At 33.5% G+C, this 72,089-nt stretch overlaps 1 pseudogene; it reads left to right on the top strand.

Annotated features, from left to right (window-relative positions):
* Positions 1-19,752: 19,752 nt before the first annotated feature.
* LOC139863633 (chaperone protein ClpB3, chloroplastic-like) lies at positions 19,753-36,815 on the top strand (annotated as a pseudogene).
* The last annotated feature ends 35,274 nt before the right edge of the window (positions 36,816-72,089 follow it).

Genomic DNA, 72,089 nt, shown 5'->3' with positions numbered 1-72,089 from the left:
GCAACTGCTACAGTCTCCTGTCTATCCAACCATGTTGCCGTGATTATCAAACCCACTTATTATTATTTTTTTTCTTTAAAAAAAACCAACTTGCTGCTACACTTTTTCTTTTCTAATTAAATAGTCGTGATATAAAGGAATGATGATGATAGAGGACATATTGAGCAAAAGATATTAATTTGATGATTGATTTAGTGGTAGGGTTTCTATGCCATATTTTTTGTTTACCCCAACTATAATGGACAGATAGTTTAACGGGTTTCTAATATCCATTAGGGAATTTATTAAACTAGGAAATTGTTAGTGGGAACTAAGTGGGCCGTAAAAGCTTGATCAACATGGCTACTACTTATTATATTTTTTTTTTCACAATTGATATTGGTGTAGTAAAATGATAATGACGTAAGATGGTGATACGTGATGAGATTCCAGAAACGATAGTAATTAAGTGGGATGATGATCATTTTATGATATTAATGATGAAGATGATGCACAAAGAGAATGGTAACGTTAATGATTGTTAAATTAATGATGATGAGCAAAATGAAGCTGTGATCGAACTTATATAGAAAGATAAATGATTTAAGATGATAATGACATGGTTAGGATTAAATTAAAGATGATGAGGTGAAGATGAGGATTTGATATATAGTGATGCTAATACCGTTAGTTAGGATGCCTTTGATGATAATTAAGATAAAAGATGAAGAAGATTGATATTAATGATAATGATGATAATTAATTAAAAAAAATGGCGATGTTGGTAAACAGATTCATACATGGTTGTTATGATGTGATGAAAATGAAACTGTGTTATATAGATATCATGATGTTGAAATATTTAAAATGATGATGATGGCGATTAGGATAGAAAAGTGTGATCAGAAGAGTAGCTAAGGATGTTATCGGGTTAGCGGGATGTCGCGGGTTCAAACCCGGACTTGGGCATTTTTTTTAGGACTACTCCTTTGAGGTAGTTATTACTAATACTCTTATTATTATTATTTCATTGTTATTATTATTATTAGTATTATTATTATTATTACTACTATTATTATAAGAATTATTACTAAGTATTATAAGTGTTTGGATTAAAAATTTGGATAATATTATGATCATATGTATGTTAAATATGATAAATATAGATAAAATCATAAGAGTTGATAATAGATAATATTATGAATCCATATAAAATAAAATTAAGTTATGGATGATATATGTAGGTATAACATATTTTTATTTATTTATTTATTTATTTATTTATTATAGTTATAATAATTATTATTAATTATAGCATTAAAATACTCATTTTTATTATTATTATTATTATTATTATCATTGAAATGATTTTTATATAAAACATTATTATTTTTAATATTATTATTATTATTAATTTACATTATTATAAAAAAATATATCATCATCATTATCATTACTATTTTAATTATCATTATTATTTTAATTAGCATTTTTATTATTATTTTTATAACAAATAAATATTATACTTATATTACATATAATTATGTACTAAACATATCAACATTATTTTATAAATATTATATATAACAATTTATTAATAAAATACTAATATACATATTAATATATCTACATGTATAAATATTAATCATTTTAAATATATACGAATTAAATATATATAACATATAAACTAAGATATAATATATATAAATTTGTTCGATTACAAATATATGTGTTAATATATATATTAATGTTATAGGTTCGTGAATCCGAGGCCAACCCTGCATTGTTAAGTATCGTCGTATGAATATTTTTACTACAAAATATTGTAGAGTGAGTTTCATTTGCTCCATTTTTAATGCTTTTGCAATATATATTTTTGGGACTGAGAATACATGCGCTGCTTTTATAAATGCTTTACGAAATACACACAAGTAATCGAAACTACATTCTATGGTTGGATCATCGAATCGAATATCACACTTTTAGCTTGGTAGCCTAAGAATTAGGGAACAGACACCCTAATTGACGTGAATCCTAAAGGTAGATCTACGAGCATTAACTCCCCCCATACTGGAAAATGGTATGCTTTAGTACTTCGAGTTTATATTATACAGATGGATTTCTGTTTTGGGGATATTCTATATGCATGATGTTAATGTCGGTTACCAGGTGTTCAATCCATATGAATGATTTTTTAAACACTTGCGAGTGTATGATTATTGAATAAAGGAAATCTTGTGGTCTATTAAAATTATGAAAATAATTGATTATGTTAAACTAATGAACTCACCAACCTTGTGGTTGACACTTGAAAGCATGTTTATTCTCAGGTATGAAAGAAATCTTCCGCTGTGCATTTGCTCATTTTAAAGATATTACTTGGAGTCATTCATGAAATATTTCAAAAGACGTTGCATTCGAGTCGTTGAGTTCATCAAGACTATTATTAAGTCAATTATAGTTGGATATATTATGAAATGGTATGCATGTTGTCAACTTTCAATGTAAATGAAAGTTTGTCTTTTAAAAACGAATACAATGCTTGTAAAATGTATCATATAGAGGTCAAATACCTCGCGATGTAACCAAATGTAATGTATTCATCCTTATGGATTAGGACGGGTCATCATAGGTGGTATCAGAGCAGTGGTCGTAGCGAACCAGGTCTTGCATTAGTGTGTCTAACTAGTAGTTGTTAGGATGCATTAATGAGTCTGGACTTCAGACTAGTAGTTGTTAGGATACATTAATAAGTCTGGACTTGAACCTGGTATGCATATCAAAAGTTTTGCTTATCGTTTCGTGTCAAAAAATTATAAGTTTATCATTCCTAGTCTGGAAACATTTTACTGCATTGATTGCATGAATAGTGTATAGACAAAATTATATCTTAGCATATCTGCTAATCCATATCTTAGCGTATCTGTTACTGTAGACCTTATCTGACACGTTTCCTTAATTCCCTCCGTAAACTACGGGATCTTCTGTACTATATACAGGCATCCAATGTAATTAGAATATCATCCGAGATCCAAAAATCATTTCATATCAAAAACCCTTTATCTAACTGTACAAGATGGAACTCGCAACTAGTTCAAGTTCCTCGGATTCCAATATGGAGTTTCACTCGAGCTCCGAAAGCAGTATAACCGGAATGGATCAAACGATTAGCCATCATCTGTTCTGGATGAATTGGGGTTGGGTTCGTAGCCTACTTAGTCATTGGAGATAAGAAGAAGGCGATCCTTTCCATCCACCACATTGCCCTCTTGGCGAAGAACCTGAAGTACTTACCGGCGAACCTGTCCGAAACACCATTTTCTCTCTCATTTCTAGAGTATCTCGTCATGATTATATACTAAACCAAATTCTAGATTTTATTTATACGCTCGTTCGAACCGACAATCACCCTGGTGTAATAGAAGAAGTCAACGAGCTTCGCGCTCGGGTTATGGCTTTAGAGAATATGGTGCAAAGATTACAAGCACCAGCGGCAACACCGACAGCAACAGTACCACCATCAGCAGCACCGGCAGCATAACCAGTACCACCATCAGCAACATCCACATCTCACACCTCAACATTACAATCTGTACCTCAAACATCAACATCATACGCACCATAGATACCAAGGAGTACCATCAACAATGAACGATGAAGTATTGATCCATAACTTCATTAATATTCTGCGAAGAATATGTGGTTCCTAATAGTTTTAGAGATTACTTATTCTAGCTCAAACCGAAAATCAAATGAGATTAATATCATATTAACTCATTAAATCCATGATTACATCTGAAGAAAATATATATGTATATATATTTTCATAAAGATGGTAATTAAAAATTCTTTTTGTACAAACTGTTAATGGTGAAAATATTTTAACGGGTAAGTAATACTCGAAGAATATTTAGATTTCACATTAATAAGTTACACTGTACATTCTTCGAATCTGATTCGACAGTCATTTACTATCCTACTTACACCCACATATATACGAATCCGTTCACCACAGAATAACCATTTTCATTCAATTTCATATTGGATTTTGACTTATCGGAATCCAAACAAGTGGCATAATGAAGAAAACATTGGACAAAATAAAAATTTGTTAGAAACAAACAAATCAACTATGAGAAATTTTGTTAAGAATCCACGCTAACTGTTCCAGCTAACTATTCCTAGCAAACTGATTACATTTAATTACCGCAATTTTAATTCGCGCAATTTTATTTATCGTCATTTAATTTCTGTATTTATCTTACGCACTTTAAATATCGGGTCACGATAGTAATTAATTCGAATATTATAAAATATATATGAATTATTGAATTAGTAACTGTGGACTACCAACATTGGACAATTAAAATGAATTAAAATATTGATTATAATATATGAAACTAAACATTTCTTCAAGTTTGCCACTTGATCTCATCCTAAACCTCATTTGTATCTTGACGATTACAATATGTGTTTAAACCTTTCATGATTCTTGAAAACACTTCATTCGAGAGGATGAACCAACCGCACTTCATCTACGGAAGAAAAGATTAATGCATATAGTTATGCACCTGAAAACACTCGGAACCTGAGTAAACACATATCTGTGCTAGCTCTTTTGGCATTGTTATTACCGAAAATAACATTGCAAATCTTTTTCCAAATTAACAAATTTTATCACAGCTCCAACAAGTCAACTTCGACTTTTCATTCGAAATAACCTTATTATAACCTTGATATATATGATTACCTTATTCATCATCGTTACCGGAGGAACCTTTATATTCCACCATATTACCGACAGATGTACCAGCAACCTCATTGCTCTTTGGCTTAAATCTCTCTGATAAATCACTAAATTTATTCATTGAAACCCTATCATATACTTATCCGCATCTTGTAACGAGAACTGCCACACCAATTACCTGAAATCAGCAATCAGTACTTTGAAAACACACAGCATATCTACATCAACAGTTATATGTATAACATTTATCTCTTAGAATCATGATCTTTCATTCTGAAATTCTGAAAAGCACCCAGCCTACGAAGCAATACATTGAACTTTGAAAAAGCTGAATGAAGCAGCAGAAACTGTAGACAACCGTAAATGACTTTATCGTCGGAAGTTTGATGATAAAGAATAGTATGTTGGAAAAGCTCAGAAAAATTGGAACTGGAAAACGGATTGAGCTAACCACGAAGGAGACCAAGGACAAATACAAGGACCATACCCTATATTCAAAGAATTCAGGTAATTCTGGATCCGTTGAAATCTTTAGAGAATATCTTGCTCTGAAGTCATGTTAAAATCTTGCAGAAAATCTTTCTTCATCAACCATCGAACTTAGAAATTCTAAAATATCATCATAAATATCTTCGATATTTCTAAAGATATCTTTATAAATATTCTTGTCCGATATTAATTATCTTTTCGTGTTATCTGTGTTACATCATAAAAGAAACTACTTTAGTTTCTAAATTTTGAAACCTTTGAGTTTAAAATATGAATGTTTTTGAAGTAGTGTTGGAAATTGATGCATGAGTTAGTATAATATAATGACACTTGATCAACGTGATTATATTACAGTAAGTCATGCTGAGTTTCTAATGGAACTTGATGATTCACAGACCATAACGTCACCAGGTGCCATGTTACACGATTCTTACATTCTACCTAATCTCTAAACAAAGCAAGAACATATTTTTTTGATAGTTCTATCTTTTCTCTGGAATTCTGGTGATTTAACCAATCAAGATCGTGCTATTACAAATTCTCTTTTAGAACGTTAGCCATGTTCATTCTGAAATTCATATCTACGAATTATGGAGCATTTTTCACTTGACTTAAACTCGGGAAGAGAAAACAAAAGTATGGAACTCCAAAATATAAATGAAATGAAGAGGGTGGATTATTAGTGAAATATCTGACAGAGCAATCAAAACAGATTATCGCATTCAACCAAAGAGGATCCTAATTTCCTTAACTATCGAAGAACCAAATCTTATTACGAAGATTTCCTCTAAATTCCTTGATTTCCAGAAATCAACCGTGACTACGTCACCAGACAAGACGAATCTGCATTTATTCATTTCACTCTTTTGTGATAGCTTCATTCGTACTTTTCGAAAAATCGAATTGTTCTATCCATATTACTCAATGATGATAAAGCTCTATTTATCAACTCATATTCGTCATGAAAACATTTTTATTGTTAGCTATGACTGCCTCCATCAAATTTCGGGACGAAATTTCTTTAACGGGTAGGTACTGTGACGACCCGGAAATTTTCAACCAAATTTAAACTTAATCTTTATATGATTTCGACACGATAAGCAAAGTCTGTAAAGTTGAGTCTCAAAAATTTTGAACTTTGTGCATATTCAATTGACCTTCGACCATTTCTGACGATTCACGAACAACTAATTGTAAATAGATACATATATTTATATATATATATATATATATATATATATATATATATATATATATATATATATATATATATATATATATATATATATATATATATATATATATATATATATATATATATATATATATATATATATATATATTAATTATTATAAATTAAAACATTAGATGAGTTATTTAATTATGTAAATAAAATAATATATGACATTATTTTAAATTTCTATATGTGTATATATATATATATATATATATATATATATATATATATATATATATATATATATATATATATATATATATATATATATATATATATATATATATATATATATATATATAAGGTATATTGAAAGTATATTTATATGGTTTCGAATTTATTTAGTAAACGATAATAGCACTCGTTTGTCAGTCGATTGATATTAAGCAAGCAAAATTCAAACTTATATAATTTTAAAATAAACGATGATCCGAAAATGAGTTTTATAAACTATAAGATAATTAATAATATATTTAGGAACTACTTGTTGAATTTTAAAACTCTTTATATTTTACTTGGGATTGGGAGTGAATAATTAATGTAATTTTTATTTAGTAGTTAATAATCAAATTTTATACCATAATGACCAAAATAAATAAATATAATTAATATTAAAAATTGGAATTTTTCCGAATACTTTATTTCGCTACTGATTTAACAACGGAGTACGAAACACTCTCCATTAAAACTGTCGGCAGTATTTATCTAAAGAATCATTCTTATCGCACGTTTTCTTTTCTTATTTATGTTTAATTAATACATAATTATTATTATATTCTTATTATTATTAATATAGTATTATATTTTTACTTTATGTGATTTAAAAATCGAATCCCGTGAATGAATTATTAGAACACTGTTTGTTTTGGATCATTGTCTTATTTTTAATACATATACATTAACATGCATTCTAGATATAGAGGTACATATATTCTTCCTCTTGTTTCTTCATAGTGAATCACCACCTCCTGCAAATTGGACCATCATACTCAATCCACCATAACACCCATCAACCCTCATTAGAACACCATTCACCACCCGCATCGTTCTATTTTTTTTTATCCAGAACATTTCAAACTCACTTCTGAATTTCTTTTTCAATCGAACCATAACCACACACAACCAATCAAATACCATCGAACCAGGCTGCTGTACTCGGGTTGTTGTAATATCGAGAATCAACCCCGGAGAAGGAGTTTAAAAACTGCTGCATATATCCTATTCGAGCAGGACACTCAGTAACTATACGCGATCACAAACACCACCTCACTTATTTCTTGTTTCTTCTTGGTAAGCCATCTCCTCCCATCAACTCTCAACCCACTTGTAAATGTCAAAACATCTATTTTGTCCCATGTTCGTTTCTATTCCGAGTCGAAACCATCACCTTCACACCATCACTTAATCTCTTCGAAAACCACCAACCGTTACACCCCAGACTACCACCATCGTATCTGCATCAAAACTATATTATTATTATATTTTTTTTTTGTGTGTTTTGTTTGTTGATCACATCACCATCATTTTGCAACTGCTACAATCTCCTGTTTATCCAACCATGTTGCCGTGATTATCAAACCCACTTATTATTATTTTTTTCTTTAAAAAAAACCAACTTGCTGCTGCACTTTTTCTTTTCTGATTAAATAGTCGTGATATAAAAGAATGATGATGGAGGAGGACATATTGAGCAAAAGATATTAATTTGATGATTGATTTAGTGGTAGGGTTTCTATGCCATATTTTTTTTACGCCAACTATAATGGACAGATAGTTTAACGGGTTTCTAATATCCATTAGGGAATTTATTAAACTAGGAAATTGTTAGTGGGCACTAAGTGGGCTGTAAAAGCTTGATCAGCATGGCTACTACTTATTATATTTTTTTTTCGCGATTGATATTGGTGTGGTAAAATGATAATGATGTAAGATGGTGATACGTGATGAGATTCCAGAAACGATAGTAATTAAGAGGGATGATGATCATTTTATGATATTAATGATGAAGATGATGCACAAAGAGAATGGTAACGTTAATGATTGTTAAATTAATGATGATGAGTAAAATGAAGTTGTGATCGAACTCATATAAAAAGATAAATGATTTAAGATGATAATGACATGGTTAGGATTAAATTAAAGATGATGAGGTGAAGATGAGGATTTGATATATAGTGATGCTAATACCGTTAGTTAGGATGCCTTTGATGATAATTAAGATAAAAGATGAAGAAGATTGATATTAATGATAATGATGATAATTAATTAACAAAAATGGCGATGTTGGTAAACAGATTCATACATGGTTGTTATGATGTGATGAAAATGAAACTGTGTTATATAGATATCATGATGTTGAAATATTTAAAATGATGATGATGGCGATTAGGATAGAAAAGCATGATCAGAAGAGTAGCTAAGGATGTTATCAGGTTAGCGGGATGTCGCGGGTTCAAACCCGGACTTGGGCATTTTTTTAGGACTACTCCTTTGAGGTAGTTATTACTAATACTCTTATTATTATTATTTCATTGTTATTATTATTGTTAGTATTATTATTATTATTACTACTATTATTATAAGAATTATTATTAAGTATTATAAGTGTTTGGATTAAAAATTTGGATAATATTATGATCATATGTATGTTAAATATGATAAATATAGATAAAATCATAAGAGTTGATAATAGATAATATTATGAATCCATATAAAATAAAATTAAGTTATGGATGATATATGTAGGTATAACATATTTTTATTTATTTATTTATTTATTATAGTTATAATAATTATTATTAATTATAGTATTAAAATAATCATTATTATTATTATTATTATTATAATTGAAATGATTTTTATATAAAAACATTATTATTTTTATTATTATTATTATTAATTTACATTATTATAAAAAAAATATATCATCATCATTATCATTACTATTTTAATTATCATTATTATTTTAATTACCATTTTTATTATTATTTTTATAACAAATAAATATTATACTTATATTACATATAATTATGTACTAAACATATTAACATTATTTTATAAATATTACATATAACAATTTATTAATAAATTACTAATATACATATTAATATATCTACATGTATAAATATTAATCATTTTAAATATATACGAATTAAATATATATAACATATAAACTAAGATATAATATATATATATATATATATATATATATATATATATATATATATATATATATATATATATATATATATATATATATATATATATATAAATTTGTTCGATTACAAATATATGTGTTAATATATATATTAATGTTATAGGTTCGTGAATCCGAGGCCAACCCTGCATTGTTCAGTATCGTCGTATGAATATTTTTACTACAAAATATTGTAGAGTGAGTTTCATTTGCTCCCTTTTTAATGCTTTTGCAATATATATTTTTAGGACTGAGAATACATGCGCTGCTTTTATAAATGCTTTACGAAATAGACACAAGTAATCGAAACTACATTCTATGGTTGGATTATCGAATTGAATATCACCCTTTTAGCTTGGTAGCCTAAGAATTAGGGAACAGACACCCTAATTGAGGTGAATCCTAAAGGTAGATCTACGGGCACTAACTCCCCCCATACTGGAAAATGGTATGCTTTAGTACTTTGAGTTTATATTATACAGATGGATTTCTATTTTGGGGATATTCTATATGCATGATGTTAATGTCGGTTACCAGGTGTTCAATCCATATGAATGATTTTTTAAACACTTGCGAGTGTATGATTATTGAATAAAGGAAATCTTGTGGTCTATTAAAATTATGAAAATAATTGATTATGTTAAACTAATGAACTCACCAACCTTGTGGTTGACACTTGAAAGCATGTTTATTCTCAGGTATGAAAGAAATCTTCCACTGTGCATTTGCTCATTTTAGAGATATTACTTGGAGTCATTCATGACATATTTCAAAAGACGTTGCATTCGAGTCATTGAGTTCATCAAGACTATTATTAAGTCAATTAAAGTTGGATATATTATGAAATGGTATGCATGCTGTCAACTTTCGATGTAAATAAAAGTTTGTCTTTTAAAAACGAATACAATGTTTGTAAAATGTATCATATAGAGGTCAAATACCTCGCGATGTAACCAAATGTAATGTATTCGTCCTTATGGATTAGGACGGGTCGTTATAGTATTCTATTCATCCTGGTGTTTCAAAGATGTATCTTAACTTGAAGAAAGAGTAATGGTGGCCCGGTATGAAGCGTGATGTGGTTAAGTATGTCGAGCAATGTGTTACGTGCTTGCAAGTTAAGCCCGAGCATCAAAATCCTTATGGTATAGTGCAACCGTTAGAGATCTCGAAGTGGAAGTGGGAGCATCTTACCATGGATTTTGTCACTAAGTTGCTAAAAACGGCGAGGACCCAATATGATACAATTTGGGTAATCGTTGATCGGTTGACGAAAAGTGTGTTGTTCCTCCCGATACGCGAGGCAATTTTGTCAGAGATGTTGGCAAGGTTGTTCATTAAGAAGGTGATTTCAGGACACGGGGTGCCGGTGTCTATTGTTTCTGATCGAGATACGCGTTTTACTTCTCAATTTTGGGGTAAGTTTCATATCGAAATGGACACTCAAATGAAATTGAGCACTGCTTTTCATCCTCAAATGGACAGTCAAAGCGAAAGGACCATCTAAACCTTGGAGGATATGCTTCGGGCATGTTTGATTGATTTTGGTGGAAGTTGGGATGAACATTTGCCATTGGTGGAGTTCTCGTATAATAATAGCTACCATGCTAGTATTGGAATGCCACCGTATGAGATGCTTTATAGGCGACGATGTTGAACCCCGATTTGTTGGGGCGAGGTGGGTCAAAAGGAAGTTGGTGGTACCGAAGTGGTTCTTGAGACGAAAGAAAAATCGATGTGATTTGTGCTTGCCTCAAAGCGGCACAAGACTGACAAAATTCGTATGAGAATAAGCGTAGGCGACCGATTGAATTTAACGAAGGAGATATGGTTATGCTCAAGGTGTCACCATGGAAAGGGGTCATTAGGTTCCAAAAGTAGGGGAAGTTTACTCCTCAGTTTATTGGACCTTTTAAAGTGTTGGCACGTGTTGGTGAAGTTGCTTATCATTTGGAGTTTCCCAGAGAGCTTGCGGGAATCTATAACACATTCCATGTTTCCTATCTTCGCAAGTGTCTTGCGGATGACTCGATGTGGGTACTGTTGAATGAGATTACTCTAAATAACAAGCTAGAGTATGTGGAAGAGCCGGTTGTTATTCTTGATGAGAAGGTTAAAGAGATTCGAAATAAGAGAATACGGACTTATAAGGTGCAATGGCAGCATCGAAAGGGGTCCGAGTGTACTTGGGAATCCGAGGAATTTGTGATGGAGCATTTACCTTCGTTACATGCTTCGTGGATCGCGGGGATGCAATCGGGTCCAAGTGTGGGAGAGTTGTAACACCCTAAAATTCTTATTCATTGGGAGCCGAGCCGCGGGAACTTTGGCCGCGCCGCGGGTTTTCCCTACACCTGATGATAAACTGGTTTGAGAGATTCTGATGTTGAATAACGTGTAAAATCGCGCCGCGGGAAAATGTGGCCGTTCCACGGGTAGCTGCTATATCTGATTTTTTTTATTTTTGGCAAGTTCTGGAATTGATTTACACTTGAAATCGCGCCACGGACTTGGGGAGCCGCGACGCGGCTGTACTCGTACCAGGATGCCCTTTTTGTTTTATAAGGGCTTTAAGTGGGGGCAAATAGGTCTTTTCACATATGAACGGCCATTTAGCTAATGGATCAGTTTTAGATCCACTTCAATTTCATTTCCAACTCACTGAAACACTCTACTGAGAGAAACCCATTTTCCTGAGAGAAAAAGCTTGATTTGAAGAAGAAGGAGGTTGAATCTCACCAAAGTGCAAGTGTAAACCTCGTTCATCTTGTTTCTATCTATCTTGTGATACTAATGGTAAGTCCTAACTTCGATTTTCTTTCAATTTGGTGTTAGGGTTTTGTAACACCCCGTTTTCCCGTACGTATCGAAAGGTACCTACTTAATCATTTATACGTCTATAACTCGTTAGCTTATGCATAAATGTACGAATATATGTGTATATATATATATATATGTATACTTGATAAGGTGTGCATATATATATAAGTTTAAACATGGGTTTTGTTAGCATTAAGTCTTGTGAGACTATTGTGGAAGGCTAGGGGAATATAGGAAGCAGGTTTGGATTGTACAAATTTAATAACATCAAAAATTGTTTAAAGTGGTCAAGCTGTCTAGATGCAGCCTTAAGCCGCACCGTGACAAATGGGTCCGCACCGCGGCATATCAAGCGAACGAGGATCAGGAAGTGGGTTAAAGAGGGCCTATTTTCCCTTTATGTGTCGCCCCGCGACGATTAAGTCCGCGCCGCGACAGTTCTGCTGAACTGGTGTCGGACTTAGCTCAATTTAAGGGATTTTAAGGGGCAAAATGGTAAATTGACATGTGGATCTGATGGGAGCATTAACTCTCCACCACATATTCATTTAATTCATTTTCTTTATCTCTTTTCTCTCCATTTTCTCTCCCAAAACTTAAAAGCCATTTGGATTAAAGGTGAGATTTGAGAGTGAAGGATTGAGGGTTGATCTTTGGAGCAAGAATTAAAGTTGTTCCTTGCGTCTCTAGCTACGCGTTGGTAGTTTCGGTAAGTTCTAACTCTATGTTTCGAGTTTTAATTAGTTATGCTAGGGTTTTGGTTCATTTGAAACTTATGTGACCCACTTGGGGTTAAAATGGGTGAACTTGGGTTGTGTTGATGAAAGGAAACCCTAAGTAAGTATAATCTAGGGTTTGGACTTAAGATTTGAAGTTGAAAGTGTTAAATGGGTTCTTTGTCACTAATACACTTGTTAATGATGATGAAAATAGTTAATGAACTAAGTATGACTAGTTTGTGAGTCAAAATGTTAAAATTAGTCAAAATGGGTAATGTTGACCTATTTTGGGTGAGATGGGTATGAATTACCCTAGGTTGTGCTAGTTAATGTTAGTAGACTTTAAATCACTAGCTTTAGCGATTCAATATGAGTCTTGGCATTTAAGGAAGTTTTTGGGTGTGGTTGAGTCATTTAATGCGATTTGGGTCATTAAATGCTCAAAGTGTAAGTAATGTGGTAAATGCCATTAGTTGTGTATTGAATGTGTACCTATGTATTAGGTACTTTGCTCGAGGTATACGGAAGCATTTAAATCACCACCGAAGTGCTAAGGTGAGTGGAATAATTATATATGCATGTATATGATTTATTTGCTTGTGGGGTATGGGTTAAAGTTCGATGTTGACGATACCATACCCTAGTGTATATTTGTGTTGTTGATGAGGGTTTAAAGTTCATTGTTGACGATACCTCATACGTATGGAATTAATGTTCGATGTTGACGATGCCATACGATTATTGTAGTGACGTTGATGAGGGTTTAAAGTTCGTTGTTGACGATACCTCATATGTGGGTTTAAAGTTCAGTGTTGACGATACCACATTAATATAGGCGAATGGGATTTAAGTTCGATGTTGACGATACCATTCGTTGGGCTAGCCTTGAGATCTTGAGTACTACGAATGTTGTGAACATCATCGTTATACTTGTGTTTTAGCATATTGTATTGTTGTGTTATAAGCTATTGTTATACTAGCCTTGTTATCGTGATACTTAGTGTTATACATGTGAAAGGTATGCTAATTAGGTAACTAATATGTATGCGGATTTGGTAAGTGTTTGCAAGTAAGTAGGTTATATATGTATGTATAATTTTTGCGCTCACTAAGCCTTGCTTACCCTCTCGTTGTTTACCATTTTATAGGTTCCAGCTTGGACAAGGGTAAGGGCATACGTTTGGACTAGTGGTCTCCCGCTTATGTTGTGGGGGGTGCTTTTGGTGTTAGCTTTTGAAGTTGGCCTAACGTTGGGTAGTTTAGCCCCAAACCATGCTCGAGGTCGTTTAGATTATAAACTATCCTTGTAGTGGGTCAAACTTGTATTAAACTTAATTAATAGCTTTCGTGCCTTTTGTAAACATTTAAATTGATGTACGTTTAAATGGAACTTATGGAATGGTTTACATATTTAATTGGCGCATAAATGTGTATTATAAAAAAAAAAATTATCGCATGGAATACGGGTTGGGTTGTTTCAGGTTTGGTATTACATGTTCTTGATTAAACCCATCTAGCTCACAAATGGGTGTTTGAAGCTAGTAATGGGTGTTGTTGACCCTTGTTGGTGGGTTTTGGGTTGGAAAATGTTTTGGTCATGCATAGACTTGTAAATTGGGCATAATCACAAGTATTAGTGATTGTGTTGGTGTATGGAACCCAAATGGGTGTCTTTAGTAGTTGATTTTGGGAGAAAACCCAATTTGGGTCAAAATGGGTCATTTTGTTGATTTGGGTCATGAAGTGCTTCTAGAACTTGACCATAAGATGTATTGGGATGAGTTCGGGTCCAAATCACTAGTTTTAGTGATTTGGGGAGTTTGGGTCTTGTTTGACCTAGTTGGTGTTTTGGGTGCAATTTGGGTCAAATTAGCACTTGTGGGTTTTGGGTTAAGCTATCAGTGTTTATACCTTGATGTTGTATTTGTGATAGGTGACCTGCTCTTGGATCAAGCTTGAAGTCCTAGAGAAGTTGTGACTCGCCTAATTGCTCAAGGTGAGTGGAGTATTTATATGTGTGTGTATATAAATTGTTTGCTTGCGGGTTAGTGGCGAGTACTATCCGATTGTGAAGGATTTTACTCTTCGTTGGCCACTTGGTACATTGTGGTGAGTGATGTCTCTAATATAAGACTCGCTCTTCATTGGCCACATTGCGTTTGGGGAAAGTGGTGAGTGCGATAACTTTGAAGTCCACTCTTCGTTGGCCACTTGTGAGGATGTAGGAAGTGTTACCAATTGAGACCACACTTTTCGTTGACCACATTCTGGTGTACATGGTGGTGCCATCTGGGAGGTACCTTCGTTGGCCATGTGCACGGGTTGTTGGTGCTATTCATTTGATGATTAGCACGTTTGGGAATGGTTAACCATTTTTGCGCTTGTATGTTGTATATTGGTAGTATAGCGTTTATATTCTTGTTTATTCCATTAACATGCTAGCTTGTGCTTGGTTGTGTATATTTGCGTTAGTGATGCTATCTTGTATGCGGTTTGTGTAAGTTGTGCAAGTAAGTGATTTATGTATGTATGCATATAAGTATTGCACTCACTAAGCATTGTAGCTTACTCCTTCATGTTTAATTTTTTTAGATTGTGGCACATCGAATGACAAGGGTAAGAGTTTGGCCTAGTTTGCTTGTGGCGGGTTTTGAGAAGGCACTTTTGTAGTAATGGTCCCAACAGTCATGCTCATTAATGTGTCGTTTTGGTTAAACAATTGGTTAAATTTATGGGTCTTATGTACCCAATGATGTAAACACTTAATTTGTTGTATTTTTAAACTTTTGGTAACATGTGAACAAGTAATGTACTAAACATTGTGTTGTTGTGGTTAATGTCAATGCTTCCAAAAAAAATTGATGTCTTATTTTTACAAGTTAATTGTTAATTCGGTTTGGGGATCGTTTCACAAATCTCTTTGCCATTCGAGGGTATATTGCAGCATCCAAGTACCTTAGTGTTATATAAACTATTTTTTTGAATACCAAAGACCCACGTCGCATAACCGTCTCCATAACTCCCACTAGACGTCAAACTCCCACTAGATCGGTACTTCCGCCGGTCACCAAACTTCGACCGAGTTCCCGACACCCTCTAGGAAGCTCAAGTTCCAGGACTTACACGATTATCCACTTCTACCATCACCTAAAGATTCCTAACCAATCACCCCGAAGAAAACCCCTCCCTTTATCAAAACATCAACCAATACTCGAGCAACCGTCGAACGCGTCCTTTCCGACAACGTCAAACCAATATCTTTAGTGAGAGAAGCTCTAACCCTGACCACATATTCCAAATACTATGCAATATTTGACCAAATACATTAGTCGACCCGTTCAATAATCCGATGTTGGACTTTGGTTTACAATCTAACAAACCTCCCCTCAAACCTAAGTTCAATTAGGCCTTCCCTCCAATGATAGTCCAGATCTAACCTAATTTAGTACATGTCGCAACCTCAGAACACGACTTGATTAGGACCACATCAATTAGACTTACAGTACAAGGCTCCAAGATCAACTCATCCATTGAGGGCGCGTAACCGTGTGCGCCAACATAGGAGTTGTGCCACCGTCGACATGCTGCAAATGTTACGTTGCGCTATCCACACATCCAGACTACAACCCACGAGTATCCATACTTCCACGATAACGTCCACTGTCGATTTCCAAATTAATATCCCAATTGTTTATTACTTGACCGCCCAAACCTGAGAGAAACCACCTCTAAAGCACACTTTTGTTTCTTCCACATATCCGATGTATGACTATGGTTTGCACCATAACAAACCTCCCCTTAAACCCAAATCCGTATGGACCTCCCTTCCAACGATAGTTCGGACCCACCTTTACCGCCGCCAAATGGAACTCTCATGCTCTATGTGTGTAGACCAATACGATTTCGATACAAGACTCCGGGATCAACTCAACGTTACCAAGGGGACGTATGCTGAGAGGTGCGCCTGCAGCACCGTACGTCCCATCTGCCATATAGTTTGTCTCCCGTAACAAACTTACATATCTGTAAATACAGCCTTTATCGCTCGAAGTTTCTCAAAACAAAACCGTCTTGCCACACGCTTCATCAAACCAGAAAAAATTCACCCTAAAATCTGTCCAGATTTGAAATTTCATATCTAGGGATTCAACGATCAGATAAGAATCAAATTTTTACCACGTATAGATCAGTGTGTCTACTATCGGCACAAAAAAAATCAAGTCGATCCAATGGTTAACGAACCCTCTACGAATTTTATATTACAACAGCTCCTGGAACTCCGAATTTGAAAGTTCAGTCATTCTTTCACACGAGATCGCGAAGAATGAGAACTCTGATATTGCTCTAATTATACACGTTTTACCACGCAATATCTCTCTCATTTCATTTAGTTTTGAGGATCATTGAGCCCGTAAGTTTTATATTTGCGCAAAAGCGTCGGTTCAAGGCTTAAAGCTCAAATTGGTGTAAATTGACCAAAATCTAGCCTATTTAGTGTACCAAAGTGCAGGGCATGATCCAAAGTGAGAAGGGTATGCAAAATGGGCAATTCCAAGTGAAAAATGAAGATTTTGGAAGTGCAGTGTAGTGGTGCGGCGCACCAGATCCAAAAAGTGGCGCACCTTAACACTAAAAAGCCAAAATTCAGATTCAGAAGTTGAAGATCAAAAATCCAGTTATAAGGTACGGCGTACCTCAGCCCCACGCTATAAGGTGCGGCGCACCTCCTCTAGGTGCGGCGCACCTCGCTGTTTTAAGGCAGAATTTTTGGGCAAGTATAAAAGGAAGATGATATGGTTTCAAGGGGGAGAGCTGCAATTAGGGTCCGAAATGGAACTCTAAAAGGGTCCGTTTCATGATTATATGAAGATCAAGGCTCAATTGAAGATCCAAGTTGAAGACCCATGAAAGTATAAGCTAGATCTTCATCATCTTCTCCATTTCATTTGTATTTCCTACCATTTTGGTACTTTGCTTTTCTCAGTTAGTTGTAATGATGAATTCTTGTTATTTCTTTGATTTTGTTCTTTTTTATCTCATCATGTTAGCTTAGATTACTTATGTTCACTTGATCTGTAAACTTGATGCTTGGATTTTGCCCTAATCTATGAATTGGTGTTTGAATGAGTTGATGATTATTGTGCTTGATTAATGATCCATTGCTATGCATTTGTTTTAGACTTTACTTTGATTACATAGATTGTGTACCTTTTCTAAGTGATTTGATTAGTGAAACAATTTGTGCTTCATCACCTTGTGTGATCTAGACAAACAAATTAGGGATTTCAAGTTATTGTGTTCTTGGTTGGGTTGGGTTGGTTTTCAATTGATCTTTAGTCAACATAGTGGTGTTTGATTATCTTAAGTGATTTTGATAATTAAAGGATTTTAAGTGATTTTAATCCAAAATCGAGTCTCAATGATTTCACTCAAAACATAGTTTGATCTTTGAAATGAGTCTACGTGAGTTAATGAATTTTATTTGATTGAGGTTTTATGGAAGTTGACGAATGGAAATGAAACTATAGGTTTAAACATTGTTATGTAATGAATGAATTGGGTAAATCATGGCAAAAGGTGGAATAATCAAGTGGACATGTTTTTATCGTATTTGTTAATTTCTTTTTGTTTAAGTTTAGCTTAATCAACACTTTATCAAAACCCCCTAATCAACTTAGGAAAATTATTAGTGTTTTGAGATTCATGTAAACTGCTCCCTGTAGAATTAACCTCGACTGAATACTTGCTAGTTGCTATAATGATCAGGTTATTGTTGCCCGGACGCATGTGTTAATTGGTTAAGTGTTTTATCATTGTTTTTATATTATTAGAAGTTGAACACGAAACGTCTCGTAATCAAGTTTTTTGCGCCGCTGCCGGGGAGTGGTTTTTAATTGGATTTTGAAATATTTGCTAGTAGTTGTTTGATCCTTTTGTAAGAATTCCATTCTTGCAAAAGTTACTTTTTGTTTTATTTACTTGTATTCGTAGAAACGCTTGTTTTTTTGTGGTGTGATTAAGTTAGATGGCGGAATATGATGCTTTGTGTGACTACTTGATGTCAAGAATCGCGAATTATGATCAACAATTGATGGGAGACTCAAGTCACGTAGGTTTGGATAATGGTTATTTGGGAATGAATGATGATAACGGGTACATGGGCATGAACAATGAAGATTATATGGGGATGAATGATGATTATGGGTATGTGAATGAGAGTTACATGGGTCATCATGATAATGGGTGTATGAATGACAACGGTTACATGAATCAATGGGAAGCTAATTTCAATCCAAATGGTTATTGTTATACTTATGATGGGAGTTATCCAAACGGGGATTATGATTACAATTCTATGAAATATTTTTCCCTTATGGATCAACCTTGTGATAATGGTACCATTTCTAATTTTGACTCTTCTGGTCAACCAATGGACTATTTTTATGAGGGAGATAACTCAATATGGGATTCTCCTCAATTTCAATTTCAAAATTAACAACAAGAGGAAATTGATCCGAACTTACCAGAGTTATTCTCAAACGTTGTGAGAACCTACCTTAACCGTATGGAGGCTCTAATTCAAGAGAGAAGAGATTTGAGGACAATGTTAGAAATTCAACAAGCTTCAATTCAAAGCTTAGAGAAAACCGTGAGTTTCATGCTCCTTTTAGTTGAAGATTTTGTATCCACTACCATTTCACCACCCACCTCACCCGTAGTCTCTACTTCTCGGCAAGAGATTGGGTCTTTTATGATGATGATGATGATGATGATGATGATGATGATGATGATGATGATGATGATATAAGCTTTTATGCCAAGATCGAAGTAGTGGAGATTGCACAAGTACCCGAATTTTTGATAACCAATGACAAAGAGAAGAATGAAGATAATGATAAGGATAATGATGAAGGTGAAGATGATGATAAGGAGTATGATAAAGAAGTTAGTGAGAGTGATGAGGACGATGATGAAGTGAGTGAAACTTTGCCAACACCCAACATTTTTACAATCCATGATAATCCACTTGGTGATGGCAAGTTTGATAGTGATGATGATAGTGATGAGGATAATGATGATGATGGTGAAGAAATCATACCCGAGGTCCTTAAAGTATACAACAATCCTCTCGGGTACGATATTGAAGTTATTAAAGAGGTTTTTCAACTCGAGGTTGATGATCCATTTTGGTGTGAGCCAATTAAGAAAGCAAACCTCGTGTTCAAAGCCGCGTTTGAAGAGAGTCTTTTGTTGACTCTCGGGTTGATTCAATCCTCTTCATGCAAATGAAGAAGATTATTCTCTTCTTATACACCACCCTAGGGGTTAATGATTGGCTCACTCTCTTGATTCGTGGAACATTTTCCACCGATTTCACATGTCGTCCAATAAAGTGTGGGGGAAGACCACCCCAATAAGGAATGTTAAGAAGATGGGGACGAGCCAAGAGAAAGACTCGTTAATCAAAATCAAAGCAAAAAGAAAGTTTGGCAATGCGGATATGTCAAGAGGACTTCATGTAATTTGATGAATACTTGTGAAAATGGCCTTTGTTCTTGGGTACCTTTGATCCTCCTACTATTTATTTTGCCCTCTCGAATTTATTATTTTATTTCGATTTCATGTAATGAGGGCATTACATGATCTCAAGTGTGGGGGGATAGATAAATTCTCGTGGACTTATTCTTAAACAAAATTATGACCTAATTTTAAAATTTTCCTAAGTGTTTTGTTGAATTGTTGAAAAGTTTGGGCCAAAATAAGCCATAACTTACCTTGCTTTGAATGGTTAAAGTTCCATTCATTTATAGTTCCAAGTTTTAACTTGAATGATTAAAGTTCCATTCAAGTGTGGGGGAAGTAAAGTCTTCCCGGTTTCAAAAATTAGGTGGTTAAAGTCCACCCTCTTATGTGGTTTCAAATTGGGTGGTTAAATTCCACCCTCTTATGTCTCAAAAATAAACTTGAATGGTTAATTCACTAGGTGTAGGAGACTTCCTAATCTACACCATTTTACATTTAGCTATGCTAAGTGCCGTGGGAAGAGGAGCCTTGAGCTTCACAACGTGCTATCCTTTTTAGGAGCAATGGCTTCGTGCTAGTATTGCTAGACAACACACGCCATAGCCAAAGCTATGGCACCCTTGTTCTAACAATTACCGAGGGGTAGTTACTACTTCCTACCCTTTCTCAATATAAGCATAAAAGCTTGTTATGTGGGAAGTAGCCAAGTGAATAAAAGCTTTAAGCTTTGACACTTCCGGGAGAGTCGAGTCCTCCCATATATTGTTTTTGGAAGTAAAGTCTTCTAAGCTAAGTTGAGATTCAAAAGACCTAAGCTTGGAAGTAAAGTCTTCCAAGTATCGTGCAATAGACCCAGCGCCAATCTTACACCCAAGGTAGTTTCTTTCTCATCGCCTTCAACACAAGAAGGTAGTTCACTTCAGTGATATACCGGAGAAGTAGCTACCCGTGCGGTCGTCCCATTACCGGGATGGCTTGTATGCACATCACCTTAATGAGCCCAAGATAGCTTTTGTCTCATCGCCTTCAATACAAGAAGGTAGTTCACTTCGGTGATATACCGGGGCATTAGCTATCCGTGCGGTTATCCCAAAACTGAGACAGATTTGGAATGCACAAAGCTTGAAACCAAATTTTTGGAAAAATTGTCTCGTTTCACAACTTGACTCGTTTTCCCTTTCTTAAACACAAATGGTTTTCTTTAAAAGCCTTGTCTTTCTTAAGGCTTAAACATTTTTCTTGGGTAACTAATGCAAATTAGTGCTCCATTTAACCAAAGAGAAGCTTGTGGGTAGTCCTTGATCTATTGTGGTGCGAAGAATAAGATAGTGGAGATGAAAACTTAAAGATTTTATGATTTGAAGGAGCTCCTAGGACGGTTTGCACTATAAAGCTCAAATCTTGATTCATTTGCTCTTAAATCGCAAAAGTTGTGGATATTTGAGCCTTTCTAGGGGGCATATTTATGTTTGTTTGCATGCTTGCTTGGAGAGATGTGAGGATGTGGAGATTTTAGTTTAGGCTTGAATTGTGATTAAATTAGAGGATACTTGAAAATTGTTTGAAGCATTGCGTGGAGTTTTTGCTAGTAGTAGAAGAAGAAGAGTTGATGTTATGCTTGGTCATTAGCAAGTTCAAGTTTTTGGAGAATATTCAAGCCTTCCAAATGCATACTCTTAGAGGTATCCTTAAATGCTCAACTTGTGCACTTTGGTCATTATCATTAGCTTGTTTATAATTGCTACAGGCGATTCTCCAAGTCTTGTTTTGTTGATTTGCTTGCTTGAGGACAAGCAAGGTTCAAATGTAGGGGGTTTGATATTGCTCTAATTATACACATTTTACCTCACAATATCTCATTCATTTCATTCGGTTTTGAGGATTATTGAGCCCGAAAGTTGTATATTTTCGCAAAAGCGTCAGTTCAAGGCTTAAAGCTCAAATTGGTGTAAAATTGACCAAAATCTAGCCTATTTAGTGAATCAAAGTGCAGGGCATGATCCAAAGTGGGAAGGGATTGCAAAATGGGCTATTCCAAGTGAAAAATGAAGATTTTGGAAGTGCAGTATAGTGGTGCGGCGCACCAGATCCAAAAAGTGGCGCACCTTAATACTAAAAAGCTAAAATTCAAATTCAGGAGTTGAAGATTAGAAATCCAGTTATAAGGTGCGGTGCACCACCTTAATGGTGCGGCCCACCTCAGCCCCACGCTATAAGGTGCAGCACACCTCCTCTAGGTGCGGCGCACCTCGTTGTTTTAAGGCAGAATTTTTGGGCAAGTATAAAAGGAAGAGGATAGGTTTTCAAGGGGGAGAGTTGCAATTAGGGTCCGAAATGGAACCCTAAAAGGGTCCATTTCATGATTATATGAAGATCAAGGCTCAATTGAAGATCCAAGTTGAAGACCCATGAAAGTATAAACTAGATCTCCATCATCTTCTCCATTTCATTTGTTTGGTACTTTGCTTTTCTCAATTAGTTGTAATGATGAATGCTTGTTATTTCTTTGATTTTGTTCTTGTTTATCTCATGATGTTAGCATAGATTACTTGTGTTAACTTGATTTGTAAACTTGATGCTTGGATTTTGCCCTAATCTATGAATTGGGTGTTTGAATAAGTTGATGATTATTGTGCTTGATTGATGATCCGTTGTTATGCATTTGTTTTAGACTTTACTTTGATTACATAGATTGTGTACCTTTTCTAAGTGATTTGATTAGTGAAACAATTTGTGCTTCAACACCTTGTGTGATCTAGACAACCAAATTGGGAATTTCAAGTTATTGTGTTCTTGGTTGGGTTGGTTTTCAATTGGTCTTTAGTCAACATAGTGGTGTTTGATTATCTTAAGTGATTTTGATAATTAAAGGATTTTAAGTAATTTTAATCCAAAATCGAGTCTCAATGATTTCACTCAAAACATAGTTTGATCTTTGAAATGAGTCTACGTGAGTTAACGAATTTCATTTGTTTGAGGTTTTATGGAAGTTGACGAATGAAAATGAAACTATATGTTTAAACATTTTTGTGTAATGAATGAATTGGGTAAACCATGGCAAAAGGTGGAATAATCAAGTGGACACGTTTATATCTTATTTGTTAATCTCTTTTAGTTTAAGTTTAGCTTAATCAACACTTTATCAAAATCCCCCAATCAACTTAGGATAATTATTATTGTTTTGAGATTCATGTAAACTGCTCCCTGTAGAACGAACCTTGACTGAATACTTGCTTGTTACTATAATGATCGGGTTATTGTTGCCCGGGCGTTTGTGTTAATTGGTTAATTGTTTTATTATTGTTTTTATATTATTATAAGTTGAACACGAAACGTCTCGTAATCAAACTCAGATCCGTTACCCGGATCTCCTGAAAAATCTCTCTGCAAAAAACCATCGACCTAACCTCTGACTCCGTACCCTTCGCGAAAAAATCACCATCATGATGCAATCAGCGCATGAGTTACAATCATAACATTCTAGATCCGATAGCCGAATCTTGTGTGATCAACTCTCCCGGATACATATCCATGAGTTCATCCTGACCAACTAAGTCACCCGGTCTCAATACATGTTACAAACAGAATAGCTCGGCCCGTCATTTGATCGAAGCTTGATGAAAAAACCGAATCATCAACCATATCGAAGAAACTTGCTTTCAAATTCGCCATCGCTCCCAAACTCGAAACCTTGAGCTAATGATGCCATTTGTTAGGATTTAGGACCCAAACAAGACAAGTGATTGATCATAATCACTAACCCACGAACGACAAACAAATAATAAAGCATAAGGATAAATAAACGACAAGGGATTTAACGTGGTTATATCCCAACTCCAAAACACGGAGAAGGGTTTACTCCACGGGCGCAAACCAGAGATTTTTCATTATTATTTTTGTGCACACAATGTATGGATTACATAGGGTGTTTATATAGTCAAATCTAAACAAGGAAACTACTTAACAAAAAAGAAAACATGATTCTGGAAGTTTCCTCCCGTTAGAACCATTTTTGCGACCACAATGAAATTCTGGTGCTCACGAGTTTTGTTTTCTCAGCAGACCATTTGTCTGATGTGATTATTGCGACCATAACTCTAAACTTGTGGTCACAAGTTTTGTAGATTCAACGAACCTTGTTTAATTCCAACTTTGCACTCCAATAGGCCATGGGGAGATCGAGCATGATCTCTCCTGCCTCTTAATCGCCAAAAATGGATCACCAGGTTAGGGTATCACTCTTAAGTCTTAACCCTAGATGACAACATGAACTCGTATTTTAAGGCATGCAGGCCCGTATGTACAAACAAGCTTTGGTTCGTACGAATGAGTTCACTCATTCGTACATATAACATTATTCTCAAACAAGACCTTATCCGCTTATACCCCTACGAATGACGAGTTTCACAAGTCTACATACAACTAGTGTACAACACATATTATAAATGTTTCTATACTATTCGTGAGACTATGAACATACAAAATATGCATCAAAAGTAAGTGAAGCTACAGTTGAGCTTCTAGGAAGTCTCAGGTATGATCCAAACTATGGTGCACGGCTGATCCAACAACAGGTGGAAAATGAACTTGAAAAGGGTATATTAAGACCATGCGTTACGCACTACTACCAACGACGTGGGTTAATGATTTGGAAAAAAAACCACACCCCATTTTGGTGTTACAAGACGTAGGTTTTCAAAAGGAGATGTATAGAGTCGTGAAAGAATTTGATTGGTTGACTTTTTTTATTATATTTCATTTATTCTCATTTTTCCAATCTACCAATCATATTTTACTACATCAACACCACACATTCAAACCACACTCCAACCCCCACCACCATAACACAACATTTTTGACTCACATCGTCACGCTATCAAAAAAATCCCAACCCACTTCCTCACCACCAAACTACACCATTTACCGTAACAAACGGTCTTTGAGTTGACTTCAAGGATGAAAACACCATATCAGTGGACACAAAAGTCGTGGTGTTTTCAAACGGTAAGCTAAAAGTTAGTCTTCAAGAAAGTAGACTCATTATCCGGTGATCTTCAACGCCTTTCTCCAAGCACCAATCTGCTTGCATTATCAAGTTCTTAAACAGAAATTGATCAACTTTCTTCTTGTGATCTTTGTCAGTTACAAGTTCCTTAAACATTACAAAAGCTGCTTCAAAGCCTCTTGCTATAGTAATCCTTGTAAGATTATGTTGTAACGACATCCACTCATTATGTCATTTGTTTTCATCTATTTGAATACATGTAAAGTATCATCAAGTTCTTGATTCCTTAACAAACAAGATAGCAGAGCATTAAGCACGTTCAATTTAGGTCTAAGACCCAAGTAGTCCATAAACACATAAAGCTCATGTGAGCCTCATACCTTATCTGCCTAGCTAAACTTCAAAAGACACCATGATAGATTCTTTTCATCTCTTTTAAAAACTGCAGCCTATTCTCATAATTGATTAAATGCTCAAAAACACTGTGAACAACTTCTTCGCCTTCATCATCTCAAGGGGCATGAAATTTGGAAACTGACCCGTATGCAATCAAAAACTTGAGTATAGACTTATCGGGTCTAATACTTTCGGATACTACTTTTGGATTCGCTCGAAAACTGTTTGATGAAATGTATGAATCAAAATTCTCAAAAAATCTCAGAAACATTTAACCGAGCATGCCAGGATTCAGTAAACCTAGGAGCTGTTACATGAAATGCAACTGAAGTTGTCAAAGATGTAGCCAATAAATAAAACCCAGATTTTAAGTTTGTAACTTTCACTTATTCACTCACATAGAGCAGTATATATATACAGATGGATATACATATAATACAAACGCGCCAAACATCAAGAATGTATCGAAGTAAGCAGGATTTAGTGAGCAGAATTCGAGACTTATTCTCTCACTTACCTTCTATTTTTCTATGTCAAATATAGTAAAAGTAGAAGATGGAAAATATAAGAGTAGCAGTAGAGGAGTTGAATGCTATTTAACGATAAATATATCATGTGAAATGTTTCTTCATTTTTTTATGATAAACAAGTAACAGAATAGCCCGCGTGTTGCTGGGAGTGCGCGTTTGGGTTGTTGTAGTTTTATAGTTGTTTAGTTGAGGTTCGTAGTCTAATATTATTCGATACCATTAGTGTTTGTTTGCTGCGCAAAATTAGTTATTTAAATGAACAAAATAGAAATGACGATTGTCTTGTTATAGTGTTACATATAGGGAATAGGGAATGTTTTTCGGCTGATCCTTTTTTTTCTTGGGATCTTTGTCTTCATTTTATGAAAACAACATTCCTTTGCGGTTGTCTTGGTTCAATGTTCTTCTTGCTTGGTAGTATTAGTATTGCAGCTGTTGGGCTTGTTGTTTATATCTTTTCACCTGCATTTTGAGAGAAGTTGTATTGTGCCCGTACGTTACTTTGGGAAATGATTTTGAATTATACTTTAAACACAATTCAATAGTTTATAAGTATAATACAGATATCGATGATTGTTCAAAACCTATATATATTTTGTCCCTTTTTATTATTAATATTACCTTTCGAGATATATGAAATTGATTGTCATAAATAGTTAACATAACATGTAGTCGAATAGTCGAAGAACTTAAGTTCATATCAATTTTTGGAAATGAACTATTAATTTGAGACAACAAAAAATGAAATAACTGACTAATATGAGACGGAGAGAGTATAAAAAATGAAATAACTGACTAATATGAGACGGAGAGAGTATAAAAAAGCAATTACAAAAAGGAGGGCCAGGTTGTGTGCACTAACCATTTATTATTCATGTTTGTAGTTAGCAGTACCCAAATGACTAAATTATGCATGAGATTTAATATATAAGAAAAATGTGTAACCATGAATTCGCATGTGAAAGGGAATGTAGCGGGGGTGTAGACATTCATCAAGCTGACAGTCATTAAATTTAACAAGCATGTGGTCAGCAGCGCGTTGCGACAGCTGAAATGACCCGTTCATATACATTATAAACGATTCACAATATTTGATTACATCGCGAGGTATTTGACCTCTATATGATACATTTTATAAACATTGCATTCGTTTTTAAAAGACAAACTTTCTTTACATCTAAAGTTGACGGCATGCATACCATTTCATAATACATCCAACTATAATTGACTTAATAATAATCTTGATGAACTCAATGACTCGAATGCAACGTCTTTCGAAATATGCCATGAATGACTCCAAGTAATATCCTTAAAATGAGCTAATGCACAGCGGAAGATTTCTTTAATACCTGAGAATAAACATGCTTTAAAGTGTCAACCAAAAGGTTGGTGAGTTCATTAGTTTATCATAATCCATCAATTCTATAATTTTAATAGACCACAAGATTTCATCTTTCATAAACAATCTTACACTCGCAAGTGTATAAAAATCATTCCTATGATGAACACCTGGTAACCGACATTAACATAATGCATATAGAATATTCCCCGCATACTCGCAAGTATGCCATATATCGGCAATCGCAATCACCATTTAATCGAAGTACTAAAGTATTCCAAATTCTAGAATGGGGTTTGTTAGGCTCATAGATCTATCTTTAGGATTCGCGTCAATTAGGGGCCATTTCCCTAATTCTTAGGTTACCAGACTTGAAGGGGCAATATTCGGTATAGTAATCCAACCATAGAATGTAATTTCGATTACTTGTGTCTATTTCGTAAAAAATTTATAAAAGCAGTGCATGTATTCTCAGTCCCAAAAATATATATTGCAAAAGCATTTAAAAGGGAAGCAAATGAAACTCACAATACTGTATTTTGTAGTAAAAATACATATGACATCATTGAACAAGTGCAAGGTTGGCATTGGATTCACGAACCTATATTAATTATATATATTTATATGTTTGATCAATATCTGTCTAACAATTTAGGTCAAGTCGTAGTGTATCACAATCCTAATGCTCGAGACTAAATATGCAAAAGTCAACAAAAGTCATATTGACCAAAATGTCTTTCAAAATTTATACATGATTATTATATAGTTTAAATATAGTCGTTTTATATATTTAAATATTTTTAACAGATTTTATTAAAGTATATATTATAGTTCTTTTATTAATAAATAAAATTTTATATTAAAATTTATATAATAAAAATATACTTTTATATATCTTAACTAGTAAAATTTATAAAGTTCATTTAATATCATAAAAATAATATGATAGGTATTATTAATGTAATTATATTATACTTAGTAAAATATCTTTGTATCACATATTTATTTGATAAAATAATATTGATAATAATAATAATAAGTAAAAGTTGTATTATTTTGTAATAATTATTATTCTTCTACTAATAAAAATAACAATAATTATATTTTCTAAAAATGATAAAATGATAATTTTTATTAATAATAGTACTAAAATGATAATAATAATGATGTTTCATATTAACAATGATATTTTTATTAAAAATAATAATTTTAGTAAAAATGATAGTTTTAATATTAATAATACTTTTAATAATAATAATAATAATAGTAAAATAATGAAAACGATATTTTTCCTTTAAATCAATATCTTACAATATCTTAATTTCGTCATGATACTCATACTCATTATTTCCTAATCGCTTCGTTTAATAGCTTTTAGTCGTCTTTTATATCGCGTTCATATTAATAATAATAATAGTAATCATAATAATTAGATGTTACTAATATTAGTTTTAATTATAATAATACTAATAATAATAATAATAATATTAATGATAATACTAATACTAATAACTATTTGAATGATAATAATAATAATAATAATAATAATAATAATTATTATTATTATTATTATTATTATAACCTTAACGATAATAACGATAATAATAATAATAAAAATAACAATAATATCTTTTATTAATAACGACAATGATAATAATAATAATAATAATAATAATAATAATAATAATAATAATAATAATAATAATAATAATAATAATAATAATAATAATAATAATAATAATAATAATAATAATAATAATAATTAGGTTATAACGACGATAATAATAATCATTTTTACGAAAATTCAATTGACTATAACTTCTAAACCGTTCATCGAAACCATTCGATATCAAAATGAAAAGTTCTCAATTTTTCGCTAGCTTTCCAACGACATGCATATCATATACCTTATCTTAATAGCATATGTATTTAATTCAAGATTCGATATAACCTATCTAACGACAATAACGAACGTATAAGCATGCATAATCCTATATACTCGAGCACTAGTCAGGGATACACTAATAATATATAAAAGTTAAGTTATGAGGGCTCACGTATCAATATTGAGATTCAATATTGCAGTAAAAGTACATAGACACAACGAGGATGATAAACACTAGTTTGACTCACGAGCAATACTCCCGAACCATACCCGTAACCTCCATAGCTATAACCCATAATTTCTTTAGCTCTATCTCGCTCAAAAAACAATTTCGAAATCACTCGGACAGCACTCCGTCGTAATATTTTATGTATACTAATAATATCTTGAAATAACACGGAGTAAATATATATATATATATGTAAATCGATTGAGAGAGTTTAGAGAAAAATATTTTCAAGTTTCCATGAAATAATGAAACCTATTGAATTCTATTTATAATAGATTTTTTAATTATTAAAGTGAATTATTAAAGTATGAATTATTAAAGTGAATTATTAAAGTATGAATTATTAAAGTGAATTATTAAAGTATGAATTATTAAAGTGAATTATTAAAGTATGAATTATTAAAGTGAATTATTAAAGTTAAAGTAAAGTAAAAATAAAGTAAAGGTAAAGTTTAAGTATAGTAAAAGTATAAAATTATGTACGTATAATACGCGTATAAATATATATAATATTAATTTAAATCGTTATATATATTTAATAAAATAAAATATAAATATCGTTATCTTTATCATACTGGTTAAGTAATGAGTTGTCAAAAGTGGTTTTAGATATTTATAAAAGTTATATACGTTTTAATAATAAAATTCTTTTTAAACTGAAAATATTTTTGTACGTTTGAAACTAAATCAAATAAATATGATACTTTTGTTTTCCAAAACTAAATATATTTAAGAATCATTTTGTTTAAAAGTTAAAATAATGGAAATCGTTATATCATAAAACGTTTTAGAAAAGTAGAATCATATATATTCATAATAGGTTTCAAGTTTTTAAATTACAGTCTGTTGGTGAAGCATGGGATAAAGTTCAAAGGTTAAATAAACGTATGAAATCATCTTAATGAAAAATGTCGAGTTACTTAACTTGTCGATATCCAACATCTAAGTTATTTACACTCCACGTTCTTACTTATAAATCACTTTACCATTTTCCGAATGTTGTCAAAAAGAATAGATTTTTTAAATCACAGTGGACCTCATAATATGGACCCGTAATCATATCACAATGTATCTGATAAATCAATCATTTGATATTATCTTCTAATTCCATCGATAAATATATTAAAACAAATACGTTCGTGTAAAGTATTATACGTTTAATACTCTATTAATATTCTCAAGTTTTAATATATATATATATATATATATATATATATATATATATATATATATATATATATATATATATATATATATATATATATATATATATATATATATCGTGTAAAGTATTATACGTTTAATACTCTATTAATATTCTCAAGTTTTATATATATATATATATATATATATATATATATATATATATATATATATATATATATATATATATATATATATATATATATATACACACACATATATGTACATATCTATTTATATATAACGGTTCGTGAATCGTCGGAATTTGGTCGAGGATATAATGAATGTATGAACATCGTTTAAAATTCTTGAGATTTAACTTAACAAACTTTGCTTATCGTGTCGGAATAATATAAAAATAAAGTTTAAATTTGGTTGGAAATTTCTGGGTTGTCACAACAGCCACCGCTTCGTTGCGTACGAGAAACTTTTTGTAGTACATAACTATATATTTTTATAAAAAATATTTTAACTTAAATAATTTGACATAACCAAAACGACAATACTCCGTTTCATTTCAACATACTAAACACCTGTAGACAAAATGAACTGTCGTTTTGATTTTTCATTTGATTATACACTAACTAATTATATATATATATATATATATATATATATATATATATATATATATATATATATATATATATATATATATATATATATATATATATATATATATATATATATATATATATATATATATATATATATATATATATATATATATATATATAATGTGGGTGAAGAAATAAAATAAACAATAAAAAAATTGTAACAAAAGGTTGAGGAATAAAATAAAAATGTTAGAGGGTTTAAATTAAAAAAAAATGAGGTGTGATAGTGGGAGGACTAAAAATTTTAGACCGGAAGCGCCATCTAAAAGTTAAAAGTTGGGTAGCGTTGCTTCATCCAGAAGCACCGCCTCTATATATTTCCAAAGGTTTTAAGAAGAGTCAAGAAGAGCAGCTTAATATCCAAAGCGTCGCGGTGCTAATATGAATTCTGACGCCAATGCCTTGTAAACATTAGAAGGCGTCGCGTGTTGAGAGGAAAGTGTCGTTTGCTTTCTTAAAAGCAGCGCTTTGGTAACTCGACCAAAGGGGTATAAATTCCAAATTTCGGAATTTTAACCTAAGCAACAAATCAGCCGTCATGAGGTTTATTCTGGAGGTCAGAGTTCTACATCATCTGAAGGTCAATCGGAGTGGAAAACACATGTTATATAGCTTACAACAAATATATGCAGAATCAACTATCGATCCTAAAACTCATTTAATTCGGTTTATCTTTCTGATTTTTGTCATGAATTTAATCTTTAAATCAGTTATGGATCTTTCGTGCATCATGGTTGTTGGCTAAATTTTATATTTTATCTAGGCTAATAATTACTTTGACGTGAGAGTACTTTTGTATTGATTTATTCTATGGTTATAAGATTTTATGTTTGAATTATTCTATGGTTATATGATTTAATGCTTGAATGAAGAATGATTTTTTGCTTTCTTAATGTTAATTCGACTTAACTGTTTTTTGTGCTTAATTGTCTTGAATTGATCACTCACCAATTAGGTACACTAATCTAATATTTTGTGACACTAAGGTTGTGCGTTATCCTTACCAAAGAAACGATTTAGGTTGAATTAAGAAATTAAGTGAAGATGAATTGTTGCGACGACAAGTCAGTGGTGACCGCGGCCTTAAGGCGCCATAAGTTTGGGTCATTGAATTTGCTGATTATTGATTAGTTTAGAGTCTTAGCTTGCCACATGACTGGACTTAACGGCAAACGTAACGGTTAACTACGTAGGGACGATTCATGCAAAAAATTATAATCAAAAGGATTACCAATACAAAATAAAATTTTCAGGGACTATGCTTGAAACTTTAGGTAAACCAGGGACTATTCGCATAAATTCTCTTCTGAAAAACGCACACGTCATACAGTATAAATAGCCGGATTTTTGACCTAGAAGACCAGAAGAATATAAGATAAATATCCCAGGCGCATCAACTCGGAAAAAGGGATCCGGTGTCATCAATTGCCGACGTTTCTATATCTCCGATTACAACTCGTAAGCCCTTACTTTGCGTATCTATATATAGTTAAACCAACTTTTAGGATTTCATATGATTGATTTGTGCGATTGTAAATAATATATTGGTTGACATTGATTTTGAATGGCTAGCTAATAGTTTTACAATTCAAAGTTAAAAATCTAGTACTGATTATGCATATTTAATTGACATCACTAAAAAATTATATTGATGTTGATGTAATGATGTTTAAGTAGGATACGAACGTTGTGCTTCTGAGGCTATACCTGTGATAATTGTTGTTGATGTAATTAATAATTAACATATTGTGTATGTAAGTGTTGTATAAATGGATCACAACCAGCTGCTTTTTACTTTTTTATTTTGTTATCTCATGAAATGTATGTCTATGTTAATTAGACTTGATGGGCCTCAAAATGGGTTGTAGGTGATATTTGGTTACTTTTATTTTTTTATTTTTTTATTTTTTATTTTTTATTTTTTTTTTGAACGGCAAGCTTGCATCAGTCCGGACCGAAGCCTAGTCATCATTTGCACACACACACGCGTTCGGGCAGGAAACCCGAACCACACTCAGGGGATCCGACCCTTAACCCATCTCATACGGGGCAGGCGGGCCGAACCTTAGTCCCGGAGCGGGTCGGTAAAACCTTCCCTTTGGGCCACCCTCAAGGAATTTCTTTCAAATAATATCCTTTGTAGGTGACGAGGCTCGAACCTGAGACCTCTAGCCCGGCGGGGGTGCTCGGCACCACCACATGTCCACTGAGCCAAAGCTGCGGGGACTTGGTTACTTTTATTTTGAAACAGGAGTTAACTTCTTTAAATTGTTATGTAAGTTGTTTAATTGTTTTTGGAATAATGTTATTCGCATGCATATAGTTGGTAGCAATTTTTGACGTTTCTGTTTTGTGTAGGTACCAACTGATTTTATATTTGTAGGAATAAAAAAGCATTTGTACCATACGATGAAGAAATTTTTAAATAGAAATTTTCTTTATTTCTAATTCATCCAATCAACCACCATTTTTTTCCATATATGGCAGGCTTGCTCAGCGAATAGTACTAGGTGATGTACCTCCAGATCTAATAAATCGAAAGGTTCATAGTATTATAGTACTACACTATTGACCATCAATCAAATCCATCCGTTATTAATAGTTATTAACCGACTTCTATTTATATTACAGTTGATATCCCTTGACTTGGGCGCGCTTATTGCTTGTGGGGAATTTGAAGATCGATTTAAGGCACTGCTGAAGGAGGTTGATGAATCACATGTGCATATTATTCTTTTTATTGATGACATCCATACGGTTGTCAGAGCAGGTAGAAATTTATTTTTTATTGAAACCGGAATAAATTTTTGTTAGTGAGATAAAGTAGGTATAATAATTTTTTAAATGCATGATCATGTGTTCTCAACGAGCAACTTGTGTTTGTAGGGGCTATCAACAATCTGTTGAAGCCGATTCTTGGTCGTGGAGAGTTGCAATGCATTGGTGCAACAACATTGGACGAGTACCGTAAATATATTGAAAAGGATCCTGCATTGGAGCGTCGCTTTCAACAAGTTTATGTTGAACAACCTACGGTACAAGAGACTGTTGCGATACTTAGTGGACTGCGTGAAGGACTTGAACTCTTTCATGGAGTACGAATTTCGTATAGTGCACTTTTTGAAGCTGCAATTCTCTCAGATCGCTACATTAGTGAACACTTTTTACCAGATAAAGGTATTCCATTCCATTTATTTCAACAAGGCAGGGTTGTAAAAGTTGGTCAATTAATCCCCGACTAGTCGAGAGAATATTAATTAGTCCAACCCGCTTACTATGTTTAAGTCGTCTATCAATGTGTCAAAATCGGTCAAAGTCAGTTTTATTAGTCGTAGTTATTCTGTCAAAATCACTAAATTTTGCGCAAAAGTCGCGGATTTAATAGTGTATTAGTTATTCGGTCGAAAATTGGTCAACGTCCGTCAGACTAGTTCCCAAATTGTCCAATTAGTCCCTACTAGGTCCCGGCCGACTAGTGCTCGACTAGCGACTTTTACTACCTTAATACAACATTAAAGATAAGCCGATAACAACATACATATCATTCTATTGTCAATATCTCATTAAAAAAATATCTCATAAAGGGTGTGTGTGTGTGTGTGTGATTTTAGCCATTGATCTGGTAGATGAAGCAGCTACTAAACTAAAAATGGAGTGTAAGAGTTCAACGAAGCCGATGATTTGGAAAGAAGTTACAGGTGACGACATTGCTGAGATAATGAGTAAACGGACTGGCATTCCACTTTCAATGCTTAAACAGTCCTCCGATACGGAGAAACGGATTTTAAGTTTGGATGAAGAAGTGCATAAACGGTTAGTGGGTCAGGATCCAGCGGTCACGGCTGTTGCCAATGCAATCCAGCGGTCCAGAGTCGGCGGCCTATCAGATCCTCAACGTCCAATAGCTAGTTTCATGTTTATGGGACCTACGGGAGTTGGAAAAACTCAACTAGCAAAAGCACTCGCTTCTTACTTGTTCAGCACAGAGGATGCTCTTATACGGATTGACATGAGTTGTAAATATATGGAGAAGCACACTCTTGTTTCAAGATTAATAGAGTGGGTCCCACCTGGATATGTAGGGTATGGTGAGGAAGGACGGCAGTTGACCGAGACTGTACGCAGGAGTCCATATGCTGTTATCATGTTTAATGAAATTGAAAAAGCTCATGCTGATGTGTTTAATGTCTTTCTACAAATCCTGGATGATGGCAGGGTGACTGACTCACATGGTCGTACAGTCAGCTTCACCAACACCGTCATCATCATGACCTCAAACGTGGGTTCAGAGGACATACTACTAGACACTAATAAAGACTCCTCGGCTCCCAAAGAACAAGCTTACGGGACCATAAAACAAAAGGTCATCGATGCAGCAAGGTCAACCTTTCCTCCCGAGTTCATGAACCGGGTGGACGAGTATATAGTATTCCAACCCCTTGACCGCTCACAAATTAACAGAATAGTTCGACTACAGGTAATATAAGTTCCTAGTCTTGTTAATAAATAAATATTACCATATATGTATGTTTATTTATTACAAGTTATTGACAGAAGATTGTTTGTGTCATGATCATCAGTTGGAACGTGTACAAAAAAATGCTAGAAGCAAATCGGAAGTTAAAGATTAATGTAAGTGAATCTGCAGTAGAGGTTCTAGGAATTCTTGGGTACTATCCAAACTATGGTGCAAGACCCATGAAACGGGTGATTCAACAACACGTGGAAAATGAGCTTGCAAAGTTTATTTTAAGAAGAGATTTCAAGGATGAAGACACCATATTAGTGGACACTAAAAACGCCCTCCTCCCGCAACAAAAGTTAGTCTTCAAGCTAAAAACTAGACTCGTCGTTACCCGGTGATCTGCAACGCCCTTTGCCTCCATGCACCAATCTGCTTGCATCATCAATTTCTTAAACCGATATTGATCGACTTTCTTCCTGCTTTAATTTAAAGCCTCTTGATATTTTGATATAACAATCCCTTGTAAGATTATGATGCAACTTTATCCACCCGTTATGTCATTTGTTTTCATTGATTTGAATAAATGTAAAGCATCATCAAGTTCTTGATTCATTAACAAACAAGATAGGAGAGCATTAAACGCCTGTGATTCTGGCCTAAGACCCAAAGTAGTCCATAGACACGTAAATTGGCTCAAGTGAGCTTCCTACCTTATCTCCTGCTAAACTTCAAAAAACGCCATGATCTCATCATCTCTTTCTTCTAAAAACTGCAGCTTATTTTCATGATTGACTGAATGCTCAAAAACACTGTGAACAACTTCTTCATCTTCATTGTCCCATGTGTCAGGTTCTTTGATGACCTGTATGCAATTTAAATAAATGATTATTAACTCTCAACTTATGTCTTATAACACTAACCATCAACGTCGATGGAAAATGCTACACTCGGCATTGATCATTTTCAACATTGTACACCTGATGCCTAAGAACAACATAATAGAATTAATAGTCGATCATAAATAGAATCTGGGAAGCATACAACATTACTTGTACACCTGAGTATTAGAAGGTTAAAGAAAAATCCCTCAAATATCAAAAAATACTATATACGTACGTAAGTGTTAATTTGGTTCCATTTGTTGCTTCCATGAAAAACCCTTAAGAAGGTTCAATCTTTCTCCAATAAGTAAAGATGAATCAAGAGTATGCCATACCATAACATCTCGCGATACAAAGCCTCACGTTACACGCCCAATAACCTCAGAATTACCAACTAGGCCAACAAGTCAGATCCGGTAAAGATCAAATCCCAAATGTTCTGTTATACAAATAACCTGACTTTACGGATGTTTTATGATGTTCATGAATCAGATAATGAAGCATCATGAGGTGGAACACCAATACATATTTGAAATTCTTTTATTTAAAACACACATAGATTACTTGTACCCTGCATATCCATCACTTTTACAGTTGTACCTAATCACTCTTTAAGCAAAACCAAACATTGAATCGAAAATCAAATTCAAATTTGAAACCAGACCGAAACCGAAAACTGAATTCGAATTCGAATTCGGTTCGGTTAATACCGAAAAACATTAATAAAAATTCAGAACCATGGTACTTTACTCGTGGCGTTACTGATATATTAGTTTTTACAACCTAAAACAATAACGTACTATTATTATCAAGGATTTGATGATTTGTTAATATTTATAGCTTAATTTTGATATTTCCTGCTTACGTTATTAATAAGAATAACATAACATAATAATTTGAGTAAAATAATTATAATGTGAACTAACAAATCGTAATATGGATGATAACCTATTTAGATGATCGGATCTTAAAATATAATAACAATGACATTACAACACAAATATAAAAATAAAAATTAAATATATTAAAAATTTTGAATTTGGTTTTCGGTTTAACCGAATTCAGAATTTTCAAAATTAAACCGAAAATCGAATTCAAATTCGTTTTGAGTATTACTCGATCCGAAAACCAGTTTTCAAATTCTATTTGATTTTCAATTTAATCGGTTTCAAACCAAATAGTGAAACACCCCTACGAATACCCGATATCCGAAATTAAATAAACTTATTTTTGATATATCTTTTATCTTATACTAGATTTAAGAGCACGTGCGTTGCACGGAGACTCTTCAACAAACAAACTTGAATCATAAAATGTTATATCAATTAACGATCTGATAAAGACAGTATCACAAATATTGTTGTGGGTGAACTGCTTAAATATTTTTTTGAAGAGTTCCCGTACAACGCAAGCAAAATGAATTCACGAATAAAATTAACTTATAATACTAATAGCATAAGTTTATACATTGTTGGTTATTAGATAATTCGATAAACTTCTACCTTCATAATATGAGTAATTTTAGCCAAGAAGCAAATTAGGCTGTAACATAGTTAAGACAAAGAATGTGATTTTCATTTGTTTCTCTTTGGTATTTGTATCGATAGTGATATTTGAACAGCATGCAAGCAACCATCAACCTAGAACAACATATGCTAACTCAAATAACGAGGAAATTAGGCATAAAAATATTATAATTGAATTAATACTAAGATTCTACTTTTCATAATAATCAAACAATCAAATAGAACTTTCCATTTTGCATCTAAAGGTACAATGATTAATGCATGTTTCCTCAAAAAATATAATATTCGAAAAAAATTATTATTGTAATATACAAATAGAATGACGAAACCCTTCATATTTTGTATTCGAATCAAAAGTATTGAAAATAGTTTTATCGTAAACGTTATTAATAAATACAATTACAATTCAACAATCAATTGTTTATAGACATTGTCATCAAATTTCCTGCATTTTCTCAATGATACGAAAAAATGAATATAGTTTAAATAAAACAACTAAATGTCAATGAAATTGAAAAAACAGTCTTCTCGTCTACATTCCCAAACAAAGTTAATGGTAATTATTAATAGATAAAATCAAATTACTATATTGACTATGAAAGTCTTTGTAGTACACTATAAGTGCAATATAGACAAATATATTCTATATACTTAAACATAATACTTTTAGGTATCCACAATGAAAGTACACTTTTACCAATTTTAAACGAATCTAAATAACCCCTTCGACACATGTCAGCTAATATTTATTGATCAGAAGACCATTTCAGATGTAAAAAGTCAAATGTCAAAATTGTCTTTTAAGCCTGTCGTCAATCTATTAGTCGTCAATCATTTGATTAAGAAGCTGAGTAACAGGTTAGGCTGCCATGACTGAAGCCCGTTGAGGTGCTCCACCACCTTCATTCCCATGACCCTGAAAATTAAACATCAGGTAATGAGTTTATAATTAAAATAGTCATACAAAATTGTGTTTCAAGCCACCTACTGACATCAACTACCTTTGATCATTTAAGCATATCAGCATCTTCAGCAATCCTCACATTGCTTAACACTCTCTATTGATCATAACTTTTCAATAATCAAAATGATCACTATTACATTTTCAAAGCAAGTGCATCCATATTACCAAATCGAGTACACCATATATTATACCAAATGTTCACAGGTTGAATATCACCCAGAGTATATTCTTAAACATTAAAGGTGGTATAAGGCTTTAATAAAGGGATACTATTAAAGTATCACATTAATTCATACATCGCTCATTGTTACACAAAGAGTGAGATGATAAGAATTTAAGTATAAATGGATTCATGAAAAATGGCAGTATTAGTAATTTGTTAAGATTGGAAGGTAGCTGACGATCAAGGCAAAAATTTCGGGAGTTCTAACTTGTTTTTGAAGATTTGGTTAAATTCAAGTTTTGACCAAATGACTAAGTACATAGTAACTGTTGGGAAATTACGGTCTCACTAATTCCCACCACCCAGCCCAACAATAATAGTAAAGAAATAAGAACAATACACAACACAAGATTTAACGTGGAAACTCCAAAACAGGAGAAAAACCACTGGCTCCCAAAGAGAGAAAATACACTATATCACAAATTGTTACAATGATATAGGCGACTCTCTTAAGCCAACTACACTCTCCAAAATATTTAACTAATACAACTCTCAAACAAGGGTAAGAAAGAAAGAAATAATCAAATACTTAAAGTGTATTGATTGGTGCGATTTGGAATGAAGACTTAGCCCCTCTTATATAACCAAGTCACTCACCCCTCACATCTTCCTCCCACCAATGTGGGATAAACATATCTTCTAGTAGCCAAAATAAACCAACAAATCTCCACCTTTTGGATAGAAGAAGATAACCATGCTTCCACATTGCAAGGATAACCGATGTAGACGCTTCCTCGACGACAACTTCAAGATCCTCATCTTCATGCCGTTGACATTATCTCCCAAGAGACAAAACTTGCATCTTCATCGAACATTGTCTAAACCGACAATCATTGTCATCACAGACAATCATAACTCTTAACAAGAATTATCATACTCCACCATTAAGAGTATAGCACTTAGAATATCACATTCCAAGCATTTCACCTTGGCACATGTTGTTAAACAACCAGCTGAAACTTTATGGTACAACTTCCCTGTTTGGCTTTCCCGAAAGTCCCATCAGCTACAACATCAGTTTTCACCACACAACCTGCATCAACGCCAAACCAATGCCCATGTGTAATTGTGGAACCGCTAACGAACATCCCTTTCCACGGTGGCGCGGACACACCATGAGGATGACGTGACTTCAGAGGAATTCGTCACTCTCCGTAACAACGGAGACAATGTTAGCGTCTTTGGAGCCATTTGCCGGATTAGCTCCACCGGGACAATTAACCCTTACATGTCCAGTCTTCCCGCACTTCCAGCATGTCAGATTCTTTCTAGAGTTTCTCTTCTGCCTATCCGAACACAACACTATCGTATCTCCTGATGACGAGACCCCGTTACCTTCCAGTCTTTTCTCTTCGGATAGGAGCTTGCTAGTAACGTCTTCAAACTTCAGAGTTTTCTTCCCATACATCAAAATAGGTTTCATGTGTTCATAAGACGATGATAAAGATAATATCAACCTCAAAGCTTTATCTTCATCATCCGTTTTAACTCCAATAGCCTCCAGTTCTGAAACAATACCGTTAAGAATACTTAGATGATCTGAAATCTTTGAACCCCCATCCATACGCAGAGTATGAAATTGTTCTTTAAGACACAATCGATTTGAGATGCCCTTGCCCTGGTACAACTGCTCTAGTTTAACCCAAAGCTCCTTTGCCGTTGATAACCCGTGCACATTTGCAAGCACGTTCTTTGCAAGACACAAACGAATCGCACTTGCTGCCCTCAAATCCATATCATCCCATTCTTCTTCATCGAACTTACTGCTAGAATCACTGCCGGAAACAAAGGTGGGTTTACCTTTCAATGCCTTGTGTAACCCGGACTGAATCAACACATCCTTGACTTGAACCTGCCATAAGCCAAAATTGATCCTCCCATCAAATTTCTCTACATCAAACCTCATTGGACTAAACTTCGACATCGTATACGTATCCTATAAACAACACTTTCTCTGATTTTGCTCACGTTTCGAATAGCCAAAAGATGTAGCAGGTAGCCAGGACCCTTTAAATCGGAAATCCACAACTCGCCACTAACAAATCCAACTATTACTACGAATCAGAAAAAATATTGTCTAACCAGATACCCTATACGATCAATAGAACTCGTTTCTGATGTGGACGATCCACTCCCGTGGCAACCACAGAGCATACTCCGACTCCTATAACCGAGACCCCCGTCAAACCTGACGCTCTGATACCAGTTGTTGGGAAATTACGGTCTCACTAATTCCCACCACCCAGCCCAACAATAATAGTAAAGAAATAAGAACAATACACAACACAAGATTTAACGTGGAAACTCCAAAACAGGAGAAAAACCACCGGCCCCCAAAGAGAGAAAATACACTATATCACAAATTGTTACAATGATATAGGCGACTCTCTTAAGCCAACTACACTCTCCAAAATATTTAACTAATACAACTCTCAAACAAGGGTAAGAAAGAAAGAAATAATCAAATACTTAAAGTGTATTAATTGGTGCGATTTGAAATGAAGACTTAGCCCCTCTTATATAACCAAGTCACTCACCCCTCACATCTTCCTCCCACCAATGTGGGATAAACATATCTTCTACTAGCCAAAATAAACCAACAGTAACCACATTCAAATTGTTTAGCATAAGCAATTACAGTATTACATTGTTTGAGTATATATGAATTTTGATTTGACATACTTTGACTTCTAATAATAGTTCACCACAAACACACTTTTTTTTAAAAGGCGAACTCACCCACCCACCTATTACTAACATGATTATATCACCACGAATTGTCCTAAGCAGGACTCGAACCCTCAACCTCAAGGTTGTAAGGGTGACCTCGATACCGCCAATCCATTGGCTCTTTGGTACACAAACACACTTTTGATTTGACATGTTTATTGTTCGACATCTTTTGCAGTTGACCCAGTTTGACTTCCATGTAAATAACCAAAAGATCATTTAAATCAATCATGTTCAAATAACCTAAGGATCATTTAAAGCAAAAGATCATTTTAACTGGAAAAAAAAAAAAATTTGGCAGTTTACCCAGGCTGACCCAGTTCTACTTTCACAGTTGACCTGGTTTGACTATTATCCAAATAATCTAAAGATCATTTAACCCAAAATATCATTTAAACCAAATGTTTTGCACTTGACCTAGTTTGATTCTTAACCAATGACGTGATCATTATAATAGGCTAATATAATAGGCAGTAGTATAGATTATGTTAAACTGAAAAGCTAATTACAACAAAATACAACAATAGGATGAAATCAGTAGGCATTAGTATAAATACCTGTGTACAAGAATGGAGTGTTCCCTAGCACCAGAAGCAACTTCATGATAACGATTAAGACTTTCATCTACGCTGCAGTTCTTATTTTCCCGGTCTAAGAACTCGTAGCAACAGCAAACACTATGCCACTTCCTTTACTCCAGTTGCAAGAGCTGTCACTAATCCCTGAAAGATAGTGAAATCAATAGGCTTTTGTCAAACATTGGGCCATTATCATTTGAAGTTCGTATAAGGAAACAACTTGTAACTTATACCCAAATCGGTATATGATATCAAGACCATCAAACATGTTACCAACTAAAAATAATAATAATAAATATCCAGACTATGGTTATTTAACAAATTTGAACTGTAGGGTCAATTTTTATTTTTAAATGCATAAAACCTATTATTATTATTTAATTTATAAATTCAAATTTTTGGAATGTTAATCAACTCTTTTTGTCTTAGAATAAAACTAGTTATCGAACTCTCGCTTCGCGCCGGGGGTTCGGTTTTCAATATATTTTATTGTGTTTTGTAAGGGTGCAAACCAAAATCCCACATCTTTCATGGGATAAAACAAATGTATGTATATAAGTCTAAGGGGAAGTCCCTCTACCACCAATTGGTTTTAGAAAATGATGGACTCTTGAGCTTATATTGCAGGACATTGTGTTTGGGCTATACATTCCTTACAAGTGGTATCAGAGCTAGGCTATAGCCCCAATGTGGTGGACGGCGCAGTAGGGCGCACCCCTGAGCGCACGCAGTGACGTGACGCACCCCTCGATCTTGAGCAGCGATGAGTGGACCCAGCTCTCATTCGAGGGGGACCCTGGCACGATGAGTTAATCCTGGAAGCCTTGTATCAAAATCTCCCTGCCCTCCCACCAGGTTGAGAGTTCCGAGTTGGCGGCGGTAAAGGTTGGATCCAGACTATCGTTGGAGGGGAGGCCTAGATGGACTTAGGTTTGAGGGGAGGTTTGTAAGGGTGCAAACCAAAGTCCCACATCGGTCATGGGATAAAACAAATGTATGTATATAAGTCTAAGGGGAAGTCCCTCTATCACCAATTGGTTTTAGAAAAGGATGAACTCTTGGGCTTATATTGCAGGACATTGTGTTTGGGCTATACATTCCTTATAGTGCTTAGTAAAATTATTTTGTGGCTAACGATGATGTCGTTGAAGCGCAACTCGAGTCGAACTAAAAGGTATAACCCATGAGAGATTTAAATGTTATTTTAAATTAACAATATATGTGCATCTCCGCGTTTCGCTATGGAATTGTCGACTTTTAAAAATTTAACGCAAAATCAACGTGTATGAAAAGTACCCCAAATATTTAGCGTTTTTTAAAAAGCGTCCGTTTTGCGTATAGCTAGTGACATTGTGTTCCTAAAATTATTTCGAGTTTAACGATGGTGTCGAAAAAATTTAACTCGTTGCGAGCGAGAAGATATGATCTGTTGAATATTTGGGTGGAGTTTATTTAAGATTTTTTATGAAAATGGTTAATTGACACTTTACCCCCTGTTTGGAGGGTTGATTTGAATTTTTCAAAAAAGTGTGGGGGGCATTGTTGGTAAAATGAAATTTAGTTAAAATTTAAAAAAAGGTGAGAAGTCGAAAATGCCCCTGGTTACTATTCATAACTTTTGTCTATTAGTTAATATGTAAATTACTTGGTTTTACATATGCCCACTTTTACCCATTTTCCAATAGCTTGACTTGCTCGGTTTTTTCAGCAAATAGACATATTATATTAAAATCTAAAGGTCAAATAAAAAATGTTGGATTACCAAAAGTGTATTTATATATAATACATATAACTCCATAAATAAAATGATATGAATCATCTCCTAATCGTAATTAATGCATCAAGTATTTATATTTTTTCAAAAATATGAACAAAAAATCCTTAATGCGACATACTATCATACCAACCCGACCCGTTTCACAATACAAAAAACTACCCATCTTGAACTATTAGCCAACCCACCAACCCGTCTGTTTTGACACCTGTTTTTGTAATAGAGTAGGTCAGTTAAATGAAAGCATACGTTGTTTTGGTATGGATAATAGTACCTCGAACATTGAGCTAAAATCAGATTAACCCATGTCGACTTCAACAATAACACCACCATATGAGGAAGACTAACTACAACAGTAAATTGTGTAGTGACCCGAACTTTTCCATGATTATATATTAAATGAAATTGATATTTACATGATTAAATGTTTCCAACATGTTAAGCAATCAAACTTGTTAAGACTTGATTATTTGAAATGAGTTTCATGTAGACAATTGACCACCCAGTTTGCCTGATGATTCACGAACGTCATAACTTGTGATAATTATATAATCGTTTTATTTTTTTATGATGTAAGTTTTTATTATATATATATATATATATATATATATATATATATATATATATATATATATATATATATATATATATATATATATAAGAAGAAATACAATTAAATCAAAGATGTACAAGTAAAACACTATTTGCTACAGTAAAACACTATTTGCTACAGTAAAACACTATTTGCTACAATACATTTTCGCTTTGCTACAGTAAAATACTATTTGCTACAGTAACACACAATTTACTCGTATTCAATCCGTATTCGTACTCGTACAATATCCAGCCTCTAGACGTATATACTATTGGTATATACACTTCAATGATCAGCTCTTAGCAGTCTTAATGAGTCACTTAAACATGTGGGAACCATCATTTGGCAACTAGCATGAAATATCTAACAAAAATACAAACTAATGGAACCTTATATTCAAGGGTAGGATCACGTTTTTCTTCACCAACCATAACACTTTCATTTTTCAACTTTCATGCATCAAACTTATCTCTCTCTTGTTCTTTCTTGATGTTCTAAGTGTTCTTCATCACCTTCATCAAAATCTAGTTCAATCTAGCTCATAAATCCTAACCTAGATCAACTTACAAAACAACTACTCAAGAACACACCAAAATCACTTTCAAGTTTACTAGCTTACTTCCAATCTTGCAAATCCATTTCAAGTGATCATCTAATCTCAAGAAATCTTTCTTATTTACAGTAAGATATCTTTCTAATTCAAGGTAATACTCATATTCAAACTTTGATTCAATTTCTATAACTATAAAAATCTTATTTCGAGTGGAAATCTTACTTGAACTTGTTTTCGTGTCATGATTCTGCTTCAAGAACTTTCAAGCCATCCAAGGATCCTTTGAAGCTAGATCTATATTTCTCATTTCCAGTAGGTTTACCTACTAAAATTAAGGTAGTAATGATGTTCATAACATCATTCGATTCATACATATAAAACCATCTTATTCGAAGATTTAAACTTGTAATCACTAGAACATAGTTTAGTTAATTCTAAACTTTTTCGCAAATAAAGTTAATCCCTCTAACTTGACTTTTAAAATCAACTAAACACATGTTGTATATCTATATGATATGCTAACTTAATGATTTAAAACCTGGAAACACGATGAACACCGTAAAACCGGACATACGCCGTCGTAGTGAAACCGGGGGCTGTTTTGGGTTAGAAAAATAAACTATCTTAATCTTTGAATTGGAAGTTTGTTTTCTGGAAAAATTATATTTCATATGAACATGATACTATATCCAAAAATCATGGTTAAACTCAAAGTGGAAGTATGTTTTTCAAAATGGTCATCAAGATGTCGTTCTTTCGACGGAAATGACTACCTCTTTTGTAAATGACTTGTAACCTGTATTTTATACTATAAACTTATACTTTTTCTATTTAGTTTCATAAATTACAGTTCATTATGAAACCATAGCAACTTGAATCACTCAAAACGGATTTAAAACGAAGAAATTATGGGTAAAACAAAGTTGGAAAATTTTACTTGTTGTAGCTACGAAAATTTTACAACAAATCTACACTAATCATATCCTAGCTAACTGATATTGTATTATACATGTATTCTAATATATATTATGTAATCTTGGGATACCATAGACACGTATACAATGTTTTGACATATCATATCCCATCTATATATATTATTTGGAACAACCATAGACACTCTATATGCTGTAATGTTCGAGTTCGCTATACAGGGTTGAGGTTGATTCCAAAAATATATATACTGTGAGTTGTGATCTAGCCTGAGACGTATATACACTGGGTCGTGGATTGATTCAAGATAATATATATATTGATTTATTTCTGTACATCTAACTGTGGACAACTAGTTGTAGGTTACTAACGAGGACTGCTAACTTAACAAACTTAAATCATATAAACGTAATAAAAAATGTTGTGAATATATTTCAATCATACTTTGATATATATGTACACATTTGTTATAGGTCGTGAATCGACCAGTGGCCAAGTCTTATTTTCAATGAAGGAAAAATCTGTGAAAGTGAGTTATAGTCCCATTTTTAAAATCTAATATTTCTGGGATGAGAATACATGCAGTTTTATAAATGTTTTACGAAATAGACACAAGTAATTGAAACTACATTCTATGGTTGGATTATCTAAATCGAATATGCCCATTTTCGCTTGGTAGCCTAATAATTAGGGAACAGTACCCCTAATTGACGTGAATCCTAAAGATAGATCTATTGGCCTAACAAACCCCATCCGAGGTATGGATGCTTTAGTACTTCGATTTTTATACAGACGAGAGGATTCTGTTATACAGACGAGAGGATTCTGTTTTGGGGATATTCTATATGCATCTTGTTAATGTCGGTTACCAGGTGTTCATCATATGAATGATTTTACTATAGTGACCCGAACTTTTCCGAACCTTTCTATGATTATATGTTTAATGAAAACTATATTTACATGATTAAATGTTTCCAACATGTTAAGCAATCAAACTTGTTAAGACTTGGTTAATTGAAACGGAAATTTTGTAAACGTCTGATTACCCAGTTTGACCAATGATTCACGAACGCTATAAGTTGTATATGACATGATGATACATAAATGAATAAATATATATGTTTAACATGATATAATGATCATCAAGTATCTCATTAAAAATAGTAACAATAAGTTATATACTTAAAAAGGAGACTATTGACGTATGAAACTCGAAACGATACATATAACGATTATCGTTATAACCACGTCTTACTAAATATATATGAAACATATTAATACATTGTTATATTATATATAACATGATAATATGATAATTAAATATATCATTAAGTGTATTAACAATGAACTACATAAGTAAAAACAAGACTACTAACTTAAGGATTTCAAAACGAGACATATATGTAACGATTATCGTTGTAACGACATTTAAATGTATATATCATATTAAGATATATTAATATATCATAATATCATGATAATATAATAATTTAAAATCTCATTTGATATTATAAACTTTGGGTTAACAACATTTAACAAGATCGTTAACCTAAAGGTCTCAAAACAACACTTATATGTAACGATTAACGATGACTTAACGACTCAGTTAAAATGTATATACATGTAGTATTTTAATATGTATTCATACACTTTTGAAAGACTTCAAGACACTTATCAAAATACTTCTACTTCACAAAAATGCTTACAATTACATCCTCGTTCAGTTTCATCAACAATTCTACTCGTATGCACCCGTATTCGTACTCGTACAATACACAGCTTTTAGATGTATATACTATTGGTATATACACTCCAATGATTAGCTCTTAGTAGCCCATGTGAGTCACCTAACACATGTGGGAACCATCATTTGGCAACTAGCATGAAATATCTCATAAAATTACAAAAATATGAGTAATCATTCATGACTAATTTACATGAAAACAAAATTACATATCCTTTATATCTAATCCATATACCAACGACCAAAAATACCTACAAACACTTTCATTCTTCAATTTTCTTCATCTAATTGATCTCTCTCAAGTTCTAACTTCAAGTTCTAAGTGTTCTTCATAAATTCTACAAGTTCTAGTTACATAAAATCAAGAATACTTTCAAGTTTGCTAGCTCACTTCCAATCTTGTAAAGTGATCATCCAACCTCAAGAAATCTTTGTTTCTTACAGTAGGTTATCATTCTAATACAAGGTAATAATCATATTCAAACTTTGGTTCAATTTATATAACTATAACAATCTTATTTCAAGTGATGATCTTACTTGAACTTGTTTTTCGTGTCATGATTCTGCTTCAAGAACTTCGAGCCATCCAAGGATCCGTTGAAGCTAGATCCATTTTTCCCTTTTCCAGTAGGTTTATCCAAGGAACTTAAGGTAGTAATGATGTTCATAACATCATTCGATTCATACATAAAAAGCTATCATATTCGAAGTGGTAAACTAGTAATCACTAGAACATAGTTTAGTTAATTCTAAACTTGTTCGCAAATAAAGTTAATCCTTCTAACTAAACTTTTAAAATCAAATATACACATGATCTATATCTATATGATATGCTAACTTAACGATTTAAAACCCGGAAACACGATAAACACCATAAAACCGAATTTACGCCGTCGTAGTTACAACCGGGGGCTGTTTTGGTTTGGATAATTAAAAACTATGAAAAACTTTGATTTAAAAGCTATACTTCTGGGAAAATGATTTTTATTATGAACATGAAACCATATCCAAAAATCATGGTTAAACTCAAAGTGAAAGTATGTTTTTCAAAACAGTCATCAAGATGTCGTTCTTTCGACGGAAATGACTACCTCTTTCAAAAACGACTTGTAACTTGTATTTTAGACTATAAACCTATACCTTTTCTGTTTAGTTTCATAAAGTCAAGTTCAATACGAAACCGTGGCCGCTTAAATCACTCAAAACGGATTAGAAACGAAGAAATGGCGAGCAAAACAAAATTGGTAAAAACTACTCATTTTAGCTACGTGAAAATTGGTAACAAATCTATTCCAACCATAACTTAATCAACTTGTATTGTATATTATGTAATCTTGAGATACCATAGACACATATACAATGTTTCGACCTATCATGTCGACACATCTATATATATTTCGGAACAACCATAGACACTCTATATGTGAATGTTGGAGTTAGCTATACAGGGTTGAGGTTGATTCCAAAATATATATAGTTTGAGTTGTGATCAATACTGAGATATGTATACACTGGGTCATGGATTGATTCAAGATAATATATATCGATTTATTTCTATACATCTAACTGTGGACAACTAGTTGTAGGTTACTAACAAGGACAGCTGACTTAATAAACTTAAAACATCAAAATGTATTAAAAGTGTTGTAAATATATTTTGAACATACTTTGATATATATGTACATATTTGTTATAGGTTCGTGAATCAACTAGTGGCCAAGTCTTACTTCCCGACGAAGTAAAAAATCTGTGAAAGTGAGTTATAGTCCCACTTTTAAAATCTAATATTTTTGGGATGAGAATACATGCAGGTTTTATAAATGATTTACAAAATAGACACAAGTACGTGAAACTACATTCTATGGTTGAATTATCGAAATCGAATATGCCCCTTTTTATTAAGTCTGGTAATCTAAGAATTTGGAAACAGACACCCTAATTGACGCGAATCCTAAAGATAGATCTATTGGGCCTAACAAACCCCATCCAAAGTACCGGATGCTTTAGTACTTCGAAGTTTATATCATATCCGAAGGGTGTCCCGGAATGATGGGGATATTCTAATATATGCATCTTATTAATGTCGATTACCAGGTGTTCACCATATGAATGATTTTTATCTCTATGTATGGGATGTATATTGAAATATGAAATCTTGTGGTCTATTGTTACGATTTGATATATATAGGTTAAACTTATAACTCACCAACATTTTTGTTGACCTTTTAAGCATGTTTATTCTCAGGTGATTATTAAGAGCTTCCGTTGTCGCATACTTAAATAAGGACAAGATTTGGAGTCCATGCTTGTATGATATTGTGTAAAAACTGCATTCAAGAAACTTATTTTGTTGTAACATATTTGTATTGTAAACCATTATGTAATAGTCGTGTGTAAACAGGATATTTTAGATTATCATTATTTGATAATCTATGTAAAGCTTTTTAAACCTTTATTGATGAAATAAAGGTTATGGTTTATTTTAAAATGAATGCAGTCTTTGAAAAACGTCTCATATAGAGGTCAAAACCTCGCAACGAAATCAATTAATATGGAACGTTTTTAATCAATAAGAACGGGACATTTCAGTTGGTATCCAAGCGTTGGTCTTAGAGAACCATAATTTTTCATTAGTGTGTCTTATCGAGTTTGTTAGGATGCATCAGTGAGTCTGGACTTCGACCGTGTTTACTTGAAAAATGATTGCTTAAAAAAAAATTTTGTTGGAAACTATATATTTTTAACATGTGAATATTATGTGATATATTAATCTCTTAACGTATTTGATATTATGTTATAGATGTCTACCTCTAGAACAAGTAGTTGAAATGGTATGTTAGCTACTAAGTATGAACTTAACGGGTAGGTACTACCCGAATTAAAGAGTATAAAACGCTAATATGAAGAAAGAGCTTTTATAAATAAGTTCATATTACGCTACGAAATACTATTGACTACTCTTGATATTCTATATGATTAACTCGTTTCATTTGACTATTTTGAAGGAAATGGCACCGACTACTCGACACACCTTGAATATGAGTGAAGAGGAATTTCGTGCCTTTCTTGCTTCAAACATAGCCGCAGTACAGGCTGCGCTACATACCAACAATAACCTTGGATCTAGCAGTACAGAAAATCGTGTAGGATGCACCTACAAAGAATTCACTGCCTGCAAACCTTTGGAATTTGATGGAACCGAAGTACCGATCGGATTGAAACGGTGGACCGAGAAGGTCGAATCGGTGTTTGCCATAAGTAAGTGTACTGAAGAGGACAAAGTGAAGTACGCTACGCATACCTTCACAGGTACTGCGTTAACATGGTGGAATACCTATCTAGAGCAAGTGGGACAAGATGATGCTTACGCACTACCGTGGTCAGCATTCAAGCACTTGATGAACGAGAAGTACCATCCTAGAACCGAGGTCAATAAGCTTAAGACATAACTTAGAGGGTTACGAACCCAAGGATTTGATATTACCACGTATGAAAGACGATTCACAGAATTGTGCCTATTGTGTCCGGGAGCGTTCGAAGATGAGGAAGAGAAGATCGATGCGTTTGTGAAAGGATTACCGGAAAGAATCCAAGAAGATATAAGTTCACACGAACCCGCCTCCATACAACAGGCATGTAGAATGGCTCATAAACTAGTGAACCAGATTGAGGAAAGAATTAAAGAACAGGCGGCTGAAGAGGCCAATGTGAAGCAAGTCAAAAGAAAGTGGGAGGAAAACGATGATAAGAATCACCAATACAACAACAACAGTAATTACAACAATAATCGCAACAACTATCCCAACAATCGTAATATCAATCACAACTACAACAAATGGCCCAACAACAATAACAACAACAACAATCATCCCAACAACAATAACAACCGTAACAACAACAATAATCAAAAGCAGCTATGCCAAAGGTATGAAAAGTATCACTCGGGGTTCTGCACCAAATTTTGCAATAAGTGTAAAAGAAATGGTCATAGCGCGGCGAAGTGTGAGGTCTACGGACCAGGGGTTAATAGAACGAAAGGAACAAATGGTGTCGGAACGAGTAATGGTGGAGCAAGTAGTGTCGGATCAAGTTATGCCAATGTAGTTTGTTATAAATGTGGAAAACCGGGCCACATTATTAGAAATTGCCCAAACCAGGAGAACACGAATGGACAAGGCCGCGGAAGAGTTTTCAATATTAATGCGGCAGAGGCACAGGAAGACCCGAAGCTTGTTACGGGTACGTTTCTTATTGACAATAAATCTGATTACGTTTTATTTGATTCGGGTGCAGATAGAAGCTATATGAGTAGAGATTTTTGTGCTAAATTAAGTTGTCCATTGATGCCGTTGGATAGTAAATTTTTACTCGAATTAGCAAACGGTAAATTAATTTCAGCAGATTATATATGCCGGAATCGAGAAATTAAACTGGGTAGCGAAATATTTAAGATTGATTTGATACCAGTAGAGTTAGGGAGTTTTGATGTAATAGTTGGCATGGACTAGCTGAAGAAGGTGAAAGCAGAGATCGTATGTTATAAAAATGCAATTCGCATTGTACGAGAAGAAGGAGAACCCTTAATGGTGTAGGGAGAAAAGGGCAACACGAAGCTACATCTTATTAGTAATTTGAAGGCACAAAAACTAATAAGAAAAGGTTGCTATGATGTTCTAGCACATGTCGAGAAAGTACAAACTGAAGAAAAGAGCATCAATGATGTTTTTTTCGCAAAAGAATTTCCCGATGTATTTCTGAAAGAATTACCGGGACTACCTCCACATCGATCTGTTGAATTTCAAATAGATCTTGTACCAGGAGCTGCACCAATAGCTCGTGCTCCTTACAGTCTCGCACCCAGTGAGATGAAAGAACTGCAAAGCCAACTGTAAGAACTATTAGAACGTGGTTTCATTCGACCAAGCACATCACCATGGGGAGCTCCTGTTTTGTTTGTCAAGAAGAAAGATGGTACATTTAGGTTATGTATTGACTACAGAGAGTTGAACAAACTTACCATCAAAAACCGTTATCCACTGCCGAGAATTGACGACTTATTTGATCAACTACAAGGCTCGTCGGTTTATTCAAAGATCGATTTACGTTCTGGATATCATCAAATGCGAGTAAAGGAGGATGATATTCAAAAAACTGCTTTTAGGACGCGTTATGGTCATTACGAGTTTATGGTTATGCCGTTTGGATTGACTAACGCACCAGCAGTGTTCATGGACCTTATGAACCGAGTGTGTGGGCCATATCTTGACAAGTTTGTCATTGTTTTCATCGATGGCATACTTATTTACTCAAAGAATGATCAAGAGCACGAAGAACATTTGAGAAAAGTGCTAGAAGTATTGAGGAAAGAAAAACTGTAGGCTAAGTTTTCAAAGTGTGCATTTTGGTTGGAAGAAGTTCAATTCCTCGGTCACATAGTGAACAAAGAAGGTATCCAGGTGGACCCGGCAAAGATCGAAACTGTTGAAAATTGGGAAACCTCGAAAACTCCGAAACACATACGCCAGTTTTTAGGACTAGCTGGTTACTACAGAAGGTTCATCCAAGACTTTTCCAGAATAGTAAAACCCTTGACTGGACTAACGCATAAAGGGAAGAAATTTGAATGGAAGGATGAACAAGAGAATGCGTTTTAGTTATTGAAGAAAAAGCTAACTACGGCACCTATGTTGTCATTGCTTGAAGGGAATGATGATTTTGTGATTTATTGTGACGCATCAAAGCAAGGTCTCGGTTGTGTATTAATGCAATGAACGAAAGTAATTGCTTATGCGTCTAGACAATTGAAGATTCACGAACAAAATTATACGACGCATGATTTGGAATTAGGCGCGGTTGTTTTGCATTAAAGACTTGGAGGCACTACTTATATGGGGTCAAAAGTATTATATATACCGACCACAAAAGTCTTCAACACATATTTAATCAGAAACAACTGAATATGAGGCAGCGTAGGTGGATTGAATTGTTGAATGATTAAGACTTTGAGATTCGTTATCACCCGGGGAAGGCAAATGTGGTAGCCGACGCCTTGAGCAGGAAGGACAGAGAACCCATTCGAGTAAAATCTATGAATATAATGATTCACAATAACCTTACTACTCAAATAAAGGAGGCGCAACAAGGAGCTTTAAAAGAGGGAAATTTAAAGAATGAAATACTCAAAGGATCGGAGAAGCATCTTAATATTCGGGAAGACGGAACCCGGTATAGGGCTGAAAGGATTTGGGTACCAAAATTTGGAGATATGAGAGAAATGGTACTTAGAGAAGCTCATAAAACCAGATACTCAATACATCCTGGAACGGGGAAGATGTACAAGGATCTCAAGAAACATTTTTGGTGGCCGGGTATGAAAGCCGATGTTGATAAATACGTAGGAGAATGTTTGACGTGTTCTAAGGTCAAAGCTGAGCATCAGAAACCATCAGGTCTACTTCAACAACCCGAAATCCCGGAATGGAAATGGGAAAACATTACCATAGATTTCATCACTAAATTGCCAAGGACTGCAAGTGGTTTTGATACTATTTGGGTAATAGTTGATCGTCTCACCAAATCAGCACACTTCCTGCTAATAAGAGAAGATGACAAGATGGAGAAGTTAGCACGACTGTATTTGAAGGAAGTCGTCTCCAGACATGGAATACCAATCTCTATTATCTCTGATAGGGATGACAGATTTATTTCAAGATTCTGGCAGACATTACAGCAAGCATTAGGAACTCGTCTAGACATGAGTACTGCCTATCATCCACAAACTGATGGGCAGAGTGAAAGGACGATACAAACGCTTGAATACATGCTACGGGCATGTGTTATTGATTTTAGAAACAGTTGGGATCGACATCTACCGTTAGCAGAATTTTCCTACAACAACAGCTACCATTCAAGCATTGAGATGGCGCCGTTTGAAGCACTTTATGGTAGAAAGTGCAGGTCTCCGATTTGTTGGAGTGAAGTGGGGGATAGACAGATTACGGGTCCGGAGATAATACAAGAAACTACTGAGAAGATCATCCAAATTCAACAACGGTTGAAAACCGCCCAAAGTCGACAAAAGAGCTACGCCGACATTAAAAGAAAAGATATAGAATTTGAAATTGGAGAGATGGTCATGCTTAAGGTTGCACCTTGGAAAGGTGTTGTTCGATTTGGTAAACGAGGGAAATTAAATCCAAGGTATATTGGACTATTCAAGATTATTGATCGTGTCGGACCAGTAGCTTACCGACTTGAGTTACCTCAACAACTCGCTGCTGTACATAACACTTTCCACGTCTTGAATTTGAAGAAATGTTTTGATAAAGAAGATCTCACTATTCTGTTAGATGAAATTCAAATCAACGAAAAACTTCAATTCATCGAAGAACCCGTCAAAATAATGGATCGTGAGGTTAAAAGACTTAAGCAAAACAAGATACCAATTGTTAAGGTTCGATGGAATGCTCGTAGAGGACCCGAGTTCACCTGGGAACGAGAAGATCAGATGAAGAAGAAATACCCGCATTTATTTCCAGAAGATACGTCAACACCTCCAATCGCTTAAAATTTCGGGACGAAATTTATTTAACGGGTAGGTACTGTAGTGACCCGAACTTTTCTGAACCTTTCTATGATTATATGTTTAATGAAAAATATATTTACATGATTAAATGTTTCCAATATGTTAAGCAATCAAACTTGTTAAGACTTGGTTAATTGAAACGGAAATTTTGTAAACGTCTGATTACCCAGTTTGACCAATGATTCACGAACGCTATAAGTTGTATATGACATGATGATACATAAATGAATAAATATATATGTTTATCATGATATAATGATCATCAAGTATCTCATTAAAAATAGTAACAATAAGTTATATACTTAAAAAGGAGACTATTGACGTATGAAACTCGAAACGATACATATAACGATTATCGTTATAACCACGTCTTACTAAATATATATGAAGCATATTAATACATTGTTATATTATATATAACATGATAATATGATAATTAAATATATCATTAAGTGTATTAACAATGAACTACATAAGTAAAAACAAGACTACTAACTTAAGGATTTCGAAACGAGACATATATGTAACGATTATCGTTGTAACGACATTTAAATGTATATATCATATTAAGATATATTAATATATCATAATATCATGATAATATAATAATTTAAAATCTCATTTGATATTATAAACTTTAGGTTAACAATATTTAACAAGATCGTTAACCTAAAGGTCTCAAAACAACACTTACATGTAACGATTAACGATGACTTAACGACTCAGTTAAAATGTATATACATGTAGTGTTTTAATATGTATTCATACACTTTTGAAAGACTTCAAGACACTTATCAAAATACTTCTACTTAACAAAAATGCTTACAATTACATCCTCGTTCAGTTTCATCAACAATTCTACTCGTATGCACCCGTATTCGTACTCGTACAATACACAGCTTTTAGATGTATGTACTATTGGTATATACACTCCAATTATCAGCTCTTAGCAGCCCATGTGAGTTACCTAACACATGTGGGAACCATCATTTGGCAACTAGCATGAAATATCTCATAAAATTACAAAAATATGAGTAATCATTCATGACTTATTTACATGAAAACAAAATTACATATCCTTTATATCTAATCCATATACCAACGACCAAAAACACCTACAAACACTTTCATTCTTCAATTTTCTTCATCTAATTGATATCTCTCAAGTTCTAACTTCAAGTTCTAAGTGTTCTTCATAAATTCTACAAGTTCTAGTTACATAAAATCAAGAATACTTTCAAGTTTGCTAGCTCACTTCCAATCTTGTAAGGTGATCATCCAACCTCAAGAAATATTTGTTTCTTATAGTAGGTTATCATTATAATACAAGGTAATAATCATATTCAAACTTTGGTTCAATTTCTATAACTATAACAATCTTATTTCAAGTGATGATCTTACTTGAACTTGTTTTTCGTGTCATGATTCTGCTTCAAGAACTTCGAGCCATCCAAGGATCCATTGAGGCTAGATCCATTTTTCTCTTTTCCAGTAGGTTTATCCAAGGAACTTAAGTTAGTAATGATGTTCATAACATCATTCGATTCATACATAAAAAGCTATCATATTCGAAGTGGTAAACTAGTAATCACTAGAACATAGTTTAGTTAATTCTAAACTTGTTCGCAAATAAAGTTAATCCTTATAACTACACTTTTAAAATCAACTATACACATGATCTATATCTATATGATATGCTAACTTAACGATTTAAAACCCGGAAACACGATAAACACCATAAAACCGAATTTACGCCGTCGTAGTTACAACCGGGGGCTGTTTTGGTTTGGATAATTTAAAACTATGAAAAACTTTGATTTAAAAGCTATACTTCTGGGAAAATGATTTTTCTTATGAACATGAAACCATATCCAAAAATCATGGTTAAACTCAAAGTGAAAGTATGTTTTTCAAAACAGTCATCAAGATGTCGTTCTTTCGACGAAAATGACTACCTCTTTCAAAAACGACTTGTAACTTGTATTTCCAACTATAAACCTATACCTTTCTTGTTTAGTTTCATAAAGTCAAGTTCAATACGAAACCGTGGCCGCTTAAATCACTCAAAACGGATTAGAAACAAAGAAATGGCGAGCAAAACAAAATTGGTAAAAACTACTCATTTTAGCTACGTGAAAATTGGTAACAAATCTATTCCAACCATAACTTAATCAACTTGTATTGTATATTATGTAATCTTGAGATACCATAGACACGTATACAATGTTTCGACCTATCATGTCGACACATCTATATATATTTCGGAACAACCATAGACACTCTATATGTGAATGTTGGAGTTAGCTATACAGGGTTGAGGTTGATTCCAAAATATATATAGTTTGAGTTGTGATCAATACTGAGATATGTATACACTGGGTCATGGATTGATTCAAGATAATATATATCGATTTATTTCTGTACATCTAACTATGGACAACTAGTTGTAGGTTACTAACAAGGACAGCTGACTTAATAAACTTAAAACATCAAAATGTATTAAAAGTGTTGTAAATATATTTTGAACATACTTTGATATATATGTACATATTTGTTATAGGTTCGTGAATCAACTAGTGGCCAAGTCTTACTTCCCGACGAAGTAAAAAATCTGTGAAAGTGAGTTATAGTCCCACTTTTAAAATCTAATATTTTTGGGATGAGAATATATGCAGGTTTTATAAATGATTTACAAAATAGACACAAGTACGTGAAACTACATTCTATGGTTGAATTATCGAAATCGAATATGCCCCTTTTTATTAAGTCTGGTAATCTAAGAATTTGGAAACAGACACCCTAATTGACGCGAATCCTAAAGATAGATCTATTGGGCCTAACAAACCCCATCCAAAGTACCGGATGCTTTAGTACTTCGAAGTTTATATCATATCCGAAGGGTGTCCCGGAATGATGGGGATATTATAATATATGCATCTTATTAATGTCGATTACCAGGTGTTCACCATATGAATGATTTTTATCTCTATGTATGGGATGTATATTGAAATATGAAATCTTGTGGCCTATTGTTACGATTTGATATATATAGGTTAAACCTATAACTCACCAACATTTTTGTTGACCTTTTAAGCATGTTTATTCTCAGGTGATTATTCAGAGCTTCCGTTGTCGCATACTTAAATAAGGACAAGATTTGGAGTCCATGCTTGTATGATATTGTGTAAAAACTGCATTCAAGAAACTTATTTCGTTGTAACATATTTGTATTGTAAACCATTATGTAATAGTCGTGTGTAAACAGGATATTTTAGATTATCATTATTTGATAATCTACGTAAAGCTTTTTAAACCTTTATTGATGAAATAAAGGTTATGGTTTATTTTAAAATGAATGCAGTCTTTGAAAAACGTCTCATATAGAGGTCAAAACCTCGCAACGAAATCAATTAATATGGAACGTTTTTAATCAATAAGAACGGGACATTTCATTTACCTTAATGCAGACGAGAGGATTCTGCTTAAGGATTATGTTTATAAAATGAAATCTTGTGGTCTATTATTATTACAATTTGATATATATAGATTAAACCTATAACTCACCAACATTTTGTTGACGTTTTAAGAATGTTTATTCTCAGGTGATTATTAAGAGCTTCCGCTGTTGCATGCTAAAATAAGGACAAGAATTGGAGTCAGCATGCTTGTATAATATTGTTTAAAAACTGCATTCGAAGACTTAAGTTATTGTGTAATATTATTGTAAACCATTATGTAATGGTCGAGTGAAAACGCTATATTTTAGATTATCATTATTTGATAATCTTCGTAATGTTTTAAACCTTTATCGATAAAATAAAGGTTATGGTTTGTTTTAAAAACGAATGTAGTCTTTGAAAAACGTCTCATATAGAGGTCAAAACCTCGCAACGAAACCAATTAATATGAAACGTTTATAATTGATATGAACGGGACATTTCAAATTGGGTCAGTATAGGAATGACATATTAGAAAGAACAGTCATGGATAAAAAAAATAGTCTTTCACGTTGGTGTTGGTGTTGGTGTTGGTGTTATTGCTCGTGCAATAGATAAACAAAAGTTATAATGAAGATAAAGGGGAAATCTTACTTATGATTTATGAACATATTGCTTCCCTCTGTTACACGAGGCGCGTGATGTGTGCGAGGTGTACTAGGAAATAGTATTATTTTTACAACGAAATACTATTAAATACGATACAATTTTATACAAGTTATTTATTTATTTATAGAGTGGATATACCTAAACCTTGCTACAACACTTATAGGCAGTGTACCTAATCGTACAGTAGTGTAGTTTTTAGTAAGTCCGGTTCGTCCACAGGGAACTAGCCAAGTTTAACGCTATATTTTTTAAAAACTATATTTGTATAAATATATATATATATATATATATATATATATATATATATATATATATATATATATATATAAGTAGTATTATTATTATTATAAAAGAGGATTTTTACCGTTTAATGACCGGTTTGTCGATTTTAAAACTTTAGTCGCAGTTAAAACCTAATGTAAAATATTAAATAAATAAAAAGACTTAATTTAAAGCGTAAAGTAAATAACGATAATGAAATTGCGATAAATAAAAGTGCGATAAAATAAAATTGCGATAATTAAAAAGTACGAAAATTAAAAGTGCAATTAAATACAATAACAATAAATAAAAGTGCGATAATTAAAAGTTTAATTAAATATGAAATAAAGGAAATTAAATATGAAATAAAGGAATTATGCTTATTTAAACTTCCGTAATCATGATGTTTGACGTGTTGATTTTTAGTTTATTCCCATGGGTTAATTGTTCTTTGTCCTAGATTATTTAATATGTCCATACGAATTTGTCCATAATAGTCCATCAGTCATAAATATAAAGTGCGAAAGCCTTCGTCAAATTATTCTTATTCCCGAAGTCAAATATTCCAACTAATTGGGGATTCGAATTGTAACAAGGTCTTAATACTTTGTTTAATGAATACACCAGGTTATCGACTGCGTGTAAACCAAGGTTTTACTACTTTGTTAACAATTACACCAATTACCCTTGAATGTAATCCACCCCTGTTTCAACAAGTATATTAACTATTAATCCAATTCCGTATCCGGTAAAATGAACAATTATTGGTATTTATAGATATCCCGCCCACCGTACCCAGTCAAGCGTATGTGGTTATATATAAATACGTCAAATTATAAGTCTATATATTAAATTAACGAGGTATCATTTAGTTAATATAAAGCCCATTAATAGCCCATAGTCTAATTTCCACAAGTGTCGTTCTTTTGTCCAAACTCCAATTATGGTACAAAGCCCAATTACCCAATTTTAATATTTAGCCCAACATCATGATTACTTCGGCATTAAATAAGCATAATAATAACTTAGCTACGAGACATTAAATTAAAAATAACATTAACCATAACTTACAGTGATTAAAAATAGCGTAGCGTTACACGGACAGAAATTCGACTTACACCCTTACAACATTCGCTAACATACCCTTATTATTAGAAATTAAAATTAAAATTAAAATTATAATATAAATATAAATATATATACGAGTGAGAGATTGAAAGGAAAAAGATGTAAAATTCGTGTAGAATTCGATGGCTTTTATAGGCCCACGTTGCACTGTAGAGTTCCGCGAGTGCTGAGGTTTCCTTCACAAAAGTACCGCGAGTGCGGAGGTCTGAAAACAGCACAGATATTAGATCCAAAACGTGGTTTGCGTAAAATTATATTATATAATAATATATATAATTAATTATATATATTATTTTATTCTTATGCATAGTTGACTTGAAATTTTTGGTCCGTCGCGTCGAGTGTTGAGAGTTGACTTTGGTCCCGGTTTCGGATTTTCGAACGTCCTTGCGTACAATTTAATATCTTGTATTTTGCGTTTCGCGTCTTGTACTCTTGTAATTTCGAGACGTTTCTCAACAATAATTGGAACCACTTTGATTGTATTTTGTACTTTTGAGCTTTTTGGTCGTTTGCATCTTTAATTCGTCGAATCTGTCTTTTGTCTTCACCTTTTATTATTTAAACGAATATCACTTGTAAATAGGATAATTGCAACTAAAAGCTTGTCTTTCTTGAGAGATAATGCTATGAAATATATGTTCGTTTTTAGCATTATCAAATATTCTCACACTTGAGCGTTACTTGTCCTCAAGCAATATAGTCTTGAAATAAAAATACTAGAATCACTTCTTTATTCTTCACACTTTGTATATCAGTGATTTCTATACGGCGGTATAAACAATGGTAGTAACGTTGTGGCTTACAGTCCCACATGACTATGAAAATTTAGATCCTTTAAGGAAATTGGATCTTTATGAAAATATTTGATCTTTTGAAAATTGAATCTAGCTTTTACCCTAGATAGGTTTTCCGGAATAACCCTTCACCGGTGTTTGCAAAATATTTTTGTAGGTTTGGTGGGTTTTAGATTTGAAAATTTTAGCTCAAAATTTACGGTTTTGTGTCACCCACTTGCTAACCTTGTATTGGGAAAGTAACACGTCCAGTATACTTGTTCCGTATATTACCTTTCGATAAACTACCGTCTGGTTGTAAAGGAAAGCGTTGAACAAGCAACTGTTAAGGCAATGTCCCCTGACATGCTTTTAATTATGGTCTATAACGTGTCGGATGCAATTACTATCCTTGGTAGGAGCAATAGTAAAGCTCACCCTTATAATTTTTCGGTCTGGCACAAGGTCCTGTCTTCGACCATGCTATGCAACCACTGTTCTTACGGTTGACACCCGATTTAGTTCAGGTGACCTAATGAATTCCAGGTCAATTCCTAGGATTTTACGTTCAATGGTAATGAACGCATTGAAAATGGGTTTTCAGAAAACAAATCGGTTTGTAATTTTGATCAAAATATTTTCTCGTTCAATCTCGAGTTTAGATATCATTGAATTTCATGAGTTTGTAATTCTCAATCTTTAAGATCAATCTCTAGGATTGAGTAATATCAGTCTTAAAAGCTAATTTTTAATCTTTAAGGAGATTATCCTTTCTGGGGATCTGATTCATTAGTCTTATCAAGCTAATTTGCACGGCGTCCTCCCCATTTTACGAGACAGATCCTCTCATGGTTAGGATAAGTCTGACCACTTGGCGACCCTGTTTGATGCTGAGGTCCGTGGATTTCCTGCTGATTTTAGTGATGACTTTTCTAGATTTTTCGTCAACCAACAGCTGGTCTGGACAACAACTTCATGACCTAAATCAAGAAGCGCGTGTCTTTTTCGGAAGACTTTACTTCCTTTTAATGATGAAATTGATTCATCGTGTAGATCCATCTTTCTTACAGTAAATCGGGTAAAACTTTTTAGTTTAGTCCAAAGCAAAAGCATCTTCAGTTATTTGTAAAAAAATATGTGATATATGTTTTAAATAACTTGGTAAATTTTTCCCACACTTGGCTTTTATTTTCTTTTATTTGCCTTTTTATTGTCCTCTATTTCATTTTAAATGAATTCTAACATTTTGGTTTGTTTCTCAATTTATGTCCTTTTTGAGGTAACAATAATTTCGGTGTTAACACCTAGTTTTAGCGTTCATAAATATGTATAAACATGATTTTGAGTTCATTTAATTGAAAATTTTGAAAAATTTTACTAGAATTGGGTAGTCAGTATATAAGACTAGGGTTGTTTAAGTTAAAAATTTTAAAAATCCGAAAGAATTTAACCCCTTCCCACACTTAAGATCTTGCAATGCCCTCATTTGCAAGAAATCAGTAACAATTTAAATTATTGAGGGTGATTAGCGTAGAAAAATGATTAAATTTTACCAAAGTTTCCAAACATATTGGCGTTTGTTTGCTGAATGATAAATGGTGCACATCATTTGTTCATTCCGTCTTGTTGTTACATCACATTTGTTTTTCGTTTTGTCGTCAAAAGTACTAGCTTTTGCTGAACTTAATGTCAGTCTTTGAAAATGCGCTGTTTTACCCTGTTTTGTACATGAGAAAAACTACAAACATATATATACATATTTTTTAAGTTGGGTATATCACCCCACATTCAAAAATTATTAAAAATCTAATAATAAAAGTTAGAAAATAAAAACTATTAAAATATCAAAAGAAATATTAAAAGTATAAAATTACAAGTTATCAAATAAATAAATAAAAAATAAAAAAAATCAGGGTTGATAAGGCTGGTGCCAGTATGGATCCCATTCATAGCCGTATGTACTGTAGAATGCTTGAGCTGGGTCATATGTAGGGTACGGTGGTCGGGTCTGTATAGTCCAAGGAGGAAATACGAGCATTGGAGTCGCAATGTAAGTTGCATTTATGTGTGCACGATGACTCATGATTTGGTTTTGATGATACTGTCAATCTTGAAATGCTCGTTGTCTAGCCATTTCATACTCATGATGAGCCATAAAAAGTTGCATTTCTATCATCTCATTCCCCCCTCCCGCGTTACCTTGCTGCTGATCTCTTTCGACCTGTGGGTGCGAGCCCTCATATGGTGCTGCAGCGTTATGTTTTTTCTTTAAAACCTTAGCACCATGATATACTTTTAAACCAATTGTATCACGGGGTTCCGGTGCTTCAATTATTAATCCCCCCCGATTTCTATCGACACCGAGATACTCAGCAATTAGGGTAACAAAGATACCACCTCCTATTATCCCATTAGGCCGTATACTCTTAACTATAGCTGATAAATAATAACCCACACAATAAGGTATACTCACAGCGCTTTGTGGGTCTCGAATACACATGAGATAAAATAAATCATTCTCATTTACTTTCTCTTTGTTCTTACCTCGCTGTGTAATCGAATTTGCTAAGAACCTATGGATTACTCTTAGCTCAGCTCTATCAATATCAGTGTAAGAGTTATTCCCCCCACGAAATCGGGTATGCCTAGTCATTCTACTCCATACACCATTCATATCAAAATTCTCATCAATTCTCCTACCATTAAGTATCAACCCTTAACAATCAATAGATGCCAACTCCTCAGGCGATATATACACAAAGCCTGAGCCATGTCTAGTAGAGACATATGGCGCATCACTCCTCCTAATAAAAATCTAATAAAACTACGATCGGTTAAGGTAAATACCCGATCATTTATTTCAATACTACACAATAACTCCACACACCATTCTCTATATACACGCCTACGTATATTAAACAAACGTTCCCAATCAGTGAAAGTAGAATTACCATACCTTTGTGTAAGTAATTCTTTGATTGGACCGGCTAATCCAACTGTTTCTAATGGTTCCCAATCTATGACTCTAGGTACTACAACAACATTAGACTGAAGGGTGTGCAACTTCCTCTGGTATTTTGGATAATCTATCCAATGTCGATCAAACCTTAAATTAGGATGTAAATCTGCCAATTCTATATTTGAATATGGAATGTATTGATGTGGTAGTTCTTGTCTATATAGGTCATTAATCTCCTGTTCTGCTGCATTCTCAGGAGGAGCATTGTGAGCCTGAGATGCGGATGAAGATTCACCCCTTTCAGTCTGCAAAACATATCAAACACAATTTTTGTGCATCCAAATATGCATTAGTGTTAGCAAAATCATAAATCAAAATAATTACAATGACATGTTTAATCTATATTAAACTTTATACACATTTTCATAATATTAACAATTCTACACTTTTACAAATGAACATATATGAGAATGTATACAATGATCTTTAGCTTTTATCTCAAATAACATGTCAAAATAATCATTACTAGTAATTAAACAAGTTCCAATTGGCATTCATATCAATTAAATTGAGTTCATGCATTTTTGACTCAAAAAGTCCACTTTAATTCTTGAAAATCATGTTTAGTATCAAAGTTTTGATTATTTAGCAACCTAAACATGTTACACTACTCAATTTAGTATAAACTAACAACAAAATTCGGCCATAACCCGTTTATATCAAAAAGCCCCAATTTTGCTCAAGAACACAAACCCTAGATTACTCAAAATTTGAAGTTTAAGTCTTCTAATCATGTTAAATAGCATCAATCTAGGTTATACATGCACAATATACAATCAATTTAAACACAATTACACTAGAAATCATCAAAATCAAATTAGGTATATTCTTGTTCAAGAACACTAATAATCCGAATTAAAGGGTGTTTAGATGTAGAAATTACCGATTTTCTTGAGTAACTTCTTGGTAGCATCCTTATCAACATGATTTTAGCAAAAAATTTGATGTTTATCGGTGAAAAATCGCGATTTTGGGAGTGGTTTTGTGGGTTTTTCGCAAAAAAAAAAAATGAGATGGGGTGTGTGGAAACTGGTCTGTTCGACCAGTTTATCTGGGTTGGGTTTCCAGACCTCCGCGAGTGCGGTGGTAGGTACCCACAAAGTACCGCGACTGCTTTTTTTTTTTTAATAAAAAAAACTTTTATTAATAAAACAATTACTTGATTAATTTAAAATTTTGTTTTCCTTTTTAGGACGAGGTTGTTTCGGTACGTTAACCTAGTCCGTCCCTCAACAAAATTTTAAAATTTCGTCATTTTAAAGCGTTATTTTAAAAGCAAAGATTTTTGGATTTTCTAATGTTTTTGGCATACTTTAATTCAATAAGATTAAAAATAATGATAATAAAAGTTCTCGTCCCTCCCTTGGGTAGAGCAATTTCGGTTCAATGACCTAGTCTTCAACTCACGTCGAATTTTAAAAATCATATTTTTAACTTAACGAAATAAAGTAAATTTTTGTTTTTTAAATTCACACCAAACTTAAATTTAAAATGCATAAAATTAAAAATTCATATTATTATTAAAAATTCACACCAAACTTATATTATATTTTTGTTTTTATACATACAAACTTATATTAATATTTACAATTTTAAATATATTGATTTTTAAAAGTTTTACAATATTAATTTAATATTAATTTTAAAAACAAAGTAAAAATAAAATTAAAAATCTTTTTTGGTCTTTTATCCCACTTTAATCAATCAAATATTATCAAAAATATACGCCCCTTTTTTCGGTAAAGTAATTTCGGCTATTTTACCTAGTTTTACTCCTGACGAATTTCTGAAATATTTTGGGTTGATTGATTAAAGATATTTATACCTTAAGAATAAACGGTAAATTTCGCAGTGATGTAATAAATTTTTGTATGATATCAATAATTTCGGTCGCAAAACCTAATTTTATTGAATACCAATTTAATACTTTATAGCGAACGATTTAGCGTTTATTATCAAAAGGTTAAAAATAATAATAAAAATAAAAATAAAAACTGTACATACTTACCTGTGAAATAGAATTCTTAGTGACCTGCTTTAGCCCACTCATAAGATAGTCGGACTAATTGGTTTTCCATAGCTACATAGGCGTAACCTCGAGCATTCAACGTTTTTTCTTCTAAATATATGAACGGCCCATCTCTGCATAAAGTAACAAACTCGGTATTGGAATATGTCTGATTCGTCGAGCATTTTTCTTCGTGTGACCATTTTCCGCATTTGTGACATCTTTCAATGTGTCGTGCTCTTCTTTTCACTACGGATTTTGATTTTCCTTTACCAAACTGTAACTTATTATTTTCGTTCCTGGATTCTTTTCTTACTCCGTCCAATTTACCTCTGATTAATGATACTATTTCACTTGGAAGGGTGTCATTATTACATTTAGTAATTAAAGCGTGTAGCATTAGACCATGGTTTAATTCACAGGAAGTCTTCATCTCATAAAACCTAAAAAAAAAAAAAAATTCAGAATGGGGGGAGAAGACTAGTTCTTTAGGGTCTGCTGGAGAAAGACCATTCGGATTCCATTCTCGAGAACTACATGAAAACAGAACATCTAACTCTAACAGAAATACACATTACCCTAAAAAGATTCGAACCTCCCCACACTTAGTTAGATGTGGTGTTGAAATTGTGATTAACGTTATTTTCAATTGGATTATCAACAATTTGCATATCTCTGACTTTTTCTTCAATCCATTTGTTGATTTCCTCCGTAGCTTTCACAAATTCAACTAACATCGCCTTTTCTTTTGGCAATAAATTGGATATTAATAGGTTACATAACTTAAAGTTTCCCTTAATCTTAGCATCGTGAATCCATTTATAAAGTTTCTTCGTTGAACTGTTAAAAACGGGTTCATCTAATTTCTTATCATCAACGGGGTTCTTTGTGATCGGATCATCATTAAGTGTTTCTTCATCTTCACCACACTTATGCGTTTTTATTGGTCTAACAGTTTTGGTTGGTGAAGATCTAAACTTTCGGTTCACAAAGGTGATCGATTTATCATCATCCCTAAGTGTCATTCTACCTTCTCTTACATCAATGAATGCCTCGGTGGTTTCTAAAAATGGGCGACCTAAAATTAGAGGAATATCAAGGTTTTCCTCCATATTAATCACTATGAAGTTTGCAACAAAGGTCAAACTTCCCACGTTAACAAGTAAATTATTTGATATTCCAACCGGGTGTTTAATGGTTAGGTCAAATGATTGAACACCTATTTTGGTTGGTTTTAATTTACCCATACCTAATCTTTTGTATAAGGAAAGAGGCATAATATTTGCACTTGCTCCTAAATCTGCGAGTCCATTATATACAGCACCATCATTAAGCAAGCAAGAAATGATAAATTCACCCGGGTCTCTTGTTTTAGTAAGTCGAGTTGGTTTGTAAACCTTTTTCGGGTGTTCTTTTCTTGGTTCTTTCACTTCTATTTGAACTTCTTGTTCACATTTTTCTTCATTTCTTGGAATGGGAGGTTTGTATAAGAATTCTTCTTCATCACTCCAATTTGAATCCTCCCTATTTTCCAATTTTGATTTTTCATATGTTGTTGATAACATATTTATGTTTTCATTTTTAGGGTTTTCTTGGGTGGTGAAATTATGATTGACTTCATTGTCAACTTCTATCGGACCATGTATGTAATGTTTAACTATGTGACCATTAACTTTAAATTCAATCACATTTGAATTTATTAACTCTACTGTTCCATATGGGAAAACTCTTTTGACTATGAATGGTCCAGACCATCTTGATTTCAATTTTCCAGGAAATAGCTTGAATCGTGAATTGAAAAGAAGAACTCTGTCTCCTTCTTTAAATTCTTTTGAACTTCTGATTCTTTTATCATGCCATTTCTTCGTTCTTTCCTTATAGATTAAGGAATTTTCATATGCTTCATGTCTTAATTCTTCTAATTCGTTTAATTGACTTAACCGTAGACGTCCAGCTTCATGTAAATCAAGATTACATGTCTTCAAAGCCCAAAATGCTTTGTGTTCAATTTCTACTGGAAGATGACATGCTTTTCCGTAAATGAGTCTAAAAGGTGTGGTTCCAATCGGAGTTTTGTAGGCTGTTCTAAAAGCCCAGAGTGCATCCTCCAATTTAATGGACCATTCCTTCGGATTTGATCCTACGGTTTTCTCTAGAATACGTTTTAAAGCTCGGTTGGTATTTTCAACTTGTCCACTTGTTTGTGGATGATATGCAGTGGAAATTTTATGAGTTACTCCATATCTTTTGAGAACTTTCTCAAGTTGATTATTACAGAAATGAGTACCCCGATCACTTATTAAAGCTTTCGGTGTTCCGAACCTTGCAAAAAGACGTTTTAAAAAGGTGACTACAACTCGTGCATCGTTAGTTGGGAGAGCTTGTGCTTCCGCCCATTTAGATACATAATCAATGGCAACGAGAATATAGAGATTATTATGAGATTTTGGAAATGGACCCATAAAGTCAATACCCCAAATGTCAAATACTTCACATACTTGAATGACATTTTATGGCATTTCATCACGTTGACTTATCTTTCCGGCCCTTTGACAAGCATCACAGGATTTGCAAAGAAGGTGTGCGTCTTTGAAAATTGTAGGCAAATAGAATCCAGCATCATAAACTTTTCTTGCTGTAAGTTGAGGCCCATAATGCCTTCCTGTTGGTCCTGTGTGACAATGGTATAAGATTTGACTAGCTTCATCTCCGAATACACATCGGCGTATTATTCCATCGGGACAACTTTTAAACAAATGTGGATCTTCCCAAAAATAGTGTTTTATATCACTAAAGAATTTCTTTCGTTTTTGGTACGACAACCCTTTTTCAAGGAATCCACATACTAAGTAGTTTGCATAGTCTGCAAACCATGGAATTTCATTATAATCTATCTTCAATAGATATTCATCAGGAAAGTTGTCTTGTATGGCCAATTCATTTAGAACTTCTAATTTGAGATTTTCTAGACGAGAAAGATGATCAGCGGCGAGATTTTCTGCTCCCTTTTTATCTCGGATTTCAATATCAAACTCTTGTAAGAGTAAGATCCAAAGGATTAATCTTGGTTTGGCATCTTGTTTTTAAAATAGGTATCTAAGAGCAGAATGGTCGGTATAGACCACCGTTTTAGCTAGAACAAGATATGAACGAAATTTGTTAAAAGCAAAGACAATAGCAAGGAGTTCTTTTTTAGTAGTTGTGTAATTCATTTGTGCCCCTTGTAACATCTTACTAGCATAATATATAGGTTGAAATCGTTTTTCAATCCTTTGTCCTAAAACGGCTCCCATTGCAAAATCACTTGCATCGCACATAAGTTCAAACGGTAGATTCCAATTTGGAGTTATCATGATCGGCGCATTAGTGAGTTTTTCTTTAAGTATATTAAAAGATTTGATGCATTCATCTGAAAAGATGAATGGAGCATCCTTTTCTTGGAGTTTATTCATAGGAGTGGAAATTTTAGAAAAATCTTTTATGAAACGTCGGTAAAAACCGGCATGCCCTAGAAAACTCCTAACTCCTCTAACATTGGTGGGATGTGGAAGTTTAGCAATTACATCTACTTTAGCTCTATCCACTTCAATTCCTTCCTTTGAGATTTTATGTCCAAGAACGATGCCTTCTTTGACCATGAAATGGCATTTCTCCCAATTAAGAACTAGATTTGATTGTTCGCATCTAATAAGCATTCGTTCAAGATTAACTAGACATGTTTCAAAAGTATCACCGAAGACTGAAAAGTCATCCATGAAAACTTCCATGCATTCTTCTATCATGTCGTGAAAGATCGCCATCATGCACCTTTGAAAGGTTGTAGGGGCGTTGCAAAGTCCAAATGGCATGCGTTTGTAAGCAAAAGTACCATAAGGGCACGTGAACGTGGTTTTCTCTTGGTCCTCGGGTACTATTGGAATTTGAAAATATCAGGAAAAACCATCAAGAAAACAATAGTAACTATTTCTGGCTAATCTTTCCAACATTTAATCAATGAAAGGTAAGGGAAAGTGATCTTTTCTGGTGGCGTCATTTAATTTTCTATAATCAATACAAACACGCCATTCTGTTACAGTCCTAGTAGGAATACGCTCATTTTTCTCATTTGTGATGACAGTCATGCCACCCTTCTTAGGTCCGCATTGAACTGGGCTTACCCATGGACTATCAGAGATTGGATATATTAAACCTGCATCCAGCAGTTTAATAATTTCTTTCTTAACAACATCTTGCATATTAGGATTTAGTCTTCGTTGGCGTTGCACATACGCTTTATGACCTTCTTCCATAAGGATTTTATGTGTGCAATACGAAGGACTTATTCCTTT

The sequence above is a fragment of the Rutidosis leptorrhynchoides genome, chromosome 8, assembly GCF_046630445.1.
Source record: "Rutidosis leptorrhynchoides isolate AG116_Rl617_1_P2 chromosome 8, CSIRO_AGI_Rlap_v1, whole genome shotgun sequence".
Lineage (NCBI taxonomy): Eukaryota > Viridiplantae > Streptophyta > Magnoliopsida > Asterales > Asteraceae > Rutidosis > Rutidosis leptorrhynchoides.
Note: the sequence above shows the minus strand (reverse complement) of the source record. Positions and strands in the feature narration are given on the sequence as shown.